A 72,089-nucleotide genomic window follows, 5' to 3' on the forward strand; every position below is an offset into this window, starting at 1 on the left:
TATTTTACTATTAATCACTCTGGGCAGAAGAGGCAAATTAAAATAATAATTACACTGGACTAACCAAAATCTGGAATTTCCCAAATCTCTTATTGTAGCATTAGTCATACATTACTATTCATGATTACTTTACCATTAGACAATTGATTTTATCTCTGACCATTAAACTCCATACAACTACCAGTTACCTTACTTAAGGAAGGGCTGGCTGATATGTCTACCCCTTTCCCTACGCATTAAGATACAGAATGAACGATGCCTCTGGGTAGGACTACATGTATTTCCTTCTTTCTATATAATCACCCAATCTATTTGTCAAGACTTCATCAACCAAAAATTAGAAAACTAATTCAAATTGGCTTGAGCAAAGGGTGGGAAGGATGGTAAGGGAAGATAGAGAAATGTTGGTACACAAAACTGAAAACATCCAAGAGCAAAGCCCTCTTCAGGAACAGTCTAGTAGAGATAAACATCATCAAGAGCTAGTTGCTTTCTCCATTTCTCCTTTCTACTTTTCTCCAAGTTGGCTTTATTCAAGATTCCATTTAGTGGTTCTTAGTATCTCCAAGCATTCATTAGACTTACTATCAGCAGTCCCAGTGGAAACAGCCCCTCTTCTTTCCTAACTGTCCCAGAATTAACTCTCACCTACATGATTTGTATCACAGGCCCATCTATGATGCAAACACTGTGGCCAAGAAATGAAGGATACCAAGTGGGCAGGCTTCAGCCACATGCCAACCTTCAGAGAGAAAGCTATCTTGCTAGAACTAGTAGACTGGATAAGAAGTTGTTCCTCAAAAGGCAAGCAAAGTGTGATGAGATTAATCAGCTGTCCAGTTTGCCTGAAACTGAGAGATTTCTCAGAACCTAAGTTATAACCAGGACAGTCCTCAACAAACCAGGATGGTTGGTCCCCTGAGTACTATTATCGGATGATTCAAAAAGCTAACACTTAAATCCTGTGACCTGTATATCAGAATCACAGAATTTTGGCTTTTCTCTCTTCCAGGTTTCATGCAAGCCCTTCCCACCCTGTCCTCTGCTTTGAGCACAGGCCATCAGTTATCACCTTATGACAGATTAGAGTTGACAAATCATAGACCCAGCATCATGCTGCTCACAAATCTGAGTCCAAATAAGCCTGATCTACTCCAACCAGAGTTTTAAGCTCTCTATCTTGGGTAACCTCTGCCTACAGGTGCAATTATAAGTTTCTTGACCACTCAACTTCTTTTCCCAGCCCCAAACTATATATTTTTCTCTCTTCTTTTTGCTTCATTTCACTTCAGTGTACTCCTTTTCTCTCTTTTCTTTTTGGTTCCAGAATGTGGGCCACTCTAGTTTTTGAGCTCCATGTCTATTCCTCAGCTTCATAATCATCTCTCCCCAAAGCCATCAGCACTCTTACTTATCCTTTTCTCTCTCAATTTTCTCACACCTGATTTGGCCAATAATCTCTATAGGGACTGTGCACAGCCCAGGATTAGATGAAACAATCCAATGTAGTACAAGAATGTAATTTCAGAACTTCTACTTATAATCATTTTTGTATTATCCTATTTTTAAATTTCACATGATAATATGTTTTATAATTTATGTAATACATAAAATATGAGCACATGTATATAATTCAAAAATAATTATATGTATCTGGAGATAAGGACTGTACCTTATTTATTTTCATATCTCTAGTTCTTAGTATACTGCCTAGCTCAACAACTGACTTCTAGATAAATGCATCCATGAATTAATCAAATTCATCACATAAAATCAATCAAGATGTTCCTTAGTATCTGTCCACAGAACATTCTAATGGGTCTCTTATAAGTTCATGGTCATGGCCATTGGGGATATTTCATTCCTTCTTTTTTCTTCTGTCCCTGATGTGGATGATTTTTCCTCAAACATCTGTCCTCATTTCCATCAACCTACATCCCTACCCCTTCAACCAGATCACCAAGAGTCCTCAAGTTCAGCTATTGTTGTCCACATCTCCCAAATTTAGCAGAGTCACCAAAACTTACAACCTCACCTTCAGCTCAAGAGTCACATTTTTCGCTCCCATACTCTGAAATAGATCTCCCTCAACAAACCTCAGCCATGAGCATCTCAAAGGCTGTAGGTCAGCAACTAGCCCTGCAGCTCCAAGATTCTGCACCCATGGTGGTCCATAGATTAGCCAGCTCCATGATGATGGTTTCCCCACCTAAAAAGAAATGAGAAAAAAAATGAAGATGATGTGAAACATAAATATAAATAGATATTCTAGCTATTGATTATTTTCTTTTATTCTGAGATTGTGGTTTTCTATCTTTTTATATTAAAATATTCTTTATATTATGATTATGGTATTTAGTTATTGTCCTTACTTGGAAAAATAATTTTGGCTGTCCTCTGTGGGTCCCAAAAATCTCTTATATGAAAATTTTCTCATTCTTAAAAATATCAAAGTCTGGGGGGTGGTCATCAAACTATCAGCAAACAGAAAACTTTGTATTTGATTTATTTTTAAAGTGGAGAGAAGAGAAGTTGATTCCTAAGGTAAACTGCAAATAGTAAAGAAGAATTTGCAAACTAAGTCTTTCCAACTAACCATGCCTTAGCATATCTCTTTCTTAGTGGAAGTTTTAAAGATGGGAGGGAGCATGAGGAGCCTGGGATTAAGCATCCAGAAGGAATGACTATCTCAGAGAAAGATAGATCCTGAGGATTATCTGGGATGACACCAAACACTTGCTAAGGGCTGATTCTGTTTTAAAACTTCTGCTCTATGAAGGTCTCCTCTTTTTCAAGTACACCTTGATACAGGCCAGTGCTGCAACAGGAAAATCACAATACCATGGGTAGTGTCCCTCACTCTCGCTTCATCTTGTTTTATCACCTATGGGAAAGGTATAAGTTTTCCAACTGAAACACTGCTTGATGAACAAACACACACCTACTTTTTGTCTAGCCTGAGAGAATATTGAGTCTTTCCTTTTCCAAATAAGCATGAATTTAGGAACTCCTTTCAGGCTTTCATTTTACTGAGAAAAAAAAAAAAATATATATATATATATACACACCACTAATTATTCAGTTGGGCCTCAACAGTCATAACTAGAAAGCCAATGGATGTGGGGCAGTATATTGGGTTATTCATTCTTTCTGGCTTTAAAATTGAATCTTAAATCAAACAGGGTCAATCACTTGGCCACTGATGTCTCCTGTCTACAGTCAGAGCAGTATTATCTCATTACTCCCACAAGCAAAACCAAGTGGAAATGAGTCACTGTTTGGCTGAACCTATTCTTGGAATATCCACATTAGGCTGAAACTTGGGCTTCCATGACCATTTTTCTGAGTCATATCTGTCTCAGAAGTATGGGCTCATGACAAGAATATGCTGAGTTTCTCCTACAGAATCTATGATAGCGATTTCATCTGGAAAGAACAGATGGGCTCTCCCACTTCTGGAAATTTGAATTTATTTTTTTCAGAGCCTATATTCAGGGCTAAAGACCTCTGAACATAGTGATATTCAGTTGGTTTTTTTTTTCCAAATGTCTCTATTCTCTAGGAAACAGAAGCCCAGCTTCATGAAATTAATAAAAATCCCACAATACTATTAGGAATAAAACATGCATTACTTCGCATTTTATCATACTTAATAAGATTGCCTCTGATTGCCAGATTTTTTTAATTTTTTTTTTAGTTGTTGATAGACCTTTATTTCATTTATTTACTGTGGTGCTGAAAATTGAACCCAGTGCCTCCCATACAATCCACAGGGACAAGGCATAGTTGAAAGAGCTCAAACTATTAAAATGTACTTATTAAAGCAAAAAGAGGGAATTGGGAAGGGGTATATATTCCCCAAAGATAAACTTAAAATAACCCTTTTTACTCTAAACTTTTTAAATTTGGATTCATCAGGGCTTAGTGCTGCGGAAAGGCATATGTGTCCAAAAAATGTACATAAGCCCAAGGTACTTTGGAAGGATATTCTAACAGGACAATGGAAAGGTCCTGACCCAGTAATTGTCTGGAGTCGGGGGTCTGTTTGTGTGTTTCCACGGGGAGAACAGCAGCAGATTTGGATTCCAGAGAGATTAACTAAGGTCCTGACCCAGTGATTGTCTGGAGTTGGGGGTTTGTTTGTGTGTTTCCACAGGGAGAACAGCAGCCAATTTGGATTCCAGAAAGATTAACTAAATCGATTTCTACAGACCAAAAAGAAGATGATTTGGCTCAAATCCATAACAGCTGATATCTAAAACTCCAGTTTGGCTATCCTTACATCTGCGACAGAACCAGGATGCTTTTTTCAATATCTATTTTATTATTGCCCTTTCCCACATCATGAAGTTCTATTTTGTTTTTTGAGCTCATACAGACCTAGGTTAATGTTTTGCTGATCAGTTCTATTTTTTGACTATAGAGTTTTTAAACATTGCAATGGAGATTTCACCTGTAAAAAGTTATAAGGCCTTTACTATTATGTCATGTGTTGTATGTATTATATTATGTGTGCACACTTGTGTTTTGTGTTGTATGTTTGAATGTACATATGTCCATATATCATATATGATGAGCACTCATGAAAAAAATGGATCCAAATATTTTTTTTAATTCACGTGATTTAAATGGTTTAATTTAAATTGGGTAAACAGCTGTTGAGGATTGTTTTAATATGTGAACAAAAAAGGAGGTTAACAGATCTGTTTGTTTACTTTCACCTTTCCTTTTCATTATATTTAATAATTCTGTTCAAGATAATGTAAATTGTTCAGAAAATTGTTTTCTTTTAGTGCCTTCTGGAATGTTACATAATTTTTTCTTTAGCCATTATTGCCAGAATTCCTATCTTCATCCCAGTGCCGGTGAAGACAAAGATAAAACCAATCTACAGCTTCTGCAATAGCCATCACTGAACTGCTTGCAGAACTTGCCTGGACTATGTGTCACTTGTATGCATTGTGAACTCACTTGTATGCATTGTGAACTATCTGTTGGTGCAGTGACTTGTGGTAGTGTTGGGGTATTTTTGCTGATGGTGTCATCAGTGGTACAATTTTTCCAAAAGGAGCCATCAATTGGCTTGGTGTATCCTCCCTTCTGCTTGTGATGGTCGTTCAGCTAAAACTTTGGGGGCCAACAGAGGTGAGGCAAAGAACCTCACCCTCCCCACTGGTATAAAGACCTATCCACAGCTGTGGCTGTATGCTGGACTGGTAGTCAATGACAGGTAAGATCCAATTGCAATGGTACCAACCTAAGACAGGAGGCTGACGCCTTGAGGTCAGCTCATCCGATGACGGGTAAGGACCATATGTAGTATTGGACAACCTAAGGCAGGCACCGTCCCTAAGCCACATGCTTGTTGTTTAAACAGAGAGGGGGAGATGTTGAGAGCCACAGCTGAAGGGGCCCCAGCAAACTTCCAGCTGCCAGCAAACTTCTAGCTGCCAGCTGATTGGCTCCTCTGCGGCGATGCTCATTGGGCTGTTTCCCTGCCCTTTCAGACCATGGAGCTGCTCATTGAGGGACTTTTTTTGGCTCTGCCCACACGACCCAGCCAATCGACCTCAAGAGCAGGAGGAGTGGGGGGGTTGAGAGGCTTGTGGGAAGCCGGTGGTGGCAGTTGGGCTCTGAGGGAATTCCTGAAGAGCTCATGTGGTGTGGCATGTGTGTTCTAAAAATAAAGTTCGTTTCTGCTTGATAAGTGGCTCGTGAATTGTGCCCAGCCAGACTGCGGCAGGAGGGAACCTTTTCAAACTCATTCTATAAGGCTAATATCACCCTGATACCAAAACCAGATAAAACACATCAAGGAAAAGAAAACTTCAGACCAATATCCCTGAAGAACATAGATGCAAAAACTCTCAATAAAATTCTGGCAAATCACATACAAAAACATATTAAAAAGATAGTGCCCCGTGATCAAGTGGGGTTCATCTTAGGGATGCAGTGTTGGTTCAAAGTACAGAAATCAATAAATGTAATTCATCATATTAAGAGATTTAAAACACGAATCATACCATCTCAATAGATGCAGAAATAGCATTTGACAAAATACAGCACACATTCATGTTCAAAACACTAGAAAATCTAGGGATACTAGGAACATACCTCAACATTGTAAAAGCTATATATGCTAAACCCAAGGACAGCATCATTCTAAATGGAGAAAAATTTAAAGCATTCCCACTAAAAACTGGAACAAGACAAGGATGCCCTATTTCATCACTTCTATCCAACATCGTCCTTGAAACTCTAGCCAGAACAGTCAGACGAAAGAAAGAAATTAAAGGGATACACATAGGTAAAGAAGAACTCAAACTATCATTATTTGCCAATGACATGATTTTATATCTAGAAGATCCAAAAAATTCCACCAGAAAACTTCTACAACTAGTAAATGAATTCAACAAAGTAGCAGGCTATAAAATCAACACCCATAAATTAAATGCATTCCTATAAATCAGCAATGAATCCACTGAAAGAGAAATTAGGAAAACTTCCCATTCATAGTAACCTCAAAAAAAAAAAGAAAGAAAGAAAAAGAAAAACCTGGAAATCAATCTAACAAAAGAGGTGAAAGACCTCTACAATGAAAACTTCAGAACACTAAAGAAAGAAATTGAAGAAAAACTCAGAAAATAGAAAGATCTCCCATGCTCCTGGATAGGCAGAATTAATATTGTCAAAATGGCCATACCATCAAAAGCGTTATGCAGATTTAATGCAATTCCTATGAAAATCTCAATGATATTTTTCATAGAAAAAGCAATCACGAAATTTTTTTTGGAAAAATAAGAGAACCAGAATAGCTAAAGCAATCCTTAGAAAGAAAAGTGAAGCAGGAGGCATCACAATATCAGACCTTAAACTATACTACAGAGCTATAGTAACAAAATGGCATGGTATTGGCACAAAAATAGACTTGTAGACCAATGGTACAGAATAGAGGACACAGAGACAAACTCATATAAATACGGTTATGTTATACTAGACAAAGGTGCCAAAAACATTCACTGGAGAAAAGATAGCCTATTCCACAAATGGTGTTAGAAAACTAGAAATCCCTATATGGAAAAATGAAATTAAACCTCTATCTCTCACCCTGCACAAAACTCAACTCAAAATGGATCAAAGACTTAGGTACTATATAACAGAGACCCTGTGCCTAAAAGAAGTAAAAGTAGGCCCAAATCTTCACCATGTTGGCCTAGGATCTGACTTCCTTAACAAGACTCCTAAAGCACAAGAAGTAAAATAAAGAATCAATAAACGGAATGGATTCAAATTAAAAAGCTTCTTTTCAGCAAAGGAAACAATCAATAATGCGAGGAGAGAGCCTACAGGTTGGGAGAAAGTCTTTACCACATGCACCTATTATAAAGCGTTAATCTCTAGTATATACAAAGAAATCAAAAATATTAACACCAAAAAAACCCAAATAACTCAATCAATAAATGGGCTAAGGAACTGAATAGCCACTTCAGAGAAGAAATACAATCAATCAACAAACATATGAAATGTGTCCAAAATCTCTAGCAATTAGAGAAATACAAATCAAAACTACACTAAGATTTCATCTCACTCTTATCAGAATAGCAATCATCAAGAATACAGGCAACATTAAATGTTGGCAAGGATGAAAGACATTGCTTGTGGGACTACAAACTGGTGCAACCACTATGGAAAGAAGTATGGAGAGTCCTCAGAAAACTTGGAATAGAACCACCATTTGACCCAGCTATCCCACTCCACGGTTTATACCCAAAGAACTTAAAATCAGCAAACTACAGTAAAGCAGCCACTTCAATGTTTATAGCAGCTCTCAATTCACAATAGCTAAACAGATGAGTGGATAAAGAAAATTTGGTATATATATATACAATGGAATATTACTCAGCTTTATAGAAGAATGGAATTATGACATTTGCCAGTAAATGGATGGAGTTGGAGAATATCATGCTAAGCAAAATAAGCCAATCTCAAAAAACCAAAGGCCAAATGTTTTCTCTAATATGTGGATGCTAATTCACAATAGGGGGGAGGAGCACTAGAGAAGAATAGCGTTACCTTAGATTAGGCAGAGGGAAGTGAAGGCAGGGGAAAGGAGGGAAGGGGATATGGGGATAGAAAAGATAGTAGAATGAAACAGACTTTATGTATGTATTATTTTATGTATGTATGTGACTGCATGACCAATATGATTCTACAACAAGTACACTCACAAAGTTATATCCCATCTATATATGATATATCAAAGTGCATAAATATATTCTACTGTCATGTATAACTAATTAAAACAAATAAAATAAGTTTTTAAAAAACTAGGTAAAGACACATCAAGGAAAAAAAAACAGACCAATATCCCTCATGAACTTAGATGCAAAAATCCTATATAAAATATTCACAACTTGTATTCAACAGCAAATTGATAAGATTGTACATCATGACCACATTGAGTTTTCCCAGTATTGGAAGGATGGTTTAACATACACAAATCAAAAAATGTGTTCACCACATAAATAGAATTAAGGACAAAAATCCCACAGTCATCTTAACAGACACAAAGAAAGTTTTCAACAAAATTCAGAACCCGGGGCTGGGGATGTGGCTCAAGCAGTAGTGCGCTTGCCTGGCATGCGTGCAGCCCGGGTTCGATCCTCAGCACCACATACAAAGATGTTGTGTCCGCCAATAACTAAAAAATAAATATTAAAAAAATTCCCGGGGCTGGGGATGTGGCTCAAGCGGTAGCGCGCTTGACTGGCATGCGTGCGGCCCGGGTTCGATCCTCAGCACCACATACCAACAAAGATGTTGTGTCCGCCGAGAACTAAAAAATAAATATTAAAAATTCTCTCTCTCTCTCTCTCCCCTCTCTCACTCTCTCTTTAAAAAAAAAATTCCCTCCCTCCCTCTCTCTCTCTCTCTCTCTCTCTCTCTCTCTCTCTCTCTCTCTTTCTCTCTCTCTCAAAAAAAAAATCAGAACCCACTGATTATTAAAAAAAACATTGAAGAAATTATGGATAGAAGGAACTTACTTCAACATCACAAGGGTTATATATATACAACAAACCCAAAGCTAACATCATAATGAATGGGGGGAAACTGAAAGTATTTCCTTTAAAACCCAGAAGAGGACAAGCATGTCCACTCTCATCGTTCCTGATCAATATAGTTCTTGAAACTCTATGAAGAGCAATCAGAGAAGGAAATTAAAGTGATACAAATAGGAAAAAGCAGAAGATCTCTGTTTGCTGATAACATGATACAATATCTAGACAACTCAAAAAACTATACCAGAAGATTTCTAGAGTTGATTTTAAAAAATAAGCACACACAAAAAAATTACTCCTATACACCAGTAATGAATCTTCTGAGAAAGAAACTGGGAAAACAATCCCATTCGCTATAACCTTAAAAACCTAGGACTAAATCTAACCAAGGAGTTTAAAGCTCTCTACGGAGAAAACTATAGAACACTAAAGAAAGAAATAAAAGAATATCTCAGAAGATGGAAAATCCACCCATGCTCACAAATAAGGAGAATTAATATTGTTAAAGTGGCCATATTGCCAAAAACAATAGACAGATTTAATGCAATTCCCATCAAACTATCAATGATATTCTTCACAGAGCTAGGGGAAAAAATGGTCCTAAAATTCATTTTGAAGAATAAAGACCCAGAAGAGCCAAAGCAATTCTAAGTCAAAAAAGCAATACTGGAGGCATCACAATATCAGACTTTAAATTATATGACAGAACTATAGTTATCGCTCTTATTGTTATTTCATGTTTTCCATCTCTTTATTTCTCTATGTTTGTGTATGATTTTCTAAGTTCTGTGTTTTATATATTCATCTATGTTTTATATATTCTTTTTTTTAAGAGGAGAGAGAGAGAGAGAGAGAGAGAATTTTTAATATTTATTTTTTAGTTCTCGGCGGACACAACATCTTTGTTGGTATGTGGTGCTGAGGATTGAACCCGGGCCGCACGCATGCCAGGCGAGCGCGCTACCGCTTGAGCCACATCCCCAGCCCATGTTTTATATATTCTAATTACTGTTATTAATTTTCTATTACCACCATAATAAACTTCCAGAAACTTAGCAGCTTCAAACAATATCTATTTATTATTTCACAGTTACTATAGGTCAGATTGTGGCACAATGTTGTTGAACAATCTGTTAGGCTTAAATCAAGGAATTGACATGTGTATAGTCTCATCTGAATCTTGGGGTTTCTCTTCCAAACTCACTCTTAGCATGTGACCCTTTAATCTTCAAGTCAACAACCATGTATCAAATCCTTCTCATTCTTCCAATCTTTCTGACCTACCTTTCTGTTGTATTCTCTTGTTCTTTGGTCTGTCGTCTTCTGCTTTTCAAGGATAGTATGATTACACTGCACCTCCCTGGATATGTTCAACATCTCTGCAATCAGAAAATGCAAATCAAAACTACACTGAGATTTCATCTCACTCCAGTCACAATGCTACTTATCAAGAATACAAATAATTAACAAAAGCTGGTGAGGATGTGGGGGAAAAGACACATTCATACTCTGTTGGTGGGACTGCAAATTAGTACAAACACTCTGGAAAGCAGTGTGAAGATTCCTCAAAAAAACAGGAATGAAACCATCATCCAGCTATCCCAATCCTCAGTATTTATCCAAAAGAACTAAAATCAACATACTATAGTGACACAGCCACATCAATGTTTATAGCAGCTTAATTCTCACTAGCCAAGTTATGGAAGCAAACCAGATGTCCATCAATAGATGAATAGATTAAGAAAATGTGGTATACATACACAATGTAATTGGTTTTGTTGTTGTTGTTGGTGGTGGTGGTGGTGCTATGGATTGAACCCAGGGCCTTGTGTATCCCCTACCAACTGATCTACATCCCCAGCCCCACAATGCAGTTTTACTGAATTACAAAAAAAGAAATGAAATTATGGCATCTGCCAGTAAATGAATGAAACTGAAGAACATCATACTAAGTTAAATAAGCCAAACTCAGAAAATTAAGGGTTGCATGTCTTTTCTTGTATGTGGAAGCTCAAGCAAAGTAAGGGGGAAAGGGGGGGTTCAGATATAATAAGGATAGAGGGAAGATCAGTGGAATCCAAGAAGGAGATTGAGGGGGAGGGAAGACAGATATGAAAGGAGGGAAATGTACAATGAAAGTGACAAAATTATGCTATTTGCGTGTATAAAAATACTTCAGTGAATTACACCTTTGTGTATATCTATAAAGTACCAGTTAAAATTAAATAAATAAATAAATAAATGGAAGACCAGTAGAGTACGGGAAGGGGAATAGGAGAGGGAGGAAGGGAGGGTAAGGGGCGGCACCAGGGACTAAAATGGAGCAAATTCCTTACATGTCAAAAACAAACCCAACTACTATGTATAACTATGCACTAATATCTTTAAAAGCATTAAAAGGGTTTTTTGAAAAGGAGGGGGTCTGATGACTAGTAATTTTAAATATATCTGTAAAACCCTATTGCCATGTAACATAACCACAGAAGTACCACAAAGACCAGAGATTAAATTGTGCTACTGTACTGTCCACTGAGTTTTTCTTTCACCTTTTAAAGCTACTTTCTTATGTTAGAGTTCCAAGACCATGATGTGGAGTATGCCAATTTAACCCCCAGTCACATACAAGACAGAAGCTCCATCTCAGTGTTAGGTGGCTAGTAAGGCCTGAATGCATGAGAAAGGGAAGGAAAAGGAAGGATGACTGAAACCACAGGAAGACTCACCTGACAAACACCTGGAAGAAGGGGCATGGTATGTTAAGGGACAATAATTACATCCCCTTAAGAAACACTACTGTTTCAAGACCTAATCTCACACTACCAGGTGGCCTGGAACCTCCCTTTTCAACAAAATTGTCACAACCCCCAATCACCCTGGCAACTAAAACATCTAGACCCTCACAAATAAAGTTCCCTGAGAGCTAGTTAAAGGGCAATAAACCAATTAATGGGGCAAAAATGGGGGGGATCAATATCCTTAAAGTTTCCTATTCTATGAGCACCATACCATCCTCTCTTGGGGTAGTCCATACAGTTCCTATGCTGTCAGTCAAGAGGCAGACCTGGGAAAGACTCTCTGGAAACTTCCCCGGGACTCCAAATAAACTAGAGCATAGTAGGAGTGAGTACTCCATCCTTCTCCTCTCCCAGAGGACCCATTCTCTCCCTTGAGAGTGTCCCCTTTTCCCTATCCCTTCTAATAGACTCATGCCTATTTCTCTGAGCAACATATCTGAAATCTTTCTGGCACGATTTCAAAAATTGAGGTGAAGGGGTACCTGTGTGGCTGCCTGAATTTCGCAGTAGGCTTCTCCCCTGTAAATTCAGAAGGTTTTTTTCCCTTTTTTTTTTTTCCATACATGGACCAGCTCCAGCTAAGCTTAATATGCTTCCTTGTTTTCTCCCTGGGCCAACGAGCTGATTTTTCTAGTCCCTTCACTGTATAAATTGCTGACTAGATTATCAAATGAATATCTTCAAATGATCTCTTATATTCCCTGGAGGCTCATGGAATTCTAATAAATCACCCTGGAGGCTACTTCAGAGAGCAAAGGGAAAGTGGGCAGACTCCAGAGGAGCACGGCCTCTCACCTTCCTTCCCACTGTCACACAGTACACATATGTGAGCATGACACATTAGCCTTTCTGATGGGATTCTTCTTTATAACATTATAAAATTTTGAGATATTCTGAACTTTTAACTTTAGAAGTAGTAAAATTGAGACATAGAAATATTAGTCAATGACATGCAATATATCTAGAGAAAAGAGTTGACACGTGAATCCAGAGTCAAAATAGGTAGGAATGACATTTGGATAAAAAAAAATTTTAAGATTTTCTATAACTAGAGACACTTCATGTAAGAAAGTTGGGGCTTAATTTTCTGACTAATGTGAAGAGAAACAAGGTGACAATTGCTAAATCTTTTGCTTATATTATCAGTCTGCCTTAGTATTTAAATATTTGCTAGTACCTTCTGAGTACTGTGCTCTACATACAACACTTAGCCTTTTACTTGTATTCTACATTTAATCTACAAAACAATCCAGGTAAATTAAACATTATTATTTCATTTTGCAGATGAAAACAATGAGGCTCAAAGAGGTTAAGTGACTTCACTGTCAGCTACAATTAGGCCAGGAGAGGTGGAATGGAGACTGAACCAAGCTGTCCAGCTCAGAGCCAAAGGCCTTCCAGCTATTTACCTCTGCTCTCTCCTCTCCTCTGTGGTCTCTGTAGATCAAGGCAGAGTGAACACCACAGAAGCTGCAGCATGACCACATTAACTGATCAGTTCCATCAAATCTCTACTACAGTTGGTTCTCATTATTCAGGTATTCCATATTTGTAGATTTTTCTAAAACCAATACCCATTGCACCTCTACAGTCAAAACTGAACATGCGCAGGGGGAGAGAGATAGGTTCCTAAGTTACATGTTCTCAGTAGAGGTCTAACAAGTTGAGGTTCTGCCTCCTTTTTTCAGCTCTCATGCTGTAAACCAGTATCCTTTTGGAATCATATTTAACGCCACACACTTCGTATTTTCGTGCTTTTTATTGGGTTCGCTATTTAAAATGGTCCCTGTGCACAGTGATGAAGAGATATCTATTGTTTTATCAACAACAGGAAGCTGTTTTGCACCTTATGGAGAAAATTCATGTGTTAGAGACACAAACTACACTGCTGTTGACTGCTAGTTCGATACTAATGAATCAACAGTGTATGGTAAATAAAGTGTCTTTAAATAGAAACACAAAAGGTTATCTATTGATGAAAATGTGGTGACCAGAGGCTCACAGGAACCTAACCCTATATTTGCCCCAATGAACAATGATTCAGTATTTACTTACTCAGTGTCCTTTGTGACTTTATAGAACATAACTACTATGATGAGTAAGAATCAATGCTGATTCCTCATGCCTCCTAACCAGCTTTGCCTACATTTTTTGACTAAGATGGCGGCATGTATATCTCAGTCCCTTCACTTGGGAGGGCCACATGAACAAAGCCATTGTGTCTCCAAGGATTTTCTGGCTTATCCACTGCAGTCCCCACAGGACCAACCTGCAGCACCTCCCATGCAGCCACCTCTACACTCGCTTTACCCTCTACAAAGGGGAACCTGGCTAATCAGGAAAGAAACTCCCTCAAAAGGTAAACAGTGAGTAGAGTGTACATATGGTGGAAAACAAATGGCTCTTGGTACCATGTTATAGAAATTATCTCACTTAGGTAGATAAAGGAGCAAGGCAAGCCCAGGTGGCACTGGTGAGTCTCCCCCTCCATTACATGACCTATTTATGACGTGGGCACCAGCCTCTGCAAGAAAACACCATCCCTACACTCAGCATTCTCAGAACTGGGCTGTCCTTTGTCCTGTGGCACTCTGTGTCAACACTGTACCCCATTATGTCTGTGACTGCCTGCCAGGGCTTGGGATTTGTAGTTTCAATGATTGGGTTTGCAGGCATGATTGCTGCCACCTGCATGGATCAGTGGAGTACCCAAGACTTGTACAACAATCCAGTGACAGCTGTATTCAACTATCAAGGGCTGTGGCGCTCCTGTGTCCGAGAGAGCTCTGGCTTCACCGAGTGCCGGGGCTACTTCACCTTGCTGGGACTGCCAGGTAAGAGCCGGGTTCCTGGCTGGCTGCTGGGGAGGCTGGGGTGGTGAGGAGATGGCAGGTGTCCCAGACAGGAGGACCATGGGATGGGGGAAATGACATTTGTTTCTGACAAAGGCAACTGCAGCCATCATAAGGGTTGAAACAGAAGTATAGGAACCTTAGGGAAAGAAACTTTCTGGAGTTGTTGGAGCTCCTGTTTCCCTAGCTAGAATATGCCTCCTTTTCCCCAGGGTCACATTTTTCTAATACCTCCTATGTGAGCAAAGGCATAGTCTCAATCATGCACAAGACCAGGACTCAAGAGATTAAGACTTTAGTCACTTTTTTCCTTTAGTCCCAAGATTCCCCTCACCGAGTTGGGGACTGCCTGTCTCCTGAACAATTCCACCTCCAGCTCCCAGCTTTCAGGGATGCCTAAGCAAGAAGAAGCCATAGAATTGGGGCAGAGGGAAAGACCAGAGAAAGAGAGCTAGGGTTCTCTGGAGTGTGCTGGATAAGCCCCTGCTCTGGACTCCAGGTTTCTGACCTCCTGAAAAGTATGAATTACAAGGGATGAGATACCAGACATCCCACCCAGGCCTTTGCATGGCAGATGAGCTCTGCCATGAGGGGAAAGGTGTTATAACCATGGTGTCCCTTCCCCAGATTGGCATGTTAGCTACACAAGGATTGTGTGTTTGATTGCTAAGTAGACTGGTCATTTCAACTTGAAAAATTCAAGTCATGTTAAAAGTGTCTTTCACTCAGAATAGAATAAGACAATGAACAAACTTGTCATTTTTATTTTTGCTTATTTATTCCTTCCATGAATAAAATCAAGGTTCAGATAGGGGAATTTATCATGTTGGGCATTGTAGGGAGAATCAGAAATAGAAACCACAGGGCTTCTCCCACCTACAGTTGCCATTTGACTGTAGGGTCAAGATCGAGACACATAAGAAAGGTAACAAGTAGACCTTGGACATATGTATTCCTTTATGCATTCAATATTTATTTATGGAGCGCTCCCTACAACTTCAAATTCTGAAATATCATAATCTTAATCAAAAATAAAACACTCCCAAAATAGGGAACCATACTCCCTGATGGGTAATACAAGGTGCCAAGTGAGGAGGACAGAGGGCCAGTTCGAGAAAACATGAGATGGCAATGAATCTGCTCAGGAAAAAAACAACTCAACCAAGGGTAAAAAGTCACACAGAACCTTTGAAAGGTGATTAGGATTTGGAGGGAGCAGCATTACAGAAAAAAAAAATCATGGGCAAAGGCCACCCACATCTCACTCAGGAGCAAATGAGAGAATGACCTTGGCTGGTGGAGAGGGTTTATGTGGGACAATTATAAAGATTATTGAGTGCCAGGCTATGGTGTTTGGAAGCGCCGTGAGAGGTTTGTTTGTTTTGTTTTGTTTTGTTTTTGTTTAAGATGATGGTATTTCAAGAATATTAATCTGTAAGAGAATGCAGAATAAATCAAAGCAGGAGGACAGCTGAAGACAAAGGCCATTGAACCAGGGTGAGAGGGAAGGACTGAGGATCAACAGGAGAATGTGAGCCAGATGTGACCAGCTACCATTCAGTGGGTCTCCCTTCAATAGGGGCTAGAGGGAAGATGAGCTACTTCTATGTCTCTATGTCCTGTTGACCCCTTCTAGCTCTGGGTCTAGCCACCTGCTCTTGGGATCCTCCCTCACCTCAGACTCAAAATGCCCAAAACCTATCAGAATGTAGGACATGGGTCTATGCAGATCTAGAGACCACAGGGGAGAAAAATCAGCCTACAGCTGACCTCATACCACAAAGCTCCTATGAGTACCTGGAAAGCTACCACACTACTTCACAAAGGGGAAACAGCAATGGATAACTGTACACTAACACTGAATAAGCCTTGAATATTTTGTATGGTCTCTACAAACGCCTTGTGATCTTGATGTGATTGTTATAGTACCCTAGTAGACAAGGAAACTGAGTTTAAATAACTTGTCCAAGGTCACCTACATAGGTATCCAGGGCTCTAAACCTTTCCTGTCTGAGCCTAAGCTCCAGTGCATAGGCCTAATAGGAATCCCCCAAGGCTCTAAGACACAAAGCAGAAATCTCTCCTGACCCAAAGTGGAAATCTCCACCACATAGGTACCTTTCTGTCCTCATCTCTAGCCTAAGTCTGGTTCTGCAGCCCCACCCAGACTTCCTCCTGGACTAACAGCAGTAATCAACATCCCCCATATTTATGTTACAGATGAAGTATGCAGACTCACAGGGTCAGGGTGACTTGCCCATGCTCCAAGAGTTGAAAACAAGGCAGACCAAGACTGCCTATTATACCTTGTGTGCATGTGTGTAAATGTGTGTGTGTAAATCCCATGACTAGATAGTTCAATAAGGGTTTTACAAAGAAAGTATTATAGAAATCCCATTTTAAAATTATTCTAGCAGACACTCAGAGTTGATTTAAATTATTAAATGTTATTTATTTTAATTATTGTTAATCTGTTTATTTCAAAGTTACTTTATTACATTACAACTGTAACAATAAATTTAAATTCCTTATGCATGAAAGTGTTGCCCAAGAACCAAACCAAACTTGCAAATATAATATAAATTAAATCAAAACTAAGCTCAAATTTAAAACTTAATTTGGGTGAAGCATGCTGTTAATTTCCACTTAGGTATAACAGAACAAAGGATCTGCCTCAAGTCTCCTCTGGATTTCACCTTGTTTCAGTGTTTTAACTTCAATATTACTGATGCAAATTCTCTATTCACATAGGTTTGCATTACAAAACAGTATTAATAACTTTGATGAGATCACATCTCACACTTAGCCACACCCTGGCAAGGAACCATCCTCTCACATCTGTGGTTATAAGGTATCTGTGACTCCATGGTTCCCTACAGTGGTCATATTCATTTAAGGAAAGGTTGTTTTGGGGAGCTCCTGAAATCTGGCTTTAATGGCCTTCTTGACCAATTATTTCTGGAATTGCACAGAGAATGTTCCTTAATGTGTATTTCCCCCAATAATCACTGTAATCAGCTGTGTTCAAAGACATGATAGTGAGCGGCTTTTGGGTGGTGCTAATGAACTAACCACCAAGGCATAAGCCTTTGAACTTGCAGTACCACTGGATGGGGAGAAATTCCTGCAGCTCTGTTTTCTATTTGAGCTACAGAGAAGCTTTGTTTGTTAGCAATTGAGAACTTCATTTGGCTACCCCTGGTACAAATATAAGCACCAACATAAACATAAACCATTAGTGACCAACAAGCAGATCTGGAACATTTGTTTTAATTTGTTTTCCATTGCCACTGAAATGAAAGCTCAGAATTTTAAATTTTCCATTAAGAAGCTATACACTCCAAGAATGCAAACACAGATTCTCAGGCTCAAAGAGAAACAACAAGACACAATCAAACCCTCCAGAAAAACTTTAGGTATAGGTCACCTTCCTAGAAGTTGTCTCATAACCAGCAGTCAACCTGTTCTGGGCTGACTAGGTATAGACAGGTTCTTTCATAGGGCACACAAGGAAGAAAAAGCAAAGGCCTTTGGTCTTCTCATATGCAAAAGTAATTGGGAAATAAACAATGACATGGACTTGTAGCATTAGAAGAAATGTTTATTCATTCAACATTGTTGAGCATCTACTATATCCCAGACTGTCTACATATGGGTAATATAAATGTCACAGGGACATTTAGTAAACAGTCATTGCAATACAGGGTTTCTCAACCTCAGCATTATTGACATTCAGGAGTGGGGGGATCATGTACATTGCAGGATATTTAGTATCATCTGATCTCTAGCCTCTAAGTTAGGAGTAGCATTGCCCCCTTCACCCCAGTTGTGGCAATCAAAACTGTCTCCTGATTGCCAAATATTACCTAGGGGGCCAACTCATCCAGTTAAGAACCACAGGAATGAGGGGGTAATAAGTACCATGTCTAGTACAGGGTGGAGATCATGAAGAAAGGGAGGCTGCCAGAAGGAAATGGTGGTGAACTGAGTTCATAGCAACATGGTACCCAAGAGGATGAAGAAAAAGAGAGAGGGGTAAATGAGAAGAGAAAGTGAGAGGTATTCAGGGAATTGAAAAAAACTCAAGTCTATGTGTGATGGGCAGGGAAAGGGGAAGCAACACAGTACAGTGATGTGTTAAATACTTAATAATAATGTATGGACTGGGTGTGGCTTAGTGGTAGTGGGCTTGCCTAGCATGCACTAAGACCCTGGGTTCAATCCCTAGTACAAAAAAAAGAAATGAAAAAGGAACAATATGTTTTAGCATTTTGCAAGAATCAAAATGAAAAAAAAAATTTAAAAGCTTTGAGAAATTTCTAAAATACCTACATAGAAATACATACTGCAGGTTCCTTCATGAGAAAATTATAAAAATGCACATTTGCCTCTAATAAATATATAATAATAATAGAATTTATTGAGACATTTCTATGTGCCACTTTTCTAAGAAATTAACATTTATAAACCAACAATGTATACAATTATATAAGTTTAAGTAAACTGCCTAATCTTCACAACAACCCTGCGAGATAAGGACTATTATTATCCCCATTTTATACACATTTTATACAAGGAAACTGAGACACAGAGAGACTAAAAAATTGCCTGGCTGGGTGGAGTGGCACACATCTGTAATCCCAGCACCTCGGGAGGCTGAGACAGGAGGATCACGAGTTCAAAGCCAGCCTCAGCAAAAGCGAGGTACTAAGTAACTCAGTGAGACCCTGTCTCTAAATAAAATACAAAATAGGGCTAGGTATGTGGCTCAGTGGTTGAGTGCTCCTGAGTTCAACCCCTGGTACCCAAAAACAAAAACAAAAAAATAATTATTGGCGGCACTGTAGGAGTAAACGGCAGGGTGAAGATTCAAACCAAGAGAACTTCTCCAAAACCTGGGCTCTTCTCCATTGTGAAAATTTTAATCTGGGCTTGGGATGTGGCTCAGTGGCAGAGCACCTACCTAGCATGCTCAAAGTCCTGTGTTCAACCCCCAGCACTGCAAAGAAACTTTAATGAAACTATCAGTAAAAGTTCTCTGGGAACTTGACAAAGCGAATACCTCTAAGAAGCAGTAGATAAGGAACTCTTAAAAGTTTTTGTTTATTTGTTTAAGAGTGATGAAGTGATGAGCTAACTCTACCAGATGTTCAACTAAATTTTAAAGCTTTGATAATTAAAAAATGTGTTTTGGCACAAGCATGAACAAACAGATTATTAAATAAAACCTAAAATGACACGCAAAAGTGAATTTCGTGAAAGTTACAGAAAGTTTTACGAAGCAATGGGGAAAAGGGAAGGTTATTCAATAAATGCTACAAGATTAATGACTAGCTTTTTTTGGAAGGAAAAAAAGAATGATAGTATCAACTCAAATGCATACCAAAATAAATCCCAGGTGAATTAAATGTAAAACACATAAAATACTTTTATATATTTTTAAATTTTTATAATTTTATCTCCTAAATGGAAAATAATTTTCTAAGCATGAACACAATGCTCAGAGAAGGAAAAGTAAATTTGTTTGACTACATCATTCAACAAATATTTATTGAGCACATTTTATGCACCAGGCACCAAGGAGCACACAAATGAGACACATTGCATGTTTTTTCTTTCTAAAAACACAAATGAAACTAAAATCAAACAACTGAGCTGTTTTTATAAATATAAACAAATTTTATAATTTATAATTATTTATGATGTCCTAAGATCCTTAACAAACAGTTCATATAAGTTGATAAGAAAAATACTGAAACTCTAATGAATAACTGAAGTTTTTAAGGAAAAAATATTCTTAAATATCTGTTTAAAAAGTTCTAATTCAGGGTCTGGAATTGTGGCTCAGCAGTAGAGCACTTGTTTAGCACATGTGAAGCTCTGGGTTCGATCCTCAGCACCACATAAAAATAAATAAATAAAATAAAGGTATTGTGTCCAACTACTTCAAAAAAAAAAGTTCAACTCAGTAATCAAATAATGCAAATTAAAATAAGTAATCATGTATAATATCAAATTCACAATGTAGGTAAGAGCTTTCAAATACTGCTGCTAGGAATAAAATTCATAAAAAGCAACATAGTTCTATGTAAAAACGAGTTTTTTGAAATTTCACACTTCTAAGAAACTATCCTAAAAGAATCAGAGCTGGCCAGGGGAGTGCACACCTGTAATCTCAGCAACTCAGGAGCCAGAGGCAGGAGGACAGCAAGTTCAAAGTCTGATGTCCTTGTTTATGGCAAAGGTTTTGTTGAAAGGAATCAAATGTAATGCTCTTGCACTAATTCGCTGTCTGATTCTGTTTAGTATAATAGGTTTGGTACAATTTTGCAACTTAGCATGACTCTCTCAAAATAAAATTTTAAAAATGGCTGGAGTATAGCTCCAGTACAGTGCTCCTAGGTTCATTCTCCAGTACCAAAAAAAAAAAAAAAAAAACAGTCACCAGAAATGCTGGCAAAGGGTCACATGTAAAATGTTCATCATAATGTTGCTTTCATACAGAAGAAAACTGAGGGAAGATACAATTTACCTATATAAGAATGGACACACGCTGGGCACAGTGGCATATACCTGTAATATGAGCGGCTTGGGAGTCTGAGACAGGAAGATAGCAATTTGGATGCCAGTTTCAGCAATTTAACAAGATTCTAAGCAATTTAGTGAGACCCTGTCCCAAAATAAAAAATAAAAATGGCTTGGGATGTAGCTTAGTGCTAAAGTGACCATGTGTCAAATCCTCAATACGAAGAAGAAGAAAGAAAGAAGGAAGAAGAAGAAGGAGGAGGAGGAAGAGGAGGAGGAGGAGGAGGAGGAGGAGGAGGAGGAGGAGAGGTGGTGGTGGTGGTAGTGTAGGAGGAGGAGACACTGTTTAGGTGAATAATAATACCTTTATATATTAATACACTCTTACTAAATTACATCTACAAAAGCTTACATAACTACAATGAAGTAGAAAAAGCAAGACATCAAACCATATAATCCCTTAATCTCATAAAAAATATAGAAAGAGAACAGAAATGAAAGAAGTCTGGCAAATGTTTTGTATAGAGTTAAAATTATGAGTGATTTGTTAAAATTTTCTCTAACTTTTCTATTATGAACACCAAAATGTAGAATCAGAAATTAGGAATATGTACATTGTGGTAATCTATTGAAAGAAAAATTAATGTGTCAATTATTTCTAGTTAGTATAATTAGCTTTACTCTTTCCTAATTCCTGGCTATAATATTTTATATTGCTATTTGTACCACCATTTTTGCCTAATTACCACAAAAGGTGTTCTATTAATACTCCTAAAAAATTGTTAACAGAAGTAGTGGAAATAATTTCTCCAATGTCAGTAAAATAACATAAGCTCCCAGAAACTTACAATCTGGAATGATACTACTACAACCATAATTAAACCAGAATGCAGGGATGGTTTCCCTGAGGAAGTCAGAAAAACATTTTGTTCCATTTTAAAGGTGATTAAACAAAATTGTACCAAACCTATTATACTAAACAGAATCAGACAGCGAGTTAGTGCAAGAGCTTAACATTTGATTCCTTTCAACGAAACCTTTGCCATAAACAAGGACATCAAATTTTCTTCTTGGATCCCCAACCATTCTTTGGCACAGACAACCAACACAATGGTCCACTCATTTCAGGGCACAAACATTGACAAGAAAGTAAAAACTCCCACCTTATATGTGTTTTAAAACACAGAAGTATGTAGATTTATAATTCTTTTTTAATTCAGTTTTCTTCCTGGGTTAAGACTGCTTTAGTTTACCCTTTAAAATTAACTTTTACTTCTTTCAATAAATAAATAAATAAATAAAGTCACTGCCACATTTCAACCAAGAAGAAAAACTTAATTCATTATTAAGTTATACCTGAATAACTTTTTTCTGATTTTAAAATTTGGCATAAAACATCTACATAAGGAAATTGGAGAAGAAACTGCCATGAATGAGAATACATAGCTTATAACAACCTATTTCTTTATTTTTCTGTTTCTGACTTGTTGTTTTGGTGGCATTATAACCAACATATGGGAAGAGGTTACAGATAAATACCATAAACTGGGTAGCTGGAAACCAAACCAATAAGCTTTTTTTTTTTTTAATATACAAGCCTGCCTTGCCAGGCACAGTAATGAATGCCTATAATCCCTATTGCTCAGGAGGCTGGGATTAGACGATCATGAGTTCAAAACCAGCCTCAGCAACTCAGTGAGGCCCTAAGCAACTCAGCTAGACTCTGTCTCTAAATAAAATACAAAAAGGGCAGAGGATGAGAGCTGCCCCACGCGCCTGCAGGGTAGGCGGACCTGCGACCCACCAGCAGAACAGGTCCAGCGGCCTGCTGAGGGGCAGGCCCGCCCCCTCCCACAGTGCCTACAAGGTCAGGCCCAGCAACCTACGGAGTGACAGAACTGCCCCACGCGCCTGCAGGGTAGGCGGACCTGCGACCCACCAGCAGAAAAGGTCCAGCGGCCTGCTGAGGGGCAGGCCCGCCCCCTCCCCCCATGCCTGGAAGGTAGGCAGAACTGTGACCACCGGCAGATCAGGGCCAGCAGCCTGCTGAGGGGCGGAACCGCCCCCTCCCCCTGCACCTGCAAAGTGGGCGGACTTGCGACCCACCAGCAGGTCAGGCCCAGCAACCTGCGGAGTGACAGAGCTTCCCCACGAGCCTGCAGGGTAGGCGGACCTGCGACCCACCAGCAGAACAGGTCCAGCGGCCTGCTGAGGGGCAGGCCCGCCCCCTCCCCCAGTGCCTGCAAGGTAGGCGGAACTGTGACCACCGGCAGATCAGGCCCAGCGGCCTGCTGAGGGGCGGAGCCACCCCCTCCCCCCGCACCTGCAAGGTAGGAGGACCTGCGACCCACCAGCAGGTCAGGCCCAGCAACCTGCAGAGTGACAGAGCTACCCCACGCGCCTGCAGGGTAGGCGGACCTGTGACTGACCGGCAGAGTAGACCTAGCGGCCCACCAGCGTGGTAGACAGATCACCCCAATTGGAGGAGGATCACAGCCACTACTTGCCCTGCAAGGGAGATTTTTCAACTATACAAGAGCAATATAAATAAATAGAGGGAAAATTTCAAAAACACAACAGTTTCACCAAGCAGAAAGAAACGCGAGCAGTAGGAAAAGACAAGGAAAGAAAGGACCACAAGCAATGCAGGTCAACTCAACTCTAGAAGAGGTAATAGCTGCAACAAATGGAATGTCAGATAAAGAGTTCAGGATATACACGCTTCAGATGATCTGGAGTCTCAAGGAAGACATGAGACAGCAAAATCAGACAATGAAAGATCACTTTGACAATGAACTACATAAACAAATCCAAGAAGCAAAAGATCAATTACACAGGGAGATAGAGGTAATAAAAAAACAAACAAATAGAAATCCTAGAAATGCAGGAAGCAATAAACCAACTTAAAAACTCAATTGAGAATACTACCAGCAGAGTAGATCACTTAGAAGATAGAACATCAGACAATGAAGACAAAGTATTTCAACTTGAAAAGAACATAGACAGCTCAGCAAGACTGCTAAGAAACCATGAGCAGAACATCCAAGAAATATGGGATAACATTAAAAGACCAAACTTAAGAGTCATTGGGATACAGGAAGGCACAGAGCTCCAAACCAAAGGAATAAACAATCTATTCAATGAAATAATACGAGAAAACTTCCCAGACTTGAAGAATGAGACAGAATCCCAAATCCTAGAAGCCTACAGGACGCCGAATGTGCAAAATCATAAGAGATCCACACCTAGACACATTATAATGAAGATGCCCAACATACAGAATAAGGAGAGAATTTTAAAAGCTACAAGAGAAAGGAAGCAGATTACATTTAGGAGTAAACCAATCAGGATAACAGCTGATCTTTCAACACAGACTCTGAAAGCTAGAAGATCCTGGAATAACATATTTCAAACACTGAAAGAAAATGGGTTCCAACCAAGAATCGTGTATCCGGCGAAATTAAGCTTCAGGATGGAAGATGAAATTAAAACCTTCCACGATAAACAAAAGTTAAAAGAATTCGCAGCTAGAAAACCATCTCTTCAAAAAATCCTTGGCAAAACATTACAGGAAGAGGAAATGGAAAATAACAATGAAAACCAACAGTGGGAGGTAGGACAGTAAAGAAGGGGAAAATAATCAAAGAGGAAAACAAATCAGGTTTAGTAACATTAATAAACAAATATGGCTGGAAGAACAAACCATATCTCAATAATAACCCTAAATGTTAATGGCTTAAACTCACCAATTAAGAGACACAGGCTAGTTGAATGGATCACAAAACAAGACCCAACAATATGCTGCCTACAGGAGACGCATTTGATAGAAAAAGATATACATAGACTGAAGGTGAAAGGTTGGGAAAAATCATACCACTCATATGGACTGCGGAAACAAGCAGGAGTGTCCATACTCGTATCAAACAAAATAGATTTCAAGCCAAAGTTAATCAAAAGGGATAAAGAGGGACACTACATGCTGCTCAAGGGAACCATACACCAACAAGACATAACAATCATAAATATATATGCCCCAAACAATGGTGCTGCTATGTTCATCAAGCAAACTCTTCTTAAGTTCAAGAGTCTAATAGACCACCATACAATAATCATGGGAGACTTCAACACACCTCTCTCACCACTGGACAGATCTTCCAAACAAAAGTTGAATAAGGAAACTATAGAACTCAATAACACAATTAACAACCTAGACTTAATTGACATATATAGAATATACCACCCAACATCAAGCAGTTACACTTTTTTCTCAGCAGCACATGGATCCTTCTCAAAAATAGATCATATATTATGTCACAGGGCAACTCTTAGACAATATAAAGGACTAGAGATAATACCATGCATCTTATCTGATCATAATGGAATGAAACTGAAAATCAACGATAAAAGAAGGAAGGAAAAATCATGCATCACTTGGAGAATGAACAATAGGTTACTGAATGATCAATGGGTTTTAGAAGACATCAAGGAGGAAATTAAAAAATTCTTAGAGTTAAATGAAAACACAGACACAACATATCGGAATCTATGGGACACATTGAAAGCAGTTCTAAGAGGAAAATTCATTGCTTGGAGTTCATTCCTTAAAAAAAGAAAAAAACCAACAAATAAATGATCTCATACTTCATTTCAAAATCCTAGAAAAAGAAGAGCAAAACAACAGCAAAAGAAGTAGAAGGCAAGAAATAATTAAAATCAGAGCTGAAATTAATGAAATCGAAACAAAAGAAACAATTGAAAAAATTGACAAAACTAAAAGTTGGTTCTTTGAAAAAATAAATAAAATCGACAGACCCTTAGCCATGCTAACGAAGAGAAGAAAAGAGAGAACTCAAATTACTAGCATATGGGATGAAAAAGGCAATATCACAACAGACACTTCAGAAATACAGAAGATAATCAGAAATTATTTTGAATCCTTATACTCCAATAAAATAGAAGATAGTGAAGGCATCGATAAATTTCTTAAGTCATATAATCTGCCCAGATTGAGTCAGGAGGATATAGACAACCTAAACAGACCAATATCAATTGAGGAAATAGAAGAAACCATCAAAAGATTACCATCTAAGAAAAGCCCAGGACCGGATGGGTATACAGCAGAGTTTTACAAAACCTTTAAAGAGGAACTAATACCAATACTTTTCAAGCTATTTCAGGAAATAGAAAAAGAGGGAGAACTTCCAAATTCATTCTACGAGGCCAACATCACCCTGATTCCGAAACCAGACAAAGACACCTCAAAGAAAGAAAACTACAGACCAATATCTCTAATGAACCTAGATGCAAAAGTCCTCAATAAAATTCTGGCAAATCGGATACAAAAACATATCAAAAAAATTGTGCACCATGATCAAGTAGGATTCATCCCTGGGATGCAAGGCTGGTTCAATATACGGAAATCAATAAATGTTATTCACCACTTAAAAATAAGAACCATATGATCATCTCGATAGATGCAGAAAAAGCATTCAACAAAGTACAGCATCCCTTTATGTTCAAAACATTAGAAAAACTAGGGATAACAGGAACATCCCTCAACATTGTAAAAGCAATCTATGCTAAGCCTCAGGCTAGCATCATTCTGAATGGAGAAAAATTGAAGGCATTCCCTCTAAAATCTGGAACAAGACAGGGATGCCCTCTCTCACCACTTCTGTTCAACATAGTTCTCGAAACACTGGCCAGAGCAATTAGACGAAAGAAATTAAAGGCATAAAAATAGGAAAAGAAGAACTTAAATTATCACTATTTGCAGATGACATGATTCTAAACCTAGCAGACCCAAAAGGGTCTACAAAGAAACTATTAGAGCTAATAAATGAATTCAGCAAAGTGGCAGGATATAAAATCAACACACATAAATCAAAGGCATTCCTGTATATCAGCGACAAATCCTCTGAAATGGAAATGAGGACAACCACTCCATTCACAATATCCTCAAAAATAATAAAATACTTGGGAATCAACCTAACAAAAGAGGTGAAAGACTTATACGATGAAAACTACAGAACCCTAAAGAGAGAAATTGAAGAAGATCTTAGAAGATGGAAAAATATACCCTGTTCATGGATAGGCAGAACTAACATCATCAAAATGGCAATATTACCAAAAGTTCTCTATAGGTTTAATGCAATGCCAATCAAAATCCCAACGGCATTTCTTGTAGAAATAGATAAAACAATCATGAAATTCATATGGAAGAATAAAAGACCCAGAATAGCAAAAACAATGCTAAGCAGGAAGTGTGAATCAGGTGCTATAGCGATACCAGACTTCAAACTATACTACAGAGCAATAGTAACAAAAACAGCATGGCACTGGTACCAAAACAGGCGGGTGGACCAATGGTACAGAATAGAGGACACAGTAACCAACCCACAAAACTACAACTTTCTTATATTTGATAAAGGGGCTAAAAGCATGAAATGGAGGAAGGATAGCATCTTCAACAAATGGTGCTGGGAAAACTGGAAATCCATATGCAACAAAATGAAACTGAATCCCTTTCTCTCGCCATGCAAAAAAGTTAACTCAAAATGGATCAAGGAGCTTGATATCAAATCAGAGACATGGCATCTGATAGAAGAAAAAGTTGGCTACGACCTACATACTGTGGGGTCGGGCTCCAAATTCCTCAATAGGACACCCATAGCACAAGAGTTAACATCTAGAATCAACAAATGGGACTTACTCAAACTAAAAAGTTTTTTCTCAGGAAAAGAAACAATAAGAGAGGTAAATAGGGAGCCTACATCATAGGAACAAATCTTTACTCCTCACACTTCAGATAGAGCCCTAATATCCAGAGTATATAAAGAACTCAAAAAATTAGACAATAAGATAACAAATAACCCAATCAACAAATGGGCCAAGGATCTGAACAGACACTTCTCAGAGGAGGATATACAATCAATCAACAAGTACATGGAAAAATGCTCACCATCTCTAGCAGTCAGAGAAATGCAAATCAAAACCACCCTAAGATACCATCTCACTCCAGTAAGATTGGCAGCCATTATGAAGTCAAACAACAACAAGTGCTGGCGAGGATGTGGGGCAAAGGGTACACTTGTACATTGTTGGTGGGACTGCAAATTGGTGCAGCCAATTTGGAAAGCAGTATGGAGATTTCTTGGAAAGCTGGGAATGGAACCACCATTTGACCCAGCTATTCCCCTTCTCGGTCTATTCCCTAAAGACCTAAAAAGAGCATGCTACAGGGACACTGCTACATCGATGTTCATAGCAGCACAATTCACAATAGCAAGACTGTGGAACCAACCTAGATGCCCTTCAATAGACGAATGGATAAAAAAAAATGTGGCATTTATACACAATGGAGTATTACTCTGCACTAAAAAATGACAAAATCATAGAATTTGGAGGGAAATGGATGGCATTAGAGCAGATTATGCTAAGTGAAGCTAGCCAAGCCCTAAAAAACAAATGCCAAATGTCTTCTTTGATATAAGGAGAGTAACTAAGAACAGACTAGGGAAGAAGAGCACAAGAAGAAGACCAACATTAAACAAGGATGAGAGGTGGGAGGGAAAGGGAGAGAGAAGGGAAATTGCATGGAAATGGAAGGAGACCCCCAGGGTTATACAAAATTACATACAAGAGGAAGTGAGGGGAAAGGGAAATATAATACAAGGGGGAGGAATGAATTACAGTAGAGGGGGTAGAGAGAGGAGAGAAGAGGGGAGGGGAGGGGAGGGGGGATAGTAGAGGATAGGAAAGGCAGCAGAATACAACAGACATGAGTACGTCAATATGTAAATCAATGGAAGTGTAACTGATGTGATTCTGCAATCTGTATGCGGGGTAAAAATGGGAGTTCATAACCCACTTGAATCAAAGTGTGAAATATGATATATCAAGAACTATGTAATGTTTTGAACAACCAACAATAAAAAAAAGGCAGAGGATGTAGCTCAGTAGTTAAGCATCCCTGGATTCAATCCTCAGCACAAAAAAAAAAAAAAAAAAAAGACTGCCTCTTGATTCAATGAAAAGTAAGATGGCCCTGACCATGGAAAGAGTATCAAAATAATTTCTGAATTATTCCAACAACACTTAACCAATTTAACTGGTCAATCCCTGTCCACCAGCAGAAACCAGTGTCATTTCTGGTTGCCCCTTCCCTGCCATTTAGCATTTTGTAGCTCAGCTCAGGGAACACGCAGACATCAGCACAGTTTCACTTTAAGTCATATAACTCTTCCTTGTGCCCTTATTTGGGGTCTTCTGACTCATGCTTCATTCTCTATCAACACTGATCACAGGTAAGGTGTGCAGTTGAGGGTAATGTTGCCTCCATTCAGATTATTTGCCTTCTCTGTTTGCTGGGAATAAAGTCATGAAAGCAATGGCTGGGTGCACCCAAGATAACATTGAAATGTCCAGACAAAAGGGCTCATTTCCTGGAGAATCTGTCATGGTTAGAGATTGAGGGAAGGGGGCATGTATGTGTACATATATTTCAGGGCCTTGAAATCCAGATTTGCAGAGATCTAATTAAAATGACTCTGAATTCAGAGACCAGACATACATGACCCTCAGGAATCAGCCAGTTGATCAATTCTCTTAAGAGAATTGTGTTGTAGAGACAGAACCCAACACCTGATCTCTTCAGCCACGTGCTTTTTACTGGGATTTTACAGTTTCTATTATTTGGACCACTAAAGTGGAAGCCTTTCTACAAATGTAAAAGACAGTGTGTGAGATCTGAAAGTGTTCTCCATTAGTCCTCAGTTACAATGAAGAACCTGACCTACAAGGACTAGACCACCAACACACCAGGTGCTAGTGACATTGCCAAGAGTAGATCTTAAGGGCTGGGGATTTGGCTTAGTTGGTAGAGTGCTTGCCTTATATGCACAAGGCCCTGGGTTCAATCCCCAGCACCAAAAAAAAAAAAAAAAAAAAGAGTAGATCTTAAGTCTCTCAGTGACCAGGTCAGGGTCCTTAGCCCAATTATCCTTGGCCCCTCCTTGGACCTTCATAGCACCTTCTCTGTCCCTTTCTTGACCCTCACCTGATTCTTGTGACATGAGTGACAGAACAAGATGGAGGTCAAGGTATTCCTGGCTTCTCATTTCAGTTCCAGTACCTGTGAAGAGAGCATGTCTCTAGGCCCTGGTTTCCTGTTCTCACAAGTAGAGATAACTTTGCCTGCCCCTCTCCACTGCTCATAAAAACAGAGGAGAGCTAGACTGGAAGTCAAAGTGGGAACCCCACCTTGGCCGTCCTTCAAGCATCTGTGCATCAAGGCACTTGGACACATTCCTTAGCCTACTTTCACTTCATTTACTCATCTAAAGAACATTTGGGAATAATAACACTTGGCCTGCCCATTTCTGTAAGATCAAAATGGAAAGGTGTAAGTGAAGGGTAATATGGGAGTGGCCAAGCTCTGGTTTAAGGCGGAGCTAGGTGGGAGCTTCCTAGGTCTTTTTTATTTTAAATGAGGTCAGACAGAGTGGTCTCAAGTGATGCTCTCAGTGGTAGTGGGCATGTCAGTGTTTTCCATATATGGTGGCCTATTTGGGGTTAAGCCAGAGCTGGGGTTGGGGAGGCTGGTACCACCCCTGAGGAGGGAGTCCTGTCCAATCAGCCCACCCAGTACTCGAATCCACTGGGGCTGTGTGGCTCAGCCAGACAAGTGCCTCTTGGGGCTGCTTCCCTAACAAATGAAAAAATAATGCCCTTGAATGAGGAGTGAAACTGAACTATCTAAGGAAAACAGAGTGAGCAAACACTGAGCGCCAAGGGAAACCATCTGATTAGCGGAGGTCCCCTCAGGCGCAGGTCGGTGCACAGCTTGGGCAGCAGGAGGGCGGCAGCTTCTCCCTGGTAGCACCACAGGGCGAGCGTGCTGAGGCCATGTCCACCACCGCGTGCCAAGTGGTGGGGTTCCTCCTGTCCCTCCTGGGTCTGGCGGGCTGCATCGCTGCCACGGAGATGGACATGTGGAGCACCCAGGACCTGTATGACAACCCAGTCACCGCCGTGTTCCAGTATCAAGGACTCTGGAGGAGCTGCGTGAGGCAGAGCTCCGGGTTCACCGAGTGTCGGCCCTACTACACCATCCTGGGCCTTCCAGGTAGGCACCATGCACCGTGGGCAGGACCCAGCGAGCACAGGCCAAGCAGCTATCCATCCTGCTGCCCAGAGTGAGCCACACTCCTGCCTCTGCAGGTGACCCTGGCCACTCTGGCCCAGGAAAAAAGGTGTAAATAATAGAAGTTGGCTCTCTGTCAAAGAGAGCAATAGGAAAAATGAGGGAAACCATACCAAGTTGAAGGAATTGCAAGTAAGGAGGCAGGCCACCAGAAGAACAGGTCTATTGTAAGAGCTGGCTGGTGATAACCTAGAATAAACTGTTTCTCCAGGTGAAAATAAATTGTTTGCTTCCCTGTGCATGTGACTCACTTCTGCCTGCACAGACCTGGGAGTGGGGAAGGAGGATGTTAAGTCTTTTGTTAGAGGCATAAAAGTTTATCAAGGACTAATTTAATTATATTCAATCCAACTAAATTTTTCTTTGAAAAGGTGAAGTCTCTATAAGTGCCAAAAATATTACCATTACATTATAATTTCCTTTTTCTGCATTTGAAATTAAGAACATCAGGTATGTTCTTCCTAATAATCAATGTGTCAGAAGATAAAATTATGATTATAGTGATGTCAGCATGAAAATATAATTACAAATGTGATATCCTTTCATCCTCAAGGATAGAATAAGTTAAACCTTGTTTCTAATGAAGATAATTATTTCAAATATACGTCATAGCAACTTTGCATTCTGGATATTATAGGAGGTCTATCTGTATTTATTTTTTAAAAAGCAAATTAAAAAAATAGGGCAACTTAATCAGTGGATCCAAGCGGTGACCAAAATATGTGTCTTTGAAACAAGTACCTTGTAACCAGGTAGATGGAAATAAATTTGCAAGAAATTGTAAAGAGAATGTGGAGTCCTTGAAATTGAATTGCAAAAAAACCATTCAACTAATTAATGTTCATTTTCAGAAAGAAGTAGAAGATAGGTGTCAGACTATAAGAATTGAGTTATTTAGTCCATGTGTGGAAGCCACTCATTGCAGGATCAATAAGATCACTGACTCCATGAAAGCAAGTGGGGTAGAACCTGGCCAGAGGCAAGAAAGCTAGAGTCACCAGTGATTGTGCTATATAATGAGGGGAGAGGTCAGAGGGAGGACATGTAAGACATGGATGGCTACCCCTAATTTTAATTACTAGGTGAAGAAAAAAGATTGACCTCATATTCAAAACTAAAGCATAACATCCCATGATTTCATGCTCAGTGACCTTTTCCCTAGGCCCCACCAAATATTACTAATCTCTCACTTTCTCTGCATCACAATTTCACACATGGAAGCTTCCAGATACTCCCATAAATGGCCAAACCTCATTGCCACTACCCGGAGGGAATCCTATCCTTAGTGAGTCCACTCAATCTCTCTCTGCCTCTTGATAATTCTACTGTGTGGGACTAGACCTCCTCCCCTCTCCAACCCAAGGCCAACCCTCCACTGGCTCTGTAGGCCCCATACCACGCCACCTGGAAGCATGCCCTGTTGATGGGCCTCTTTCCTTCTCCCTCCTTCTTTCTCCCTTCTCCCTTATGCTCTATCCTCCCTTCCTAGAAAATATACTCTTGATTCTGATCATTGTCAAGTTCTATGTCCCTCCTGGGTCACTGACAACCAGATTCAAAGACTAAAATTTTCCATCACTTCTCACTCATCACCTTTCTCAAACTGTCCTTCATCTCTTTAAAGCATTTGCTCCTTTGACTATGGATCAAGGTTGGGGGAATCTTCAGTCACCAACTCTCAGTCTCAGTTCTCACCTCCTCACACATTTCAAAGTCCAAGCACCTTTCATGATTCTTGGTTCCCAGATTAACTGGGTACAGACATGACAGCCTAACACCAGTGCCATCCCACTTCCTTCACCTACCTTCCTTGACTTCTCTTCCTAGACCCATTGATGCCACTCCCCAAAATGCCCTGCTTCACCACCGCAACTGCCCTCTCCACCAATCTTTCCTGAAGTCTTCTCACATTCTCAGATTAAATAGAATCTCACAAATCAGAGAAAAACCAGAGCACTCTTACAGGATTGAGCATATGCACTCCTCAAGCCTTTGCTCACTAATCTAAGAGGCATTTATTGCCTACCTGCAGAATGAACACGACCCCAAAACAGCCCTGTCAGCACCTATAAACACCAGTCAAGAAGACAGGCATGAGCATGTCTTAAAAGTATATCAAAGCAAAGACAATACCTGTTATAATGTATGGAGCTCCAGGAAGAAAAGGTTAACCATAGGAAGTGTCAGGAGGGGAATGTCAGGATGGCCTCACTAAGGGGGTTCTGCTCAAGTATGAACCTTAGCTACTAACTTGGTTATTGTACATTTGTCTCTTCAGCTTCTGCTTTACAGGGTCTGTTAGCTAAACAAGAATTCTTTCCCCAGTTCCCAGCATAGGGCTGAATGGATGAGTATTCAGCAAATGGTTGTTACACTAAGCTGAACTAAATAATAAGAGTAGTTTATTTTAACTAATAAACTACTATGTGAACTAATAACAGGTAAAGAGTTTCCCCCAAAACAGGACTTTGTACTACAGTTTTTGCAACTATGATTCCATGTATAGAAAGGAACTTGTTCCTCCTCCTGCCTAAAACAAATTCATTATTAGTTCAATCATATATTAAACAAATATCTTTGGGACACCTACTACATTACAGGAACTAGAATGTCAGGGACTTCATTAATCAGAGTAGTTAAGGTCAGCTACTGCAACAAATCTAAATATCTCAGTGGCTTAACCACACACAAAAGTTTACTTCCTGCCACAAGTTTATTATGGGAAGAGCAACCTCCTGGTATCTATACTATTCAAAGAAAGTGGAGCAAGACCAGAAAGTCCTGAAGGGGGTACAACTGCTCCTAATCACCTTGGCCTGCAAGTGACACCCAAACACAGTACATTGTCCAGAACTAGCCTTGTGGCCCTGGAAATTGGGAGACATAGCAGCATACAGCTATTTGGTGCACATCAACTGCCTATGCCACAGGGACTCTTTGAATACTAACTGCCTAGGCTGAACTTTATCCACAAGGCTAATTTCAGTTCTGCAAGAACTTCCTTGAACATCAAATGATCAACGCCAATGACAGTGCAAAAGAGGACATGCATTAATTTATATTAATTTTTCAGACAAATGCTGTTGAATTCTGCTGTGTGTAAAATATCATCTGATGCAATATACTATGTGTGAGTGACAGACATTTTGATGGGTGTGGCCTGAAATAAGGAAGAAGGTAGGGTTTGAGATGAGTTTCTGTATTATAAAAATTCCCCAGCTCTTAATATCAAATGAATACAATCACAGAAAAAAGCACAATTTTTCTAAAAAAAAAAAAGGAAGGAAGGAAAAGAAGGAAGATTTGGTAATACAAGGTAATTTTATTACAGTCAGGCCAAAGAGCTTACAGAGAAGAGACACAGTTGCTCCCCAAGGAGTCTTGAAATGTTTCAAATCCACAATGGGAGATAATCTGGGCTCTTTTAAAAGAAATTTAGGACACAGTGAGATAAGAGGAAGGACTTCCCCAATTGAATTTTGAGGACAGCAAACATGAATGTAAGGTCCTGCTACTATACATGTAGGGGCTCTTGGAAGCTGTTGGTCTTCTATCAGTTAGTGTGTGACCAGAGGATCCTGGGTACCTGTCTTGCATCTCCTACAACACCTAGCATGGGGCACAACAGGTGACAGGGCTGGGGTGGGGAAGATGTGTGCTGCTCTACATCCTACCTCCTGGTTGTACTGTGAAAAGTTTGGCTGGAATGGGTCATTAGAACAGGGAATGATTCCCAGCAGCCACTCAGAGGTATACCCCAGTCTCACTTGTCTGAGTCACAGGAACAGGATTCTACCAAAATCCAGGAGAAACACTTCTAGGGACTCAGTTTGTGTAAAAGGACAAACTTTAAGTCACTGATAAGTTGTGGCTAACACTGCGTCACCATCAGCTGGCTCCCCTGCTCATCGCCAGCCAGATCTTGTGGCTGATTATCCTGATCCCCTCCTGGTGCCACTAGGTCCAGCCTTCTTCTTCCTCCTCCTCTTCTCAAACTTCTTCCCCTCTCAATCACCACAATCCCACACCCAAAACCGTTTCAAATACTCAGCCTGATTTTATCACCATGTGAGAGGATTAGGTTTGTGTACAGTCATTAAAAGGCAAAGGCAAGGAAGGGTTGGAGTCATGGCTCAGTGGTAGAGCACCTGCCTAGCATGTGCGAGGCAATGGGTTCGATTCTAAGCACCACATAAAAATAAATAAATAAATAAAGGTATTGTGTACACCTACAACTAAAAAAAAAATAAAGGCAAAAGCAAGAGGTTTGGCAAGGAACATGTTCTTTTGGGAAACAGAAAAAAATGGATACTTATCAAGCCTGGCTGAAGTGGCATCTGATCATCACAACATCTTAAAGCAAGACATATCTTCATTCCACTCCGGAGTTGAGGAAACAGACCTTGGTGGGGTCAAATGGCTTGCCTAATGACATTCATGTGGCATCACATTATTCTACAGGTTTTCATGAGACATGAAGGACTTCCCTGTGGGTTCCTTGAGATCTCTGGAAAGTCTAAGCTCTTCCACCTTCTTCTGAAGGGCCAATTTTCTGGGGTCAGCCTCAGACTCCCCTCTTTGTTCTCCTCCCACCAGCCCTCCCTGCCTTTACTCTGAGGTCAAGCCTGGAGATGTGGGTCTTCTCCCTGCCCCACCAAGGCCCCAGCCCAGACCTCTGGCTCCCAGTGAATGGCTACCTCATCAACCCCAATCTCCGCCAGCTCAGTGCTGCCAGCCCTGGAACTCATTCCTCTCAAATTCCCACTATGACCCCTTCTTTTTTCCTACATTATTCCTTGAAATCTAATATTATCAAACAACTAAATGAAAGTCTCTAAGAGTGAGGTCAAACATTACGATTTCTTTAAAGTGTCTCCCAACGGATGCTCAGGTGCGGCCAACACTGAGAATCACACCTGAGTGCACCTCACCTGTCAGTCCACTGCTACTTTAGCAGAATGAGATATTTTGCAAGAGGGAACACTGAGTTCCCTTTTTTCTGTTTACTCTTTTCAGCCTGAATCCTGCCCGCCCTTCAGGTTCGATAACACCTCCTTACTCACTGGGAATGCAGGAGTCACACCTTCGTGCAGGGAATCAGGCTCCAGAGCCAGTTAACTCCCTTGTTATCAGCTGATAAGACCAGCCCTCTTGATCAGAATATCAAATAAGAGAATGCTGAAAAGAGAAACCTACCTGTTCCAGGGCAGTTTCTCTGTTTATCTATTAATGGAGAAAAATTTGAATCCCAGGTGGCAGAATCTTCCAGCTGGTAGGGAACTTCAAAGCACTATGCTGCAGCTCTCCAGGATCATTACTATTAGGATTAAGGGTCTCTAGCAATGATTAGCAGGGCACATTTCCCCCCATTTCCTGACACCTGTTCCCAGCAGAGTTCCCATTCCTCAAAGAACTCTTCAAGGGCCTTGATTTCCAAAGCAGGTAAGATCTTGGTCCATCTGCCCAAGCACACAAGCACAGACTTCTGGTTCGAACCGTGGCCACACAAGTTATAAAACAATGTTGCATCTTTTCTAACCACAGACTTACAATGGGACAAAAGTAAGCTAGAAAGAGTTTCTAAAATGAAAAGGAACTCAGGATCATAGTGGACCTCTGATTCAAAGCAGGATTCAGGGTTCATGAGAAATTTAGAGGTCTAAAGAGAACAGGAAAGCAATGAAGTCTTATGCATACTTGACCAGAAAAGGCAGGAGAGCACACCAGTAGCCAACTCTCCACACTGGCAAAACCACAGTGCTTCACCTCCCACCTACCAGCATCCCCACTAGTTCCCATCCAGCAATGTCAGGGAATACCAGATCCTTCAGCCACAGCCACAGCATACACATGTTGTGTTCTGGAACAAATGTTAAAATCATGCAATCAATAGAGAGTCCCTTGCCGAGGGTGGGCATAAGTGTAATTTCCCATAGAATGAGAAAAAGATACCTCACTTGGTTAGTTATTTTTCATTTGGCTGGTTACTTGCTTATTTGCTTGCTTTTGGTTGTTTTATTTTAACCAGATACCTTGACAAGTGCTTTTCAAAAGGAATAATTTTTTTTTTCCGCTGTAAATCTTCAGGCTTAAAACTATTAAAACTAGAACAGATTTTTAAACTTCTAACAGGATCCTGGGTAGAGTTGAAGTTTGTAAGAGGCCAATGGAAACAAGATGGAGGGATGACTACATTATTTCTTTTTCCAAGTATCCAGTTTCATAAGAGTTACATATAAACACAGGATAGCTCTGAGGCTGTTTCCTGAAGGCAGGGGCTGTGCCACAAATGTCCTCTACATCTCTGTCCTGAACCACAGGGCTGATGTGTAGTTTAACTGAGTATGTTGAAGAGAACAAGGACCACCCCCTGAGCTACTGTCACCAAGTGGTTCTTTTGGGTTACTCAGCCAAGGTACTCTCAAAGTGAAAAGAAATTTGAGGTTAGTACCTACAGTAAAAATAAAATCTTCTCAGGTTTTAAAAGGCATGAAGGCAGAAATTATTTCTCATGAAACTTTAGACCCTCTACAGCATCTGGCAAAAGGCACTGCAGAGTATTTGAGCTTTAAAATACTTGATGAATAAATGAATTCATGGGTGAGTGTATATTAATTGATAATATGAAGAGTGTGCCAATGTGTGCTATCTTGAACACACAAAGATATAAATGAATACACAAGTAAAAGATCCATGCTTGCATTTGCAGAAACCACTTCAGCAAATTCTGCATGATCTCCCTCTTCTTTTTCAATATATCTCATTGACTGCCAATTCCTACATCATGACACATTGCTTTGTGATACACACCTTAGAGTTTATGGCTACACCACTGGCATTGGCTGTTGCCTGAGATGGAAATCTTTCCAAGGTGATTAGTCAGATGGGAATGCCCTCATCTTGAGTACCACATTTACAAATTATCTCCCAGGATAGGTTATTCCCTGAGATGATTCTGGGAGAATGTCCTTTATACATTTTTAGCATTGATTTAGATTATGACATTTTCTGGTCACATCTCCAACTTTGGAGAATACATTCTATTAGTTTTGTGATCCCTGTACCAGGACTCAGTACCTGTTTTTCCAGAGTGAAGTACCTCAGAGTCATGTGCTGTGATGAGAAAGAAAGATTTGGAGACAGCTCTGCAATTTATTTGGAACCCCAGATCAGCCTTTCCCTTGGTGTGTGTCCTTGAACAAGTGACTTCACTTCTGAGTCTCAACTTCTTCGACTATAAAATGGAGTTAATATTATTATCTGCATTACAGGGTTTTTTAAATGTGGATTGAAATTTTTAATGTCTGAAAAGCTCCTAATAGTTTTCAGTCAAATGTAGCAATTGGCAATGACAATGAGGGCAGGACAGGGCCTCCTGTTCAGTTTACAGCATCCTCTGAGTCTTTTGCCTGCAGCAGTGTGGCCAGGTCCCCCAGTGTTCCCAAAGAGAAAAATATTATTAAGTATTTCTCTGGGTTTTGTTTGTTTTTTTCCATTCCCAAGTTGAATTCTGCCAGGGCATCATTAACTGGGCTCACTGAGGGCAAGAAAGACACCTCCTTTGGGTATACCCAACAGCCCCCTTATTACTACAGTTTTGCAAGGTCTTTAACCATCTGCATTTCTACTGGGTCTGAGTAGTAGTGTGACCTTCACTGGGCTTTTTTCTTCTTTTTAAAAAACGCCTTCCTGGAACACTACTTGCCAAGATATTAAAAGTTATCTCCAAGAGGTGAGATAAAGAGGTTTGAGGTTTTATCCCAGTTTATGGTTTTCTATAGGGTCTTCAATTTTTATAATGACCATTTACTTCTTATGTAATTGGGGGAAAAAATCAGCTATTTCAAATAGAAGAAAACCAATTCCTTTACCCTTCTCTGACTCCACATTGTGGGATTGGTGCATTTGTGGCATTAAGACTAGACACAAGAACCTGTCCCCAAGAGGTTTCAGCAACACTGTGCTCACTGTGACCCTTGAGGGGTGCAAAATCTCCATTGAAGATAAAGTCTTATAGGTTAGCATTTCTAGACACTGAGGAAACTATCTTTCACAAGTTAGAACCCCAACATAAATTAGTTTCAATAGATAAGGGGATTTTTAAAAATAATGATACTGTGATAGCTCCTGGATCCCAAGGAAAGAATGTGCTTGGGTTTCAGGAATTGCTGGATCCCAGAGCTCAACTATCAGGACTGTACCTACCTCTTGACTTTCATCTGGTTGTCATTATACAACAGCTTTCTCCATCTGATAGAAACTCTGGGTTCCCAGCCCCATGCATTAGTTCTTCAGCCCCTGGAGAGGGACTGACCTGATGCTGTCTGTGTCCAAAGTACACACATCATGCATAAGGGTCTCCTCTGTGCAGTTTGAGTCAAATGCCCATGCTGAGTTACCTTACTGTGGTCAAGGGACAAGATACTATGTTGTTGCTTGAAAGATCAGGGTCAACAGTACTATTCAAAATGTGTCCTGTGGACCACACTGCTGCACAAGCTGTTGTTATCCATCCCCTCTTGGGGACAGGTTCTTGTGTCTAGTCTTAATGCCACAAATGAACAATTCTGTTACCAAAACTGAAAATAAACATTTCGAAACTTTTACAATAATTTGACATTTCTGTGACACTCAAGCAAGTAATTTTGTATTTTGCCAAGGGCATCAATTTGTGACAGCACAGAAACTAAAATTTTGAAAAGCACAGATGTGAGACTTGGCAGCTCCTTCAGGAGTCATATGCTTCAGGGAAGAGAAAGGTATATCCTGGAGTGCTAGAACAATTGGTGTTCAGATCATTGTATATCTACACAGCTCTGTGGTCAAGTCAAGCAGACTGACCCAAGTTAGCAGACCTGCCCTCTGGAAGACACCAAGAACTAATTTGTCTTCCTTATAAAATTCATCAGACCTGTAACAGACATGCGTAATGACTGTCGTTCCACACTTTTGTCAAAAACTCTGAGACCAGAGGCGGATCTGACCTGTTAACTACTGTCATCCCATGCCCACCTGTGGGGATTCACTAAATAAGTGTTGTGATAGCCGCTGCTCTTTAAAGGATGCACTAGAAACAATATTGAACATATCTGGGGTGTGGTCACTATGGGAGGATCCAGCAGGATTTACAGCTTTAAAAAAAAATGATTTTTAGAATGGGGACTACTGATAAGCTGTGGTAAACATATTGAAAGGCCTGGTATTGATATACTGATCTTCTTTACATATATCTGAAACCTACAGCTTACCATGACCTTCATAGTTGTTTTTAGAAATAGACAAAAGTGGTGTGCTCTTGACTTCCCACTTAGTAACCTTGGCTTCATACTATAAAGTAATAGTGAATTTTCCTCAAGTGGACACAACTATATGACACTTTGAACTCAAATGGAAAGACAAGAGAAGAAAGAGATTCTGGTTAAGAGTGAAAGCAATATGGTTTCACTGTAGTCTCTACAATAATTTAACTACTACTTTAGACAAATCATTTTCCCTTTCTGGACCTCAAATTATCAAGTTTGAAACTGAAGTAGATAAATTCTAAGTGTCCTCCCAATTCCAACCATCCATAATTTTCTCCTTTGATACACATCTGTGTCCATATCCTTCATCAGTCCACTGCGCTCACTGTGACCCCTGAGGGGTGCAAACTCTCCACTGAAGATAAGGTCTTATGGGTTAGCATTTCAAAACATGTGACATGTTTTGCATTTTTTCCTACAGTTCCACATCTTTGACAATGATGGGGTTCCCAGCTAATGGACATGCTATTCCTCAGAGGTGCTGGTTAGTTGTGGTTGCTGTTTTATAAGCCCAGAGCCTAATCATCTGTGTTGGGGTGGTCTAATTTGTCTACTTGTGTCTCGCCCTTGTCCCACAGCCATGCTGCAAGCAGTGCGGGCCCTAATGATTGTGGGCATAGTACTGGGTGTCATCGGCCTCCTGGTGTCCATCTTTGCCCTGAAGTGCATCCGCATCGGCAACATGGAGGACTCTGCCAAGGCCAAAATGACACTGACCTCCGGAATTGTGTTCATTATCTCAGGTAAACATGAATTCCCGGTCTCAAACACACTTCTGAGAATGTAAAAAAAAAAAAAAAAAAAAAAAAAGAATCATTGTGGTAGAGAAAATGTGCCTCCTCCCTCCTATGGAATATGGTTCAGACCCTTTGACACTGGGATTCAAGATCTGAGTGTGGAACCCTAATTATACTTTACAGAACCATCATGAATGCTAAGATCCTAGCATTAGTCAGCTTTTCATCACTGTCACAAATATTGAGGAAAAACAACATATAAGAGGAAAGATTTATTTTCCTCTTGGTTTTAGAGGTTTCAGTCCATGCCTGTTCTGCTCTATTGCTTTGAGCTTGAGGTAAAGCAAAACATGGTGGAAGGTATGGTAGAGCAAAGCTGTTTACACCATAACAGGCTGGAATCAGAGCGACACAAAGAGAGAGACGAAGGGCCAAGGACAAGATACACCCTTCCAGAACATGCCCCCAGTAACTACTTCCTCCAACAAGGCCCCACTTCCTGAAGTTTCCACCACCTCCCACTAATGTCTTAAATTATTAATCCATCAGTGGATTAACTTACTGATGTCGTCAAAGCCCTCATGGTACCAATCACTTCCCAAATTTGCTGCACTGCCGACTAAACCTGCAACATATGAGAGGATCTTCAGATCCAAACCATAACTGTCTCTCTTAGCCATCACCCCAACCCAAACCTAAGAGGCTCAACCCTAAGGTAGTCACGTGACTGGATCCTTAAAAGGCTTCTTGTTGAGGCTCTAACAAGGGACAAGCTTTTACATTATCAAGATCAGATCCAAAGCATTTGAACTATTATCCTTGGTTCCAACATGCATGGAATATCTCTTTCTGTGCATGCACGCGCGCGCGCACACACACACACACACACACACACACACAAACACATCCTTCCAGATAAGCACCTAGCCCATGGTCTAGCACATAACAGGAATTCAATAATCAATGGTTGGATTGATCATTCTTTTTTAGGAGAAAAACAGTCTGCAGCCTGCTCATCTAAACTCTTGTAAGCATAAACTTTCTCAGAAATATTGCATTCTCTTAAAGCTGACTCTGGAGCTTTCTTGTTCTTTGCCCACAGGTGTGTGTGCAATTATTGGCGTGTCCGTGTTTGCCAACATGCTGGTTACTAACTTCTGGATGTCCTCGGCTAGCATGTACGGCACCATGGGTGGGATGGTACAGACTGTTCAGACCAGGTAAATTCCTAATCCATGTCTCCAAATTCCATGGTGAATACTTTTTAAGAATCTGATTAAACACATGTGCCTAATGTGACTGTCAGTGCCTGAAATAGCAAAAATTTATCACAGGCAACCATGCCATATCATAAATCAAGAATAATCTGTAAATTCATAAACTTCATTTCAGTGAAATATCCTTGGTGATATGACTTAAGGCTGATCTGACATTTGCATTGAAATACAGTGACAGTTCACAGTATTTATCTAACACTCTTACACAGGCCCCATTGTAGTGGCAATGAAACAGGCACTATTAACCCAGGCATGTAAATGAACACCAACTTACATCTACAGTCCATAATGAGAACCTGGCTAGGGACAGGTAAAGCCTGAATAGAAATGAGCAAGGTAAGAAAAGGGATGTTTCTTCCTTATACAACAGCCTCTTTACCTCATTCATTCATTCATCCTGCAAATGTGTTGGGCACCTATGAGCCAGGAAGTGTTCTCAGTGCTGGAGATACAGACAAGTCCCTTCTTTTATGGAGGTCAGAGTCTAGCAGAGGGAATTGAAACCATTCTATAATTTGGGGCCCAAATAAGGGTAGAACTTTAAAAGGATGGAAAAGCAATACCAACACCTATATTCACTTAGCCACTTCAAATGAATATGCTGGATAACAAGAAACAATGGTGAAATCCTAAAGGAGAAGATCTTGTTAGGGGAGAATGATATAAATAGTACATCAAAGTGACCTCCCCTCTCTGCAGTAGATGCACTTGGTATCTCTCCAGCCACACCAACATGAGGTACAGGTAGGGTGTGAGGAGGTGATAAATACACTACTCTCTGGCTCCCTGGAACTCCAATCCCCACCTATGCTTCTGCTTTGCTTTATGAATAAGAAACGTACAGTCCTTGTAAGCTGCCCTTGTCCTCCTCCACGTTCTTCAAGGTCTCCTGGGACTTTCCCAGTTTTAGCCCTAGAATTCCCACCTCCTGGGAAATTCCTCCATCACAGGCAAAACAGAATGTTTGACCATCCTACTTAGAAAAGCCTACCTGCTTGGAGACACCCACCACTCACTCTGTACCCACAGCAAACACCTGACACCACTGCTCTTTCACTTTGTTTTCTGGGCACCTACCTTGTCCTCTGGGCAGGCCACTTCAGTCCTATAAGTAAGATTGGATTCTGAAAGGCCTTCTGAACTTCTCTCTCCATGGTTGGGCAGCTATCTTTCCCCTTTCTTCTTTCTCCTCACTTTCTCTCTCCAGAAGTCACACAAGACCGCCCAGCTGACAAGAAGCATCCTTGCAGCTCATTTGATGGGACTTTGGGTTCAATGCCCCATTTGTATATCCCCTCCTTCACCTGTCCCCCAACTCTGTTGATGCCACATTGCAACACTGGCAGAGCCTAAGCCCTGGAGCAGAGCTTCAAACTGCCTACTCTCATACTGCACAGCATGCATTTGGTTTGAGGGCAGCTGCCTTGGAATGAAGAATTCTATCCTACCTCCTTGTCCTACCTAGTGTTGCTGGGGGATGAATGGCAGACCTGTGATGAATGGCATGCAGGTATTTTGTATTAGCCTAACTCTTTCATCTTATAATCTGAATTAATCATCAACTTTTAAAACTCAAAGCATTCCAGGTTAGGATCCTCAAGAATGGATCCTGAGAAGGTGCCTGTGCAGTGTTCATGGAGAAAGGGAAGGTTGGTTAGGAAGGGAGCGAAGCAAGACAGGAAAGGGGAAGCCAGGCATGAGTCTCAAGGTCAGGCTGGTCCTCACAGGAGCTCTGTAGGTTAGGCACACCTCAGGATGGTCTCCACCCCAGACTAAAGAGATGGGCTTCCATGCCTCAGTACTGTCACAAGGGCAAAGTGGCCTCAGGAGCTGACTCAAAACCACAACTCCAGGAAGAGCCTCAGGGACCTGCAGGTTAAGGCAAAAGCATGCACAGGCTGGGAAGAGACACACAGAGTGATTGAAGGGGCAAAGCACCATGAGCACCTGGACAGATTTCACAGCACACATGTGCACATTCACGTACACACACCTATTTTTCCAGCTTTCTGTATAAAAAAAAAAAAACTCCTAATATCTGGCAGCACTGGATCCTCATTCTCAGAGGGCAGCCATCTCTGCAGCTGAAAGGCAGTTTTCCTTTTTAGTGAGGTATCACACTCTCAGTTTACCTAAGTCCCCAGTACCTCATTTATCATCATGTTTATGGGGCTCCTCCCAATAAGAATCAAGAAAATTAAATGTTTTCTTATATCCAACTACTTCACTCATTTAATTCCTCACCTATCCCATGTGAATATTTAAGTTTGCTAACTTTGACAGAGTGTGTCTAAGATGAGGAGAGGAACCTTGTTCCCATCACAGAAGAGAATACAGTTTAACAATTAACAATGAGGACTTTGAAGGCAGAGTGACCTGAATTTAAATCCCGACAGTGCCAAGTCCTTCCTGAGTCTTTGGAGGAGCTATTTAACCTCTCTGACCCTCAATCTTCTCTTTGGTAAAATGAGAATGATAAATCCTAAGACATTGACTCTTATGAGAATTAAATGAGATAGTAGTGAAATACACATTTATCACAATATCAGTAAGGGCTCAATAAATGGTAGCAATTATTGTTAAATTATTAGCATTATGTTGCCATTCAGCCAAATTATAGGGATACCAAGGACAGGGGCTCTGTCTGTGTTAGGGCAGAGAGACCAGGGCTGCCTCCATGAAAGTCAACAAGGTCCCCCCAGGAGAAGACTACAGGTCTGCCATTCAACCCCCAGAAACACTAGGTAGGATAAGGAGGTAGGACAGGATTCATTCCAAGGCAGCTGTCCTCAAACCAAATGTCTTTTTCATAGTCCAAAGGAAATTAAATAGCTTGTGTGTAAATTTTCTCCCAGAACTTTTTCAAGATCCGAGCTCAGTTTTGCCCTACATGTTACACTTGCCCACAAGTCTTACATCATTCATCCCCTATATCTCAGCATCAAGGAAGTTCTGTGCACATAGCAGGATCTCAACAAATACTTGTTGAACAAAAGAGTAAACAAATGAACAAAAAAATGAGCAATCACTTCAATCTAATTCTTTCAGAAGATAATACTCCTACTTGCATGGAAGATTGTAAGGTATATTAGTCAGCTTCCCATTACTATAATGAAACACCTGAGATAATCAACTTATGGAGAGAAAATGTTTATTTTGGTTCATGGCTTTGGAGATTCCAGTCTAAGATCAGGTGGAGCCACTGCTTTGAACCTCTAGTGGAGTTGCCAGATAGCAATGTAGGAGAATGTGTGGCAGAGCAAACTGCTCACCCCATGGCCAGGAATCAAAAAATAAGCAGGGGGCCAGGATCCTATCATCCCCTTCAAGGGCTCTCCCCCAATGACCTAAGGACCTCCCACTAAGCAGTACCTTCTGAAGATTCCACCACCTCTCAATAGCACCATCCTGAAACCAAACCTTTAAAACATGGGCCCTTTGGAGACATTCAACACAAAAACCAAAGCATAAGGATTACCTAGGGTAAGGTAAGATGAATACTTATTATCCCATAGTGAGAGCTCAAAGAATTAAAATTCCATACCTTTCAAAGTTCTCTTGCCAAACCTCCTAGTCTCTCTTTCCCAGCAGAAAAGGGAGGGGGACCCCCCAAAATGGGGACAGAAAGAATGGGCATGGCCAGGGGCAGTGGGCAGAGCTTGGAGAGTCGAGTCAGCTTCATTCACACTCACCATTTCACCACCTAGGTACACCTTTGGTGCAGCTCTGTTCGTGGGCTGGGTCGCTGGAGGCCTCACGCTAATTGGGGGTGTGATGATGTGTATCGCCTGCCGCGGCCTGACACCGAATGATACCAAGTGAGTCTTCTTTTTCCAATGCAATTAGACACCTCATTTGTTCAGAATCCCTTTTAATGTATAATTTATAGCCAAAATGATTAATCCAGGTACTTAGAAGAACTTTATTGACTGAAAGTTCATTACAACTTTCCCTTCTCCTAAAGAAGAGAAGAGAAAGACTTCAACTGCGAAGATTTAGGAATGATATTATTTTAAGGAAAAGAAAAACATCCCTCTAGGTTGCTTCTAGCTCCACTATTCCACAACTCAGTAGTTCTCAGATGGGAAAGAATTTGTACCACCTCCCAGGATATTTGGCAATATCTAAAGACACTTTACATTTATTTAATTTATTTATTTTAATTAAGTATATATGCAGCAGAGTGCATTTTGATTCATTGTACACAACTGCAGCACAACTTTACATTTCTATGGTTGTACATGATACAGTGTCACACCATATATGACACTTTACATTTTTGATTGCTGCAACTTTGGTGAGAGGCAGAGGGGAAGTGATAATGATTTCTATACCCTGGCACAGGCCAGGGTAACTATCCTACAATTCACAGGATGGTCCCTCACAACAAAGAAGCATACAGTTCCAAAGTGTCAACAGCACTGCTGTTGAGCAATCCTACTCTAAATCCACAAAAGACCTGAAGTTGGTAGAGCTGAATTCTGATGTAGTTCTACTTCTAACCAGCCCTGTGACCTCCAGTGGATCATTTGTCCTCTCTGGGCCTCTGTCTTTGTCCATTTGGGCTGTTATAACAAAATGCCACAGAGTGGTTCATTTATAAACAATAAAAAATATATTTCTCATGATTCTGTAGGCTGGGAAGGCCAAAATCAAGACACTAGCCAATTTGGTGTCTGGTAGGGCCCAGTCTCCATTCCAAGATGGTGCCTTTTTGCTGCCTTCTCTGAAGGGAAGGAGCACTGACCTCACAGGGCAGAAAGGTAAAAGGCCAAGAGAGAGCTTCTTCAACCTCAATCCCTTTTTGAAGGCACTAAATCCTCCTGATTTAATCACCTCCCAAAAGGTCCAACCTCTTACTACCATCACAGTGGTGACTGAGTTTCCATGTGAATTTTGGAGGGTACAAATTCAGAGCATAGCAGCCTGCATTAACTTATCCATAAAATAAGCAAACTGGAGGAGATGGGTTGCACATACCTTCCAATTCACAAAGTATATGATTCTTTGTCAGAATAGTGTTCCCCTAGACATTGTTTCTGGTTAACCTTCATTTTAATTAACAGAGAGAACCCATTAATCACCCACTACTAGCACAGTGAAGCTCTAATATAAAAGCAAGAAATCCTGCCCCAGGGAAAAGCAAAAAACAAACAAACAAAAAAAACAAAAAAAAACAAACCCTAGTATCACAAAGAACAGGATCACCAGACATCTTAGTTTGCTCCTAATAGGTCAGAGACATCCAGGGTAACAGGAAGTCTGTCCTCCTACAAACATCTGTGATCATGGAACAATTCTTTTTCTTTTAGCTACACAGCTGTGTCTTATCATACCTCGGGTCACAATATTGGCTACAAGTCTGGAGGCTTCAAGGCCAGCACTGGCTTTGGGTCCAACATGAAAAACAAGAAGATATATGATGGGGGTGCTCGCACAGAGGATGAGGGACAATCTCATCCTTCCAAGTATGACTATGTGTAATGCTCCAAGATCCTTTGGAACGGACAGAAGAAACCCTCCCCCAAAACCCACCGCAAAACAAGAAGATTCTACCTTGATTCCTTATTGTTTTTGACTCAGAGTTGAAAGTTAGAAAATCTTGATTTCATCTGTCCTGAAACCAGATGATCTTGACTACATATCTCTGTCTCTAAATATTCCAACACAAAAAAGTTGAGTTATCATTTGTAAAGTGTTTGTAAAGTTATCATTTGTAAAGGCTACACAGCTTACACTTTCTACACTTCTTTCAATACAACTTTTTAAATCTGAGGATAGAATGTGGTTTGACTCCCTGACACTGATAATTTAAATAGACTCTTCCTGCTCCTTCTGTTTAATAAACCCATTGACCATTTATTTGCCAGCTTGTCCCCAAGAAAAATTTTGAAAGGAAAATAAGAAAGTAGATCCAAAGACATTATTTTCTGCTATTTGATTTTTGCCTCTCCCATTCCCAACTGGCTACTAATAAACATTAATTGGAGAAGAAATGATAGGGAAACACATGTGTGATCTCTCCAGCCCACTCTGAGTTTTCTTACACTCTAACCTTAAAAATTACTAGACTAAAGTGATTTCTACTTGAGGCAACCAAAACTTTCTGCTTCTGTTGGCATTTGCTAATTCCAGCAAGATTATCCAATGGGGTTTCTTCTTCCTATTGCAAGTCATAAATTGTGTCTAGGGGGCTGAGAAAAGACTGTTTTATAATCTAAGTCCTAAATATAATCAGAAATTTATTAGCAAAATTATAGCCTTCCCTCTCGTCTCTCTCCTCTCTCTCTTCTCTTTCTGCCCCCTGGTGTATAGTGAATTGGCTTCACCCTTGCACATAGGAAGAAAATTGAAAAAGTACTATCTTTATTGTACTACTTTGTATAGTCACATATAAGTCCAAATTCCATGAAAAGCTCTCTGATCCTAATTCTTCCCTTTTGAAGCCTCCAAGACCAATTATACATAATAAATGCAAACCATGTAAATGACAAATAATGGAACACAGAAATGCCTAGGAAGTGGCTAAAAGCAAGTTCTTTAAAAAAAATGGTAAGGCCAAATTTAATATTTTTTGTCCACACTAGCAGTTGATAGTAGCACTTACTGAGAGCTGTTCCCTTCACTAAATTCACCTGGAGTGATTGAAATATTTGAGTTGCAGGCAGAACTGCAAGTTCTTTGCAGCCACACCCCTGCCCAGTGCTTGTATCACTGCCCTTTTGAACAGAAAACCTTAACTCCTTCCAGGGCACCAGAACCTCATCCTAGCACCAAAGCCAGAATAGACTCCCTGGGAAATGGAAGTAAAGGCAATCTAAAAGCCACCAAACCAGGGAGCAGCAGTGTCACTGGAAGAATCTGATTTGGGGATTATTATTTGGAGGAAAAGAAAATCCTTACATGAATAGTGCATAAGAAAGTGGCCCCTGGGACTTGGTAAATACTGAGGGGTTTTCAGGTTAAATGGACCATGCTGAATAAAGACCAGATCATGGCCCATTAAAAAGGAAAGAGAGTTCTCACCAAGAGCCAGAGCAGTGAACTCAGAGAGCTTCCCAGCAAGAGTTTTAGGCCAAATTGGAGAGGACACTCCTGGAACTCACTGCTTACAGCAGAGTAAAGAATGAACAGATAAACCAGTTTAGTTGGTGGGGGCGGGGGAGGAAATGAGAGATCTAAGGCATGGAGACCTCTAAGGTTCTCAAGAGTTGAGTTGAAGGCACAATTTCTGATTTGCAATAGGAAGAAGAAACCCCATTGGATAATCTTGCTAGAATTAGCAGGACCATCCCTACAAGATGAAGGCCATAGGTACAGTGAGCTTTCCCCCATCACCAGAAAACCCCTAATCAGGTCTGAGGCTTAAGGCTCAGTTGAGTTTTCCCTTGGCATATTCTCTATCATTTAACTGTTTGAAAGCCTCCATTAGTTAGATTGTGCTTTATAATTTTTTTGTTGCTCTGTCTTATTGTATATGCATTGAGTATTGACCTGCATGTTTTGTTACTTAAATATTAATAAACACTGTTATGTTCCATTTGAATATCTTCTGTTCTGTTTTCCTGAGCTTTGGGAAGTAGAGGTGGGAAGTCTCAGCATCTCAAAACTGAATCCATCTTTCCAGCAGCAGCTTGGCAGCTGAGGGCCAACTTGGTGTGGGTCCAGCCTAGTTAGTGAATTCTGCAAGTTGGAAAGCCTTAATGAAAGGGGGTTCCCAGAGCAAACAGGCTGAAATGTTGTGGATCTAAGGACTATTTTAGTCTGTATGAACCTGAGCACAACAGTCTGAAGTATCCAATGTCATTGGCCTGTCCCTGGGCCAATGCCTGCCCTCCTGATGCTGTCAATGGTTGGGCTGACCAGCTCAATAAGCTGGTTCACTGAGTCTTTAAGCTATAGCAATGATGTGAGCTACGAATTCAGAACAACCCACCTTCAACTCCAGGTCATATCACATCCTAGCTGTTAGCTTAAGTAAAGCATTTAAACTTCCTGAGTTTCAGTTTCCTCATCTATAAAATGGGGATAATTACAATAATTGAATAATGCAAGTAAAATATATACTTAAGTGATAGGCCCCCAACTACGACAACTTTAATACAAACAGGGTATTGGCTTATGTAACTGGGAGATATGTGGCCAGGGTTGGCTTCAGGCACTGTTCAATCAAGAAAGACTCTACCTTTCTCTGCCCTCACCTCAGTTTTTCTTTCCCCTCTGTTGGTTTGTTTCTTTTAGCAGTTTGCTGTTGTTGTTGTTGTTATTTTTGTATGGGGGATGTGGGGATTGAACCCAGGGGCATTTAACCAGTAAGCCATATCCCCAGCCCGTTTTATTTTTGTTTTGAGATGGGGCTCACTAAGTTGCTTAGGACCTCACTAAGTTGCTAAGGCTAGTTTTGAACTTGCCATCCTCCTGCCTCAGCCTCCCAAGCCACTGGAATTACAATTGTGTGCCATTGTGCCCAGCTTGTCAGTTTGCTTCTTGAGAAGATTGTCCCACAGAATAGCAGTGATGATTGCTCCTGTTTCAGTGACAGAACCTCACAAAAAGAAGCCTCTCGTTTCTGATATCAGCAAGAGAAAACAAAATCCTGATACAACTCACTGGACTATTTGAGTCTTATACCCATCCCCAAACCTCTTCCTATAGTCAGAGCAGTGTTATTTAACCACAGGAAGAGGCTGAAACCAAATTCCAAGAAAAGCTGCAGAGGTCTCATCTTTGAGCCTCTGGCAAGTTACCAAACTTCAAGGAAGAGATGGTTCTACTTGACGACCAAGGAACATACAAGTTCCTACCACAGAAAATATTATATTTTGTCCTGTCTTTTAACTTAGATTTGAGGTATCAGGAGACATAAAGATAATATTATTGTTGTACCTAATGTGAAAGAAAGCTAAAAATGTTTGTCCCTTTTTTTAGTTTGTTCTAATTAGTTATACATGACAGTAAAATGCATTTTGACACACTGTACATATCCTTTAATCCAGCAATTCTCCTTCTTCAAATTCTCCTAAGGAAATAATCCCAAGTATTTATGTCCAAAGATATGTATCAATTGTTGAAAACAGTATAACTGGATCATCCTAAAATTCTGTCATAATAGTTTTATATAGATAAGTGAACTAGCATGTAGCCATTAAGATTATTAAAATCTTTTTCTAATATTGACTCTATTAAAGAGCACTTTGAAAAATGCCCCCAAAACAAATATGTTCCAAAATGTATTTAAAGTAGTTGTTTCTGGATAGAGATATGATATTTTTCTTCTTTATTTATGCTTTTCAGTATTTTTCAAATATTCTTCAATAATAATATCTTTGTTCTCAAGAAAAAATAAAACTGAAACTTAAGAGCAGAATATTAAAAAAAAAAAAAAGAAAGAAAAATCCATCTCAGGCAACTTGGAAGAAGGAAGTTATAAAGTCATGGCTGCATAAAGGTCTCTCTTATTCTGAACCAATAAAATACAATGGTCAGCCAGGTGTACTACTACTCAGCCTCCTGAGTAGCCAATCCCAGCTACTCAGGAGGTAATAGCATTGCATATTCAAGGCCAGCCTGGGCCACTTAGTGAGGCCTAGTTTCCAAATAAAAACTTTTTAAAAGGGCTGGGGATGTAGTTCAACAGTAGAGCATTTGCCTAGCATGTATAAGGCCCTGGGTTCAATACCTAATATTGAAAAATAAAAAATAAAAAGTACAGTGGTCATGAGCCCAGAAACTGACTTCACACTATGCTGTTTTAATTTTCCTTCCCATTTGAAAACCCTCTGCCATTCACTTCTCCATTTGAGCATTTCTACTCACCTCTAAAGATGGCAGAGCAGAGGCCCCTATCCCTTTTGTTAACAAGAACCAGAAAGGAGAAAGGACATGCTCGGGACCAGAACAAAGACTAGAGTCCAGGCCCCATTAGGCTTTTTCTTGCTCTGAAAGGCTACCCAGACCTCACCCCCTCTCTTCAGGATTGGCAGGTAGTCTGGGCCAACCAAACCCTCCTGTGTGAGGAAAGATCCAGGTCCCCAAATATTCATCAACAGGAACTCATCACCTGCATCTTATAAAGAAGTGGCTCAGCATGAGCCAGTGTATGGAATATTCAGATCTAAAGAAGACTTTGGGGATCTCAAAGGGTTTCTCAAGTTTTCTAAAAGATGATCTCAAGGGGCTGGGGTTGTGGCTCAGTGGTAGAGTGCTTGCCTAGAATGTGTGTGGCACTAGGTTCGATCCTCAGCACCACATAAAAATAAAATAAAGATATTGTATCCACCCAAAACTAAAAAATAAATATTAAAAAAAATTTTTTAAAAAGATGATCTCAATGTCAACTGGAATGGTAGCATTAGATTCTACTCAGAGATTTTCACATTCAGGGGAAATTTGGCTTTTTCTTAACTGGATAAAGCAAAACTTCATGAACCCAGTGTTACGTGAAAATTAGAAAAACAAACTATGCCTCCTAGAATAGACAATAGAAATAAAGAGAAAGCACTAATGGCAGAAACAGAAGACTAGTGAAAGATTACTTTGAGCCTTGAAAAAGTATGGATAATTATTAATGTTAATATTGCTATCAATATCATCTATTGAGAATCTACAAGGCCCAAAACAGGCCCTTTCTGTACACTCTCTCTAACCCTCAAACAAGCCCCCATTAAATAGGTGTTATCTCTGCTTCCCAGGAGAAGAAACCAAGATTCAGAAAGGTCAAGAAGAATCTTGCCTAAATGAGGTAACCAACCATCCCACTTAAAGTCCTGTGTCCAGGAAACCTTACAGCTCCAAGAAAACCAGGACAGCAATGCCAAGCTGCATAGCTGATGGATTGAGAAGCCTAGATCCCAACCAGGGTTTGTCTGGCTCCATGTCTCACTCTCTTCCCACAATGCCAGATGGAATACCAAAAAATGGGCAAAATAAATTTATAAATACATACAAAGAATTGAAGAAAGGAAGAACAGGAGGGAAAGAGGGAGGTAGAAAGAAAGAAAAAAAAAGAACAAATAAATGAACAAGAAAAAGGAAGGAACTAAGAGCAAGGGGAGAAATAAAGAAGGGTGGAAGGAAGGAAGTTGTAAATGTACTACAAAGAGAAAAATTTTCCTATGAAGCTAAGAAGCATGATACTTAAAACAATTTAACTAAAACTTCAGTTTTTAATTTCTATTTTCACAAAGTGCTAAAAGCATGTCTGTTGTAAGTGGTGCACTGACAGATGAAGAGAGTGGGAGAGGACTGGGGGCTCCCTGAACCCCTCTGGAGCCTACACATTCAGCCTTTGCAAAACTCTCAGTGTGCTCTGTATTTAAAGAGAACAGCAATGCTCTCAGTGTGCTCTGTGTCTAAAGAGAACAGCAATGTGTTGCCACCCAGAAAGCCAGAGAATGCCCCAGGACCCCCAAAATGCACTATGTGTAGAAGTATCTGTCTCCCCAAGCAGTGCCAGCCAAAGCTCCCGGGCCCTCCTAAGTCTGGGTTTGGGATGGGGCTCCTTTTACACCAGCAATCCCCTTAGACTAGAGCTACCCCCGAAGTATCTGGGATCCATGTTAGTTCCATCTGCACTGAGAGGTTTCCCATTCCTTTCTTGTCTCAAGTGATACTTAAAACAATTTAACTAAAACCTCAGTTTTTAATTCCTGGACGTGACCTTCTCATTTGGTTTCAGGTTGTTGACCAGAGTAGGCTTCCCCTCCATGATCAAAGCTGCCATCCCAGCCCTTGCTAACAACAAAAGCTTATTTATTTTGTTCAATGAGCCAACTTGAACTTTCCCCAAAGAATTTTTTGAAAGTTTAAAATATCAAACATATTAAGCATGTAGGACTTTGCCACCCATACTTATGGCCCAAAGGAGGGAGGTTGTCATGGCAATACCTCTGGTAAAGAGGATGGAGTCAGCCTGAAGGGTGAAGAAAATACCACAATGGGACACAGGCCGCCCAGCTAGCCAGCAGGCCCCTTATGATGGTAGGAGTGTTTGCCTAAGTCTTAGGAATTAAGTCATAATTGAAAGAAAAAAAAAATGTCCAATGGCAAACAAACATATTAAGAAGTGGAGGTGGGGTCAGAATGTAGGTAGAGGAATTTTGAAAGTCAATAGTGAATGGATGTGACTCTGTTTTCTTACAAAAGCTTTTGTGCAGAGAGACCAGTCCCCATCCATGAGCAGAGGGGCAGAGCCAATGGGAGAGAAAGAACCCAACAGGAAGGTCACTAGAGTTCATTTGGTGTCAAATGACCCTCATTGGTAGCATGTACCAAGACCCCACCTGTTCATTCTCTGTGACCCAGTCATCCCTTAGTATTCCTTAACAACCTGCCCATAGAAAATCCTCTTCACTCCAAAAAAGGGATGTGGTAACAAAGAAATCAAGTGCAAGAATATTGTTATGTCTGTAGAACTAAAAATAGAAAAGAAAAATTTAATTCTAACAGTAGGAGAGGCATTAAACCATGATGCAACACCATAATGAAAGATGATGTATACAATAAAATCAATGGTTAAGAAACTTTCACAATACATGGAGAAAGTTTCATTCTTTTTACATAAAAGATAAAAATCATCATTGCAAATACAACATGATCTAAATTATGGTGAAAACAGAAGAGAAACTGGAAGGAAATGTGTCAAACAACTAGTAGTTTTTGTCTTGAGACTGAAATGAATTTATTTTCTTCTTCCTTAAGTTTCTAAAAAGGGCATGTAATTTTTATATTTACAATAGCAATAATCTTTTCTTTATTTTTTACATGTCAACTGTTTACTTAAAAACAGTTTCCCAAAAATATTAAAACAATTTACTTATAAATCACAAAGATGAAAAGTAGAAAAGTTAAGTAAAAGACATGAACAGGTAAGTCCTAAAAAGGGCAGTAGAAAAACTAAATATCCACAAATACTGAATGGATAGACTGTGACCTATTCGCACAACAGAATGTTAAACAATGAATATGAACCAATCATAGTTACATATATTCCAGTATAGGTGAACTCCACAGTGGAAAGGGTAAACAACTTGCAGAACAGCCTACAACTTACAGTTAGCCTGTATATTACATATATATAATCTTAAAATATTGCTTAGAGAGCTGTGACAGAGCTGATAACTCACCAGAGCAACTGGGAATGACTGGACCAGATGTTTATGGCCAGTATCTGTCATGAGTGGTAGATATTTTGAAAGTGACCCTTACCATTCTCATGCAACAGAACCATTTAAAAAAATGCATCTGTATGATAAACACCAAATTTAGGATGGCAGTTACCTCTAGGGAGGAAAAGGTCACAACCACATAAGTAATATTTTATTTCTTAACTAGGATGCTAAAGCACTTGAGCACTTAACAGTAATCTTTTCAAAAGACCCAACATGTGTTGTTCCACCTCATAACCATTCCCAACTCTTGCCTGCACATAGAGGCTTTTATAAAAGCTCAAACTGTCACCTTTTCAGCAGCTTTGGCAGATATCAGAAGCCTAACCCTAACCCTAACCCTAACCCTAACCCTAACCATCCAAGCAGATGGATATGAAGTCCAAGCCCTGCCCTTTCCCCCTCCTCCTGTCTAGAAGGCAGACATAGACTTGGGCTGTGTCTGGGAATGAGCTGGAAAGGCCAAGAGGATGACAGAGATGCTGACCTTAAAGCTGTCAAGGATCTGCCCCAATGTTAGCAGCTGGCAGTTGTTAAGAGTTTGATGAAAAAGAGGAAAATGCATGAAGGAAGGCCAAGGGCAAAGGTTCTCAACCATTTGGTCCATGTGGGGAGATTTTGGAAATACCAATGCCCAGGTTTTGACTCTCCAGATTCTGATTTAATTGCTCTGGGATGTGGCCTGAGCATTAGGATTTTTTTTCTTTTTAAAGTTTCCCAGGGATGAAACCAAGTTCTAGGGGCACAGAGAACAACTAATGTACCCACTATCCAGTGATTCAGATTTCTTATTATGCACAACCAAGAAATACTACTGTCACTGAATTTTATCTTACTGGAAGTTTAATGTATCCCTAACTGATGTAATTATACTGTTTCTAAAGGCTGGCCCAAGAATATACATACATAAAAAATGATGAATTTCCACAGCACGTACTAGGCACATATATGTCTCTATTTCTCAGAGTGGAGAAACTTTTCCCCCTTTGAGACCACACCTGGTCAAAGACCAAGTTTATGAACTATGTAAAAGTACAATTTCTTTGCCAAAACAGAATTATGCCCAAAATAATTCCATATCATTTTGTCCCTTCTGTGCTTCCACTGATATTTCCCTGTAGTGGCAGAGACCATGAACTATTACAAAACTTCCACACTGCACCTTGACCCAGATCTCAGGCTCCTCCCCTTCATGTTAACACTTTGCTACAGCTCTGAACTCTAATCTCCCTGCTCAGAGGGCAGCCCATCAACCAGCACTGGGAGTTTGTTAGAAATGCAGAACCCTGATGCTAATCTCAGATAAGTTCAATCAGAATCTGCATTTTGCCAAGATTTTTAGACAATCTGCATGCTCATTAAAAGCTGAGAAGCTCTGCTACTAAGAAATAACAAGAACTAACTGTGTTTAAAGCAGTGAGTGCTCTAACACATTCCCTTTTTGGTCCTCTTCTGCTGTTGGAAAAAAAAAAAAAAAAAAGATGATGAGGGAAGGGAGAAGGAAAGGGCAAGAGGAAGGCTGGTTGCTCAAGAGGGCTGTGGTGCAGTATGTCCACCTGATTGCCTTATGCAATCAGCAGGCTTTATCTCCTCTCTCCAGACAAGGGCTGGGACCTGGAGCACCCACCCCGAGTCTCAGCCCTTTCCCCATGGGCATCACTATTCCAACCAGCACAAACACCTACAAAACTAAAGGTCAAATATAGCCTTCCCATAAAAAGAAAGCAGGGGAAATCATTGTCAACAAGTTTGCCCTACTATGTGGCCCCCCAAAAAAAATTGCTAAAGGAAGTTCTTCAGACCAAAGGGAAATAATAAATCAGGAAGAAATAAAGAGCATCAGAAACAGACCTTGTTTAACAGTACCCTAGCTATCACCATGTAGAATGCTAGCCTGAGAACTGGAGGCTATCAGGTGCTGGACCTGATCACACAAGATCTGAGCCTGTCAGCATTCCCACACTGCCTCATGTATAGAAATGTATATGGTCATCCCTCCCTATCCACAGGCTCCACATGCAGGGGTTTAAGCAACTACTAATCAAAAATACTCAAGAAAAAAAATAACATGTATTAAAAATGTACAAATTTTTTTCTTATCATCATTCCCTAATAATAAAGTATAACAATGATTTACAAAGCATTTACATTGTATTAAGTATTATAAGTAATCTAGAGGTAAGTATACAGGAGGATGTATATCGGTTGCATGTAAGTTCTACACCATTTTACATGAGACTTGAGCATCCAAGCAGTTTGGTAGCTACAGGTATTCCCAGAGCCATCTCCCTTGAGGATTCCAAGGGGTGATTATATCTGCTTATGTACAAAGAGTAAGAACTAAGCCATAGGTAAATCTTGGCAGCCTCTAAACCCAATACAATAAATCTGTAGAATCTTAAATAATATTTTTGAAAATATTACTTTGCACATATTTGATGTAGAATTGGAAACTTCTAGATGAAAATTTCCTCGCAACCCCATAACTCAAAGGCATCTTTTAGTAACTCTCCAGATATTAAGTGAAACCAGTACCAAGAACAAAGAAGTAGTCAATGGTTATTCCCTGGTTATTATCTCATAGTAGGAGGTAATACCATCTCATTCTTTTTAAATTATTGCAATTCATATTCCTCATCAACCTATCAATTTATTAGACATTCATTTTTATGTTTTGATCTCCCATTTCATGAATATTTTGTGTGCAATGTGTGTCTCTTTGTTTCATGTTTATGGAAGCACTGAATGTCGGTAAGAATAAAATTAATTCCATAATCCTTATTTCCCAAAATGTACTAAGGAATAAGAGTACTGGACTTTCAGAAGAATAATAACAAAAAATTAAAAATGTAACATTATGCCTAGTACACTGAGCTGATCCGAAAACCTTTGTTAAACTTTTCCACAGTAGGGTGGTAATAGGAACATTTTGTGTAAATATGAAAGGAGAGAGATAATACTTTAAAGGGAATGAAACTAACTCTACTGTTTGCTTTTAATCACCTAGAAACTGTTTTACAAAAAGATTGCAAAGTATCAATTAGTCATCATTGAAGTTCAATTTTTCCCTCCCTTTAGGCATATTTTCCTCCATATGTGGAAGAAGAAGGCTTTTAGAAGCAGCAGATCTTAGGTGATCTTAGGCCAGATCACTAAGGGGTTTATTGTGGTCTCTGTTGTGCAGTTTTACCCCAGATCAGCTAGTGAAGAGTATATGGTTAACAGAAGGAGGGAGCGGGCAAGAATATAAAGGTACCCCTGTGAAACCCCGGTATCTCTATATTCTCTATATTGCTACAGGGTATCTCTATATTCTTCTCTGCCCTGTATGAGTACTTCTTTATTGCTTAAGTTCATCTCAGTCAGGATTCATGACTACTTATAGCCAATGAACCCTAATCAAGCATGGACATCCAGGCCAGGGCTTCATTGCATATCGTGGGCAGGAGGGTATGGCTCCCACAGAAACATCGGCTGTGTCAAGTATGTTTCGTGGACTTGGAAAGCTTAAGGGAGGAAGAATGTCTTGAAAAGCCCCATTTCGAAGGAAGAAAAGTGAAAAAGAACACACTTACTTCAAGGATCAGCAGGGGCAATTCTGGATGTGGTGGGATGACCATTGTTGTAATTGTCCTCTAGTGTGCACAGACTCATGTGTGAGTTCAAGGGAAAGTCCACTGCAAAAAGAAGTGAAAAAAATATTAATAATTGCTTCACTAAAACCTCCATTGCATATTAAAAGGTGCCAGTGCTGTGACCTGGCCATTTCAGGAGTGTCAGTAAAGACACAAAAATGTCCTTTTTTTTTTTTTTTTTTTTGAAGCAAGGTGATACCGCTGTTGACTGGTGACGAGTCCTTGCTTCCCCGATGTTGAAGAATAACACCAAAGAAGCACGCCGAGGCAAGGTCAGAGTAGAAATTAGAAGTTTATTAAAGGACAGCAGAAAAGACTTCTCCCGGAGGAAGAAGGGGACCCAAGAGGTGGAATCCGTGGAAGTGCAGTTGTCTCCCCTTTTTATAGTTTTGCTGATGAAGGGGGAAGGGTTGGGACACAGGTGGGCCAAACAAGTAATCTGGGCAGGAAGGACTTCATTATCACTTCTTTGGGATGGGCTATCTCCAAATCTGTTGGGGGCTGTTATAGGGTGGACTTTGGCCTAGGGCCTTTCCGGGGACTTCATTAACATTCCATGAGTTGTCCTGGGTTTCCCGGAATCATTCTCAGCATGACCTCCATTTTAGATTTCACTCGGTATTAGACCCGATTTACCTAACTACACTGACTACCTAACTTTAAATCTGGCTTCAAAGGGACAACAAGCAGTCAAATCATAAATGCCAAGGACTCAGGCATAAAAGAATGACACAATTAGTTAGCCATATCTGACATAGAAGTGGCTGGGGACCAGAAGTACACATGCACATCCTGAATCTCTTTCTAGAGAGACCTTGATCAACCATTCCTGAAACACAGAGGACACATTCTCTCCAACACCCATGTTACACATTCAAAAACCCTTTTTCTCTATTCTCAAGTAAAGATACACTTACAAAAGTGCACTGTCTCTAACCAATCCAGTCATTGTTGAACAATCCACCAAACGTAGGAGCTGTTCTTGTCACATTTGTTATCTCTTGTGCTTCAGGATACTTGACAATCCTCAACTACTGCTGCTTCTTGAAGAGCAACAGCACTCCACCTAGTGAATCTTACTTCAGAATTTTAGTGCTATTGTTAATTTTTAGCATTATTCTTGTCTCTCTGCTTCATCCTAAAGATTGTAACCATGAGTAGCTTTGACAAGCTTCAAAACTTTTGTTCTTCCAGGGAGGTTTTGAAGAGGGTCCAACTTCAGGCTGTCCTTCTGAAACAAGGCCATGGAGAATCCTTTGAATTTATTTCACGGATATTTCTTGAGTGCCTACTCTGTGCCAGATGCCACAGCAAGTACAAAGAAGAATGAGGAAGAAAGGGGAAGTATCATTTGTTGAGATTCTGACTGCTATATAGTATGCCAGTACCTCGCTGGGGACTTTGAAGTGTTCAGCTCATTCCATTCCCAAAACACCTCTCAGAGCATCATTATCATGTAACAGCTGAGGAAACTGAGGTTCAGGGAGGTAACATGACTTGCCCAGTCACTCATCTAGTGATTAATGGAAATGAGAGTTGAATCATGCTTGTCTGGCTCAAAGCCCATGATGTTTTAATTCACCATAATGGAACCAAATAAAAAGTATGTTTTGCAGGAAAGTGGGGGTAAGAAATTTGGGGTCTAGGCACTTCCTAGGAAGCAACAGGAAAATGAGCCAATTACCAACTTCCCTTAGCCTCAGTGGCCCAATCAACATAGGTTAATATCTAGGCCCAAGATTTTCCTAAGGTTGAAGATGATGTGTGTAAACTTCCTCCCAGATACTAAGTAGTCTATGAAGAATGAATGTTGCTATTCAGAGCTATATAAATTACCATTTCTCAAAAGAAACAGCAGCCATTTTCCTACACATCAAATCTTGGGTGTAAAATCTAGGATCTAAGCTAACAAGATTTTGCTAGATGACTTTGAGAAAGTATGTGGTTGTCTCAAAAATCTCAGGAAAGTCAGCAAGAAAATTTCAAATTAGAGGCAAGTTCAGAGATGTGCTTTCCTCTTCCCAAGCCCTTATTCAGCTGTGCTACTGGCCAGGAATGACAAGAGGACTTGCCTTTGTTTGAGAATGTTAGTGAATTTGCATAAAAAGTGATAAACAACATAACCACTGGATCTGGCCCCCTGGAATAGCCATGGTATCTGCAGCCAGTGGAAGGCCATTATCTAAAGTGCCTGGAATCCCACCGCAAATCTTTACAGAAAGGCACAAACTCACATTGGATCAGGCTTTTGTTGGCCTCTGGGGAATGCTGACTTTGTTTGTTAATGCCACAACAAATGTGTCTCTGAATAAGGGAATTGACAGGACACCTGTCTCTGCATTGAAACCTGATTAAAAGCGAGGCCAACCCTTTCTATTCTCTCAGGAGTCTTCACAGTTTCTAAGCTGTTTAGTCCTTTGTGATTCAGTAATTTCTATGGCAGGAAGACTCCATCCTTCTTCTAGTGATAATCTACACAGCACACATGAATATTCAAGTTCTCACACTGAGCAACAGTCCACCTCCCAAAAGAAAAGGAGGACAGTTGCCTAAGAAAGAAGGACTCCATAGGAAGTGCAGACACAGCCCCATGATGCCCAACCCACTCACAAATAAAAGACTTGGGGGAGCATCCTAGGCTGGCAGCAATTCCAGAACTTTTTCATGAAAAGATCCCTTAAAAATGAGAATAGTGGAGGGCTGGGGATGTGGCTCAAGCGGTAACGTGCTCGCCTCGCATGCATGGGATCGCTGAGTTCGATCCTCAGCACCACATAAAAATAAAATAAAGATGTTGTGTCCACCAAAAACTGAAAAATAAATATTAAAAAATTCTCTCTCTCTCTCTCTCTCTCTCTCTCTCTCAAAAAAAATGAGAATAGTGGAAATGGTTGACAGCCACTAACTTGAACAATTTTAAGCACTGAAGTTGTTACATGCTGCAAAACTGAGGCAACATGGAGACCCCCTCTTTAAACCTAGATACTTGAAATCATGCCAGAAAGATATCAGACATGTCACTCAGAATAACAGGAATGCGTTTATCAGAAGGGATAGAAAAGAAGAATAGGGATGCTCTCAAAGGAAAAAGTGGGCTCTCTCAGGGAAGAGAGGGACAGCCCACCCCTCCAGTTTTATTGTGGGTCTCAGGGAAATTTCCATAGAGTTCCATCCAATTCTACCTCTTGACTTTTGATTGACAACAGGATGACATCAGATTCTCAAGTCCCCACTGCACATGACAACTCTAGGTCATTTTAGCTATTTTGACTGGTTCCAATTAGAATAGATTTTGTGGTAGGAGAAATTATCCTTTCTACCCAAGTTCTGGAATATGGTCTGTGTAAAGGTCACAAGAATCTTCTCCCTCAGCGTAACTCATGTTCTTTTTTTACAAGCATTTGAGCCCGAATTTCTTCTGCAGATAACAGGTAATTTACTAAGGAATGTAATATACCCTGTTGACTTAAGCCAGGCAGGGCTATAGGTACACTGCTTTTTAAAAGAGAAAGTCTGTGGGGGTTCAGCACAATGGGCCCAGTTTATAGAGTTATTCCCTTAACCTCAGGTTTCCACTGCTTGTATCTGTTCCTTATCAAAGTTACAGTGCATGAATATAGCTCCACACTAATAATGACACAGATAACTCAGCTTGTGTTCTCAAGAGGCCTACAGGTCACAGACCACAGTGGACAATGCTAATTATTAATTCCCTGTACATGTTACCTTCTGCTCCACAATATAGCTCTATGTTGTGTTTTGGGGGGTTTTTTGGCAATCTTTAAAGGTATTTTACCAATTAAAACTTTTGTCCTCACAGTGGCTAAAATAAAAATCAATACCCCAGGAAGATGTACCTTGGTTTTCTTACCAGCAGCCTATCCCAGGGAGCCTCCCTGGATGCCAGCTAGCTGAATTTGGCCACCCAAATAAGATGGAAAATTGAATAGTGAACTTTATGCAATTTGATCAAACTGGGGAGAAGCAACTAGATTGCTCTGACAAGTGACTTATGTGATTCCCCCCCCCCCCCCAATCAGCTTCCTTTTTCAACAGAAAGAATATGTTCCTAATTCGTGGAGGGGAAGGGTACAAATTCAGTCTGTTTCAGTTTCTAGAGGGCTTCTGGGGGAACCCTATGGCAGCACCACTCCCTACTGACTTGAGAAACATAAAAAGGAGAAAGGCTTAGCAGGATGGCATCCTGGGTTGTTGATCCCAGGATGTGGTCCCTAAAATGGTGCTAAAATGCTAATTTAGGGCGACACACATTTTTCACAGAATAAATTCAGGGACCCGGCTACCAAAGGCCCAAAACCATGTGTGTGGGCCCATGTGTCAAATCTCACTCCTCCACATCCTGTTCACCATGCTGCCTCAGGCCTACAACATCCAATGGTACCAGTTCTCCACTACCCCATGGTCCTCCACTGCTAGCACCCAGGGCAATCTCCCAACCCCTCCCAGGCTCCATGCCACAGAGGACCAGCAGTCCTTAGAGAGTGGTCTCACCTATATTCTCTGAGCAGTGATATAACCTGCATTACATGTGAAAGCCAAGTGTCCCTAATATCTACTGAGCTGTGAGTCATTGGTAAGGCCTGTTTTCTCCCAGAGTATCTCAGATATAAACATGACTACCACCTGTGGCCTCTGCTTTCATCTGTTCTGTGCTCTGGGACCTGCTGCCCCTGATGACCTCACTAGATATACTTCACCCACCTCCTCTCTAGGATCCAGACTACCATTTTCTGGCTCCCATCAGGCCACCTTCAAGCCATCATCTACATCACTATGGATCTGCCACACAGCCCCTGCCTCTGACCTCAGTCGCTTCTTTCTGTCTCCCCAGAATGGGATTGCTTTTCCCCTTCTGAGACACAGTTCTGTCATAGAACCACGTGGATCCTAATGATACAGCTGTGAACTCCATAATTCCTAAAGGGCTTTTTCAAAAATCATTTGTTTCTGCTATACATTAACCACAAAAGAACTAATTCTAAAGCAAAAAGGAAAAAAAAAAAGACAATTATGTGAAAACGGCTCAGAACCATGAAATAGATGCTGATTATAAATAGAGGCTTCAGGCATTATGAAATGAGGCAGCTCTAAACTTTCAAAGAACAAAGAAAAAGCAAGAGACTTTTTTTAAATATCAAAAGGACTTTCAGGTTATAATTAGTAAATTGACTAACCTTTTTAAAAGCAAAAGTGAATTTCTAAAGCCTGCAGCATTCATGGAGTTATAGAGTATTGTAAGTCTAGGGGACCCTCTTTGCCAACCTCCTCACCTCATAGAGGTGAAAACAAAAGTTTCCCTGACTTTCCCAAGGTCATAAGACGTGATCATAAAACTGATGAACTTCCTCAGGTCTTTTCCTCTCACTCAACAGTGGGAACTGCTTTCCCATGTGGTGGCAATCCTCAGATTATTTGGATAAATATACCGCAGTGGTGTTTGTGGAGGTGGTGGTAATGCTCGTTACTACGATTTGGACTAGATTTGTCCCCCAAGGGTCTATGTGTTAGAGGACTGGTCCTCAATGTGGCAGTGTCAAGGTGATGGACCTTTAAAGGGTGGGGTCTCATAGGAGGTGGTGATGAAGGTAGCAATGCTGGTGGTGGTGGTGGTGGTAATGAAGGTGGTAGAGGTGGAGGTGGAGGCAGTAGTGGTGCTGGTTGTAGAAGTGGTAATGGTGTGGTAGAGGTGATAATGATAGAGGTGGAGATGATAATGCTGTTGACAGTAGAAGCGGCACTGGCAATAGTAAAAGCAGCAGAGATAATGGAGACAGTGACATGTGCATATACTTGGAAGTTGAGGAGTAGGTGGTTAGTTCAAAGACAGCTTAAGAACATAGCAGCCAAAATTAAAATTTCAGTTAGGACTGAATATAGTCTAAGAAATTGTTGGAATGAACAAAGGGACACAGCAGGTAGAGAAAAAATTAATTAGAGCTATAAATAAAATGGAATGGTACACAACTAAGGAAACAATAGCATCAGAAGGATTTTTCAGTGTAGAATTCCATGTATGTTTGATAGTTCCAGGCCAGAGAAAAGCCCCAACAGTGAGGCTCCTCGAATGCAGGTACGGGTTGAAAAACCCATCAGGGCTTGTTTTTGTTTTTTGTGAGTCTATTATGTGGTGCTAGGGATTGAACCTAGAGCCTCATGTACACTGGGCAAGTGCTATCCTGCAGCCCTGACATATGTTGGTTGCTTTATCTGTGCAATAACCTCAGCTAAGCTTTCGCAACACAAGGTGAACAGGAAAATCACACTGTCTGTTCTGTTCCCTATCTTTAAAGGTTTGGGAGTTGTGTTTTGTTTTGTTAATTGCAGAAGAGTTGCCTGGCTGAATAAGACAGTTTGCCACATCCTTCCCATCCTGCCCAATCGAAGGTGGTGATGTAGGCTGGTAAAACCCAGCATCTCTTGCTGTGAAGTCCACGTGTCATTAAAAAGCACTCATGTAGCTTTGTGGCCCACAGTGCCACCATGTGGAAGGCACCTGTCGGCTGGTCCTGCACAAAATAAAACTGAAGTTGTAAAAGCTTTTAAGCTAAACTATCACCTTTGTCAGAGGACCAAAGCACTTCCTTTACATGGTTATTGTGCTCATTTAATGCAAAGAAAGTGCTGCTGAAACTGAAGGCTGAACAAATCCCAATGTTATGGTTTATATCTGAGGTATCCCCCAAAAGCTCATGTGTGAGACAATACAAGAAGGTTCAGAGACGGAATGATTAGATTATGAGAGCTACAACTTAATCAATGGATTAATCCACTGATGGATTAACTGGGTGGTAACTAACTGTAAGCAGGTGTGGTGTGACTGGAGAAAGTAAATCATTGGAGGTGTGCCTTTGGGGCTCATATTTTGTACCTGTTCAGTAGAGCTATCAATCGCCCTTGCACATGCTTGCTCTCGTGAGCTCGCTCTCTCTCTCTCTCTCTCTCTCTCTCTCTCTCTCTCTCTTTCTCTCTCTCCCTCCTTCCCCTTTACCTTGTCCTTAGCTGCTTTCTTCTACCACACCCTCCCACCATGATGCTCTCTCTACCTCAGAGCTATGGAGTCAGCTGACCATGAACTGAACCTCTGAAACCATGAGCCAAAATAAACTTTTCCTCTAAGTTGTTCTTGTCAGGTATTTTAGTCAGAGTGATGTAAAGCTGACTAAAACATGTAGTGTTAATTTATCAGGTATATGTCTGCCAGGATGTAGAAGCAGGAACCATTGTGCACTGTTGGTGAGAATGCAAAACTGTACAACCACTATGGAAAACAATATGGTTTCCTTAGAAAACAAAAAATAGAATTGCCATATGATCCATCAGTTCCAATTCTGGTTATATAACTCAAATAATTAAAAATAGAATATCAAAGAGATATTCACATATCTATGTTTACAGCAGCCTATTCACAATAGCCAAGACTTGAAAGCAACCCAAGCATACATGACAGATAAATGGATGAAGAAAATGTGACATACTCATACAAAGGAATATTACTCAGCCTTAACAAGGAAGGGAATTCTGACACATACTACAACAAGCATGAACCTTGAGAATGTTATGTTAAATCTTAAACTGGTCACACAAAGACATTTAGAAGTACCCAGAATACTTAAATTCACAGCGATGAAAAGTAGAAGCCTGGTTACCAAAGCCTGAGGACAGTGGGGAATGGGCTATTCTTGTTTAACAGGTACACAGTTTTCCATTTGGGATACTTTTTTTAAAAATGCCTCTATAAGGATGGTGTTGATTATTTAATAGTGATGAGAACATCTAGACTTTAAAATGATGAAAATGGTAAATTTCATGTTCGTATATTTTGTTACAATAAAAAATGAGAAACCTAAAAAAAAATGCAATACTTGGGTCAAAATAGTCAGATTAATGGAATAAATAGAAAGTATGGAAACATACTAATCACATATAACTTATATTTGAGAAGGTAGATATATTTTTAAAGTAAACAGAGGATAAATTGTTACATGCAGTTGAGATACTGCTAACTGTAAAAATAAAATAGATCCCTAATTCATAGTTAACATCCACCCCCCCAAAAAAAAAAATCCAGATATGTTAAACATTCAATTTTTAAAAACTTTTTAACTAGGAAAATAGAATATAGAAGAATGTATATAAATCTTGAAATAGAGGTACCAGAAGCAGAAATCAATATGACAGATTCTTTCCACTGTCTTTTGCTTTTTCCTATCCCAGGCTTCCTTTCATTCTCCTTTACCTGCTCCACTGACTGTCTCAATAAAAATTTAAAAAAAAATCAAAGAGGGGGAAAAAAATGAATGACATCAAAAGCAGAAATTATAAAGTAAAACTGGTTAATTGGACCCCTCTACAGCAAAGAACCCCGTGAACAAAATTAACAATTAACCAAACAAAAAAGGAAAAATGTAACATACATGGCAAAGGATCAATATTTTCAATACACAAAGAACTCTTGAGGAGGCTGCCAAAGATGGCGGAGGGGCAGGTTCTGGTGCTGGATGACCGAGGCCTTCTCCTGGGCTGCCTGGTGGCCATTGTGGTTAAACAGGTACTGCTGAACCGCCAGGTGGTAGTGGTGTGCCACGAGGGAATCAACATTTCTGGAAATTTCTACAGAAACAAGTTTAAGTACCTGCCCTTTCTCCTCAAACAAACGGAAACCAACCCATTCCAGGACCCAAGCCACTTCCGGGGGCCCCCAGTCTCACTTCCGGCCTCCTCCCCTCACTTCCGGCGGACTGGGTGGGGCCGCTGCCTCACGAGACAGACTGAGCCACTCCAGGCTGCTGTGGGCATCCTCGAGGTGTTTGATGGGATTCCAACGGCCTATGCCTATGAGCGGAAGGAGTGGATGGTGTTGGGTGCAAAGCAGGCTGAACTGTGTTGTCTGCAGGGCAGGCTGAACAGATGTTGGCTGCAAGATAGCCCACACACTCAAACCCCCCTCTATCTGGTCCTTTATCACCTGTTTGTGTCAAGTCCCACTCAAGGCTGAGCACTCAACCCCCCTTGGGCCAACAAGGCAGCTTGCAGACCCAGAGGCCCCATCAGATTTGGGCTATAAAAACTCCCTCCTGCCAGGCCCCTCTCTCTCTTGCTCTTTCTCTCTTGCTCTCTCTCTCTCTCTCTCTCTCTCTCTTGCTCTCTTTATCTTTCTTGCGCGCGCTCTCTGTCTCTGTCTTGCTCTTGCTCTCTCCCTGTTCATCTCTTCTCTTCTCTCTCTCTCTCTCTCTTTCCTTCCTTCTTTTCTCTTTGTTGCACTGCTGCAATAAAGATCTTTTGGTCACTCCGAGTGTTGTGGTCACTTTCCTTTCAGATGGTGGTTCCAGCTGCCTCAAGGTTGTGCGTCTGAAGCCTACAGGAAAGTGTAGGCCTGTCTCCTGAGGTTGACAACCACCCTGGAGAAGAAGAGGAAGGAGAAAGCCAAGATCCATTACCAAAAAAAAAAAAAAAGGACCTAGCCTTAGTCTCTTGCTCCTGTTTCAGAAGGTCTTTCTGTGAGGTTTCTAAGAATTGTACAGTCAGAATGTACGTCCTGCTCATTCATGAGTTTTAGAAAATTGATAGAACCACCAGTTACTTGCAGTATTAAAAAAAAAAAAATGACCTGGAACACTAAGGGGTGGGGAGGCTGGCCTGACTGCAGGAGTGTTCATCTGTCTTCCCACGTGGCCATCCTTTACTCTGTAGCTAACAAAATGGGAGAGCACCTGCTGAATGGGACAAGTTTTAGAGGTGCAAAAACTGGAAGATGTGATCAAGGGAGTATACTATTGCCCTTGCTCCTTCCCTCTGTTTTGTGATCAAAAACAAATTATTTTTGAAGAAAAAAGAAAGAACTCTTAAAAGCAGTGAGACAAACTAATAACAATGCAAGCTCTAAAAGTCAAGAATTAAATAAGACATTCAGCAGAAACACCACAGAGAGGGACTATACCAATTGACATTAAAATGCAGCAATTTAACTGGGCATCCTTAGTGGGATAAGTTCTAAGGACAAGAAGAACTTCAAAGATTGTTAATAAATTTTAAGTTGTTTTCAGTATTCATATTGTCGGCAGTTATGTTGTGATTTTGCTATTCTACCTGTGTCTGTAATGTTTAGAGCCAGAACTTTTGGTGTGGAAGAAAAGAGATACAAATGTTAAATCAATGAGATAAAGTAAAAATCTTATAGTAATGAAATTAAACAGACACTGCAAATGCATACTGTATGAATTCATAATGTATTTTTCAATCATGGTATTTCTTATCTCTCTGCACTAGAAAGACTTAGAAACAATGGTATGTCCAGTAGCAATGGGCACCCTTAGCACCTGGGTTGTGTCTATAAATTTCTTCTAAAAGAAACCAGGATCCCTTATATAAATCACTAATTTTACATCTGGGCAAGAAATGTATGAGAGGAACCTGGAAGATCCTCTCATACATTTCTAAGGTCAGAAAGATCTGGGAACCAACTTGAGAGTTGGTTCCCCAAGTTGGTTCCTGGATCCAACTCCCACTGGCCAAAGACAGGATAATTTCATCATCAGCAAAGGTAACAGCAATAGTGGACTTAAACAAGTCAAATATATTTAAATATATGAGGTCATGCAGTACCTATACAGGAGTCTAGGAAACCAACTCATTATTCAAAAGGAAAAAGAATCAAGCCCTGAACTGCCTATCCTATATTGTTGAGAGCCACAGCCAAAGGGGCCCCAGCAAACTTCCAGCTGCCAGCAAACTTCCAGCTGCCGGCTGATGATTGGCTCACAGCAGCCCCAGCAACATCTAGCTGATTGGCTCCTCTGCGGTGATGTTCATTGGGCTGTTTCCCTGCCCTTCAGACTGCCAGCTGATGATTGGCTCACAGCGGCCCCAGCAACATCTAGCTGATTGGCTCCTCTGTGGTGATGTTCATTGGGCTGTTTCCCTGCCCTTCAGACTGCCAGCTGATGATTGGCTCACAGCAGCCCCAGCAACATCTAGCTGATTGGCTCCTCCACGGAGCTGCTCATTGGGGGACTTCTTTGGCTCCGCCCACACAACCCAGCCAATCAGCCTCAAGAACAGGAGGATTGTGGGAGGTGGTGAGGGTTGTGTGGGGGTGAGAGGCTTGTGGGAAGCCGGTGGTGGCAGTTGGGCTCTGAGGGTTTTTTCCTGAGGAGCTGTTTTGTTTGGCATTTGTAGTTCTAAAAATAAAGTTAGTTTCTTTTGACAAGTGGCTCCTGAATTGTGCCCAGCCAGACTGCGGCACTATATGAACTGTAGCTTCCCAGAAAGCAAATGTCAAAAGAATTAGAAAAACCAAAAGTTTAGAGATACATAATCTACAGATGGATTTAAATAATTATCATCAATGTCAATCATCAATGTTATAATCAACAGCATAAGTGAACTCTTCTATGTCTCCTCATGAAAGGGTACACCAACCACCTGTGAAGAGTCTTGAAAAAAGCTGAATCTGATGAAATATTTAGATATAACAACAAATTTACAGATAGTTCAGGGGAAAGAGGAATACACTAAACCCCACCACAGTAATCAATCAGCAAAATTCAGATGAAGGGGAATTCTACAAGACAAACAATCTGACTTCTTTGGCAACAACAAATATAACACAAAGTGTATGTTAGTTGCAGAGCAGGCTGAACAAATGTTAGCTGCAGAGTGGGCTGAACGCTCGACCCTCACCCTCACCTGTCTGGTTCCTTATCATCAACCCCACTCAACCCCACTCAACCCCACTCAAAGTTGAACACTTGACCCCACTCAACCCAACTCAAGGTTGAACACTCGACCCCCACCTGTCTGGTGCAACAGAAACCCACATCTGACCCCTACCCCATCTGCCTGAAGGCAGAAGATGACACCCTTAGCAACTACTGTGTGATCCAATGACTGTATGCCAACAAGGCAGCTTGCAGACCCAAAGACTTCATTCGATTTTGGCTATAAAAACCCTCTCCTGCCAGGTGCCCCTCTCTTGCTCTCTCTTTCTTCTCTCACTTTCACTCTCTCCCTCTCCCTCTCTCTCTTTCTTCTCTCTCTCTGTCTTGTGCTTTGCTCTCCCCCTTTCCCCTCCCTCCCTCCCTCCCCCTTCTCTCTCTCTCTCTCCTCTCTCCCCTCTCTCTCTCTCCCTCTCCCTGTCTCTCTCTCTCTTCTCCTCCTTCCCTATTAATCAGACACTGCCGCAATAAAGATCTCTTGGTCACTCCCGAGTGTCGTGGTGACTTTCCTTTCAGTGTAAAGGAAGGAAAGGAGAGGTAGGAAGGGAAAGAGGAAAATGGGAAAGGAATACTTATTATGAAATGTATAGAAAAATAGAGAAATCAAGGATGCTGAATATTTGATGATATTTGTATTGATTTTTTGTTGTAAGGTCATGGTGTATAGTGTTTGTGTAAAGGGAGAATCTTTCATAGATAAATAAAGAAATGTTTATTGATATAAATGATATGATTATTTGGGAGGAAGTTGGTGAGAGACATACAGGAAACAAGACTCCCTACATTTGTTGACATTTGTTGA

At 40.4% G+C, this 72,089-nt stretch overlaps 2 protein-coding genes across 3 annotated transcripts; both read left to right on the plus strand.

Moving 5' to 3' along the window:
* Positions 1-14,468: 14,468 nt before the first annotated feature.
* On the plus strand, positions 14,469-48,235 carry CLDN18 (claudin 18; the record flags this gene model as incomplete). 2 transcript variants are annotated; one of them, XM_081302724.1, is made up of 5 exons in its annotated part: positions 14,469-14,688; positions 41,316-41,480; positions 42,577-42,694; positions 46,459-46,569; positions 48,064-48,235. In XM_081302724.1, 5 exons carry the CDS (start codon positions 14,469-14,471, stop codon positions 48,233-48,235), a joined length of 786 nt encoding a protein of 261 aa, XP_081158850.1. The 2 variants fall into 2 exon arrangements, with proteins under 2 accessions (XP_081158850.1, XP_081158849.1); XM_081302723.1 differs by lacking the exon at positions 14,469-14,688 and adding an exon at positions 31,138-31,357.
* Positions 48,236-68,043: 19,808 nt separating this feature from the next.
* Positions 68,044-68,957, plus strand: LOC308652768 (large ribosomal subunit protein uL13-like; the record flags this gene model as incomplete). Its single annotated transcript, XM_081300800.1, has 2 exons — positions 68,044-68,434; positions 68,890-68,957. 2 exons carry the CDS (start codon positions 68,044-68,046, stop codon positions 68,955-68,957), a joined length of 459 nt encoding a protein of 152 aa, XP_081156926.1.
* Between the last annotated feature and the right edge of the window lie 3,132 nt (positions 68,958-72,089).

The sequence above is a fragment of the Spermophilus citellus genome (assembly GCF_964194105.1).
Source record: "Spermophilus citellus genome assembly, chromosome: 7".
In the NCBI taxonomy this organism is placed as follows: Eukaryota; Metazoa; Chordata; class Mammalia; order Rodentia; family Sciuridae; genus Spermophilus; species Spermophilus citellus.